The sequence below is a fragment of the Rhamphochromis sp. 'chilingali' genome (assembly GCF_963969265.1).
Source record: "Rhamphochromis sp. 'chilingali' genome assembly, chromosome: 17".
NCBI classification, from domain to species: domain Eukaryota; kingdom Metazoa; phylum Chordata; class Actinopteri; order Cichliformes; family Cichlidae; genus Rhamphochromis; species Rhamphochromis sp. 'chilingali'.
The window spans coordinates 7,326,519-7,398,607 of NC_137944.1; the positions used below are offsets into that span (position 1 = coordinate 7,326,519).

Below are 72,089 nucleotides of genomic sequence, written 5' to 3' on the forward strand. Positions count from 1 at the left end.
TACGGTTAAGCAATTGCTGCTGATTTGTGTCATTCACAACCTCTGTGCTGAAGATAGTTGTTTAACTACACTCTGAGTTTAATGCTGTTTTTTTGTGAATTCTTTTTTTTTTCTGCGTTATAGAATGATAGTTGTCATACATCTGTGTTGTGTTCTATTTTACTAGAAATATATTGTACTTACTCACAGTTAAGCATACTACAAGTAGCCCACACACATTTTCTGGTGCAGCTAGAGATACAGGACAGTGAAAATGTTGAGAGACTTTGCAGACACTCCAAAGAGGGCACAGCCTCACCTTTTGAATGAAGGGGCTACAGCTAGCGCCAGTACAGTGGACCAACAGTCATCAGTGAAGTCGAAGCTGGTCACCCAGTTCCCCAGCTTCACTGGCCAGCGGTTACAGTATCACACCCCAATCAGGGACCTCACCGACTCTGGGCTGGGCACACAACAGACCCCACCACCAACCATGCTTTCACCCCAGACTGATCTTGGCGTGGCTCCAGCTCATGCCCCACCACTGCCACCCTATGGAGGCCAAATGCAGGTGCCCTCACACCTATCTGAAATTTGCCCAAGGTCAGTGCCAACCAACCAGACAAGCCAGTCCAACCACAGCCCTCTAACTACAGCCCCTCCAGTGTTTCGGCCAGATGTACAGATAACTATGCCCCCTGCTTTTTCCCCTCAGGCCAGTGTCCATGGGCCCACTGCTACACCGGCACCCCATGTTGCCTCATATCCCAACTACCCAGCGGTGCACAGTACCCAGCATCCCACCCTGAACCAATCACTTAACACTCCTTACCCAACGATGACCGTTCCATTCAGCCCCCAAGCATACACCAGCCATCTGTATTCCACACCTGCCCCCCAAGCCGCCATGCCAAGCCCCCTAACAGTGCAGGGAGTGGGCATAATGAATAATCCCTCTGCAGCCGAGCAGACCCTTGAAAGTTCAAAGCATGGGCTGACGCCCCGTTTGCCCCACATGCCACTAGCTGCTGTCCACGACTCTCGAGCCCCCCTCCACTCATCTGCTATAAGCCCCAACACTGTCATGCCCCCTATCGTGAATATGACCCATGGAGGTTTTATAGCCCCACCCGGCACCCATGCCTCAATGCACGTACCAACCTCTGCTTTAGACCCCCAAGTTAGTGGACACCCTGGCATACCCCCCCAGCAGGTGCATACATCTTTAAGCGCTCCGGGCGGGGCTGCAGCCAACGCTAACCCCCCATTAGCTGCCTACGGTGGTTTTATACAGACTCATCAAGTGAAAAATGTCCAAGTCTTCACTGGCAGTGCTGACAGCAAGGTGCTTGTAGAGGACTGGATTCGTGACATGCAGTATCTTCTTGAGGCAATAGAGCTCCCCATTCACCTCCGCTTTTCCACGGTGGTGCGTCACCTAACTGGTGAAGCCCGAAAGCTGGTCCTGAATCTACCTCTCCATGACCAAACACCTGAAAGGGCATTCGAAGAACTGAGAGCAGAGTACGGCGACACACAGAGCTCCTCAGATCTACTAGCGGACTTCTATGAGCGTGTTCAGAGGTCTGGGGAGTCTGCCTGTTCATATGCTATAGCACTGGAGGCAACACTGCGAGCTGTGGAAGAAAACCAAAGAGGAGGCAAGCCTTTTCCTGACCGTGACAGTAAACTCACCCGGCAGTTCATACGGGGGATTAATGATGAGGATGTGTATGCGAGGATCTCGCCAATGAAGCCCCGGCTTTTGAGTTTCCGTGAGCTGCAGGCTGAGCTCCGAAATTTAGCAAAAGAAACAAAGAGATTCCAGCCTCAAAACAAATCAAAGAAAACTTATGCCCAGGTACAAGTGGCATCAGAGTGTAGTGTGAATGTGAAGGCAGAAAAGGCTAAACATTCTTCAGAGTGGTCAGAGCTAGCAGAGATGGTCAAGAAATTAGCATTGAGCCAGGAGGAGCAGATGGCCAAGTTGACCCACCTTGAATCGAGAATTTATGCTCCATCCTCTGCCACTCCACTGAGAGTCCGACCACCCCCTGGGGCTACAACCCCAATGTCAGTGGTCACATGCTACCGGTGTGGGAAGCAAGGACATATGGTCTCCGGGGCAACCATGGGCGAGCAGCAAGTCCCCACACTGCAGGTGAACAAAGGTGACGGAGGAGAGAACACTCCCCTAGTTGGTCCCAGGAATGAGGGGGAGGTGGAAGTCAACGGAATGAAGTGCAGGGCACTCATCGACTCTGGCTCCCAGATAACCAGTATTACGCATCAGTACTGGCGCAGCCACCCCACCCTCCATAAACAAAAACTGCAGCCTTCTAAGATACCCATAGAAGGTGCAGGGGGCCAGAGTGTCACCTACCATGGTGTGCTACGCATCAACCTAAAATTGTTGGGGAGAGAGTTTAAGGGTGTGCCTGCTTTTGTTGTCACTAACACAGAGTACCGCTCCTCTGTTCCTCTGCTTGTGGGAACTAATGTCCTCCGTGCCTCCAGAAGTCACCTCCAGGCAACCTACGGCCAGCAGTTCCTCCTCCAGGTCAAGGAGACTCATCCGGAGTGGCACGCCTCCCTGCTAGAGATTGAGAGCACTGATCAGTGTGATATGGATGACACAGTGGGCCCTGTTGTTTATACTGGTCGCAAGGTGCACATTCAAGCAGGGAAAGAGATGGATTTAATGTGCAAAATAAAAGCTGGACCACAAAGAAAGACTTATACAGCCCTAATTGAAGGCCACCCCTCCCTGCGGCTCAGCCAAGACATCCTGGTCGCCAGAGTTCTTGCTGATGTAAAGAAAGGATGTGCCCCGGTAAGAGTGATGAACCTCTCCCAGCATGCTATCACTATCAAGCCTCACACGCATCTGGCCAGGGCATCTCTGGTGGAAAGTATTGTGGACTTTTCAGACAGGGTGCGGGGCAGCCATCACATTAGCGGAGGCAGAGAAGCATGCCTGGGTATGGACCACGTTGTGGCAAGCCTGGAAGTGGATTTAAGTGGAGCAGATGTCGAAAACGAGCACCAGCGTTCCCTTCTTAAAGAGCTTGTGGAAAGGAACATGGGTGTGTTCTCACAGCACCCCCTGGATTATGGCCATACAAAGACTGTGCAACATGAAATCCCTCTGGTCGACTCTAAGCCATTTCGACTGCCTTACCGTAAGATCCCCCCATCACAGTGGCAGGATGTGAGAAGGTTGCTGACAGAAATGGAGGTAGCAGGAGTTATCAGGCCCAGCAAAAGTCCATATGCTTCACCAGTCGTGATCGTAACCAAGAAAGATGGATCACTAAGGCTGTGTATTGACTACAGGAAACTGAACTCCTGTAGCACGAGAGATGCTTTCCCTCTCCCCAGAATAGAGGAAGCCCTGGAGGCTCTAGGGCAGGCAAGATACTTCTCCACCCTTGACCTCACCTCTGGTTATTGGCAGGTGGAGGTGGCGGAGCATGACAAACACAAGACGGCATTCAGCACCCCTATGGGGCTGTTTGAAGCAAATCGTATGCCCTTTGGACTGCAGAATGCTCCCTCCACCTTTCAGAGACTCATGACCTGCTGCTTTGGCGACTTGAACTTCACCCACCTCCTAATCTATCTTGATGATCTCATCATATTCTCCAAAACCTTTGATGAGCATCTGGAAAGACTGCAGCTGGTGTTCGATCGGCTTCGGGAGCATGGCTTGAAGTTAAAGCCTTCTAAATGCCACCTAGTGAGAAAGGAGGTTCAGTATTTGGGTCACTTAGTGTCTGCTGAGGGGATCCGGACAGACCCAGAGAAGATCAGCAAGGTGAAAAACTGGGTGAGGCCCACAAATCGCAAAGAAGTGTTGCAATTCCTGGGATTCGCTGGATACTATAGGCGGTATGTAAGTGGGTACTCTACCCTAGCTGCTCCCCTGTACCGCCTAACTGCTGGTGACCCCAGAAAGAAAAGGAGAGGGGGAAAGAAAAGTCTGGCTACCGACCCACCCTTTTTGTGGACAGATGAATGCGAGAAGGCATTTAAGACCCTAAAAGAAAGGCTGACAAGCGCTCCAGTGCTGGGATATCCTGACTATAGCTTGCCCTTCGTTCTGCAGACGGACGCCTCAGGGGAGGGTCTGGGCGCCGTTCTAGCTCAGATCCAAGGTGGAGCTGAGAGGGTCATAGCCTTCGCCAGTAGAGGTTTGAGCCCAGCAGAGACAAGGTATCCTGCACACAAACTCGAGTTCCTTGCTCTTAAATGGGCGGTCACCGACAAATTCTACGACCACCTCTATGGGCGTAGATTCTCTGTCCAGACAGACAACAATCTTCTCAAGTATGTTATGTCATCAGCGAAGCTGGATGCCACAGGCCAGCGGTGGGTGTCTAGGCTGGCTGCTTTCGATTTCGATGTCCAGTATCGGAGGGGACAGAGCAACACAAACGCTGACGCCCTCTCTCGCATGTCTAACCAGGAGGTCATGCACATCCTACAGACATGCCCTCAGTGGGTGGGTGTCGACGAACAGGGGCATGGTGTGACACAGGCTACCCAGGATACTCAAAGCCTCACTGGCCATGGCACGCCTGCAGGGGAGGAACTGGAACTCGGGCCACCTACATCCACTGAGCCTTACAGGGATGTGGGGATGGAATCCCTGCCCACCATGACCAAACAGGAGCTCCGTGCAGGGCAGAAAAAAGACCTTGTTATTGGCCCCGTCTTGCACTATAAGAGTATGAACCAGAAGCCGAGCCGCAGCGAGCGAATGAGTGCTGAAGGGCACGTGCGCCTTCTCTTAAAGGAGTGGAGAAGGTTAGCGGTAAGGGATGGCATCCTGTACCGCTGCGTCCAAGACAGCCAAAGGGGAGTAGTTGAGCAATTGGTGCTACCAGAGGATTAGCGTATATCAGTGAAGACTGCTCTCCACGATGACTCAGGCCACCTTGGTTTTGAGAGGACATTGCACATGATAAGGGAGAGGTTTTATTGGCCACGGATGTTCCAGGAAATCAAGGCTTGGTGCGAACAATGTGAGAGGTGCTGCCTTAGGAAAACTCCAACCGCAGGGGTCAGGGCCCCCCTGGTCAGTATCCACAGCAGTGCCCCCTTGGAGCTAGTTTGTGTGGATTTTTTGACTCTTGAGAAATCAAAAGGTGGTATCGAAAATGTCCTCGTGGTCACTGACCATTTCTCACGCTATGCGCAAGCATACCCCACTAAAGACCAAAAAGCCAGCACAGTGGCTAGGGTGCTGTATAGAAACTTTTTCTGTCGGTTTGGCTTCCCAGCAAAACTGCATGCAGACCAAGGGCGCAATTTTGAAAGTGCTGTGGTGAAGGAGCTGTGTAAATGCACCGGCATCACTAAGACCCACACCACGCCCTATCACCCACAGGGCAACGGGACAACTGAACGGTTTAACCGCACCCTCATGAACATGCTGGGGATGCTAGAACCTCACCTGAAACCCCGGTGGCACGAATATGTGGATGCAATGACACACGCCTACAACTGCACCCGCCATGATTCGACAGGGTACACACCATACTACCTGATGTTTGGCAGGCATCCACGGCTCCCTGTCGACTTGGTCTTTGGGCTGTCAACCACTAATGGGTCGGGGGGATATAGCGATTATGTCCAGACCCTGCATGACTGCTTGTCACAGGCTTATGCACAGGCTAATCAGGCCTCTCGCCAGGCTAAGGGTCACCAGAAAAGATACTATGACCGACAAGCAAAGAGTCAAAGCTTCAGCCCGGGTGACAGAGTCCTGGTTAAAGTGTGTCATGTGGAGGGGCGAAGCAAACTAGGAGACAAGTGGGAGTCCCGTCCATACATTGTGGTGAAGAAACAGCCAGACATGCCGGTGTATGTGGTGCGATCGGAAAATGGTGATACAGAGAGAGTGGTCCACCGCAACCTACTCACGCAGTGTATGTTTCTTCCCGTGGAGCAGGTGGGAGAGGAGGCAAGAGAGGAAATGGAGCTTGACGTGGAGGAGGTTCATGGAGGAGGGATTGAGGACATAGAGGACAGTGGAGAGCAGGCTGGTGAAGTAATCAGACAGGATGAAGAGTCGGACATGATCGAGGACGGGGAGGCTGATAGCCTGGAAGGAGGTGTGGAGGGAGTTTCACCTGCGGAAAGGGACACAGGGACAGGACAAGAGAGTGAAGATTGGAGGGGGAATGAAACTGTCAGGGTCACCCACTCACCTCCCAGACCAAGTGAACCAAGGAGGAACTTGCCAAGGAGTCGGCATCCCCCTAAGAGACTGACTTATGGGTCGAGAGTTAACGAACCAGGGGAGGATCAGGAGAAGATAGAAAGGGGATGGAAGCTGTGGCAGAGGGCCAAAGCAAGAAGGGCTGCAGGAAACACATAGGATACACACATAGACATTTTCGCATTACACTGCACATCTTCCACCACCGTTATTCTTGTATACATAGTGAGACTGTTCTGTTTTATTTTGTTTTGTTTGATGACTGGGACGCCATCACTTAAAGGAGGGGCGGATGTAAGGTAGTGACTGGAATAAGTCACAAGGTGTCGCTGTTGAGCTGCATATATGGTGTAAAATTTAGCAATTTTGACCATTTGTCCTCTGCAGGACACTGTACTTCAGATTTCTTGTTCGCGCGGGCGCCATCTTGGTTCAGTGTTTGCTGTGATTCAAAAAGGGCCAGCAGCAGAGTTGGAGTGGTGTTTGCCCCTGCTTCCGAATAAACGGCACGGTCCGAGCCACAAATCGAGCGCCTGTGTCCGACTGGTCTCTCTGCGGTGCACCCCAATCCAACACAAACTAACACAACGCAGAGTCCGGGGTGTAGGGAGGCCCCTGCACTGGTTGGGTTACCTACACCATCCTCCATATTCTGGTATTCTAAATCGTACTTAGCAGAAACCAAAAGACTGCTTGGTCGAGTTAACCTCCTAAACTATCTACAACACATGGTGGAAACCTGACATTAAGGCTACGTTCACACTGCAGGCGAAAGCGCATCAAATCCGATTTTTTTGACCCTATGCGACCCATATCCGATCATGGTATGACAGTGTGAACGGCACAAATCCGATATTTTCAAATCCGATCTGGGTCACTTTCGTATGTGGTACTGAATCCGAAACATATCCGATGTTCCAGAAAGCGACTGCTGTGTGAATGGTCAAGTCGCATTAAATCCGTCTTTTACGTCACTGACACAAGACAGACACCAATTATCAGCGCCAGAGAAGCGCCTGATAAGACATCGCGAACGCTTCCTGGCCATCCGGTGAAACTGCTGGGAAGACAACGTTGGAGAAACGTTAACATTTGATTTGGACTGCATAATCTGCAGATTCTGACAGAAATGTGCAACTATCATTTGAAGCACCGCTCCTCTAAAACAGCAATAAGGATAATTATTAGGTTATTTACATTATTATGTAAATAACAAAATAACTTATAGCAAAAATTGGGAAACGTAATGTCCGAAGTCTTTATTAAGGGCCATCAGTCAAACAATATTGTTTGCTCTGGGTCTAAACAGAGCGCGTTGTGTGTGACATCTTCTTCGTTCACACTAGAGAGCGTTTGCTGTTGCATTTTATTTGTAGTGTGAACGAGCAGACAAAAAAATTGGATTTGATCAAAAAATCGGAATTGAGCATTAAGACCTGCAGTGTGAACGTAGCCTTTGACAGAGAAGACTAAAGGTGAGAGAAGTAATATTAATATTTTCTCTCAATACATGATGATTCCGTTTTTACAGAACGGTTGGCAACTCTAATAACTAATTGTGAATAAAATAAATCAGTAATATCATAGCACCCGTCTAGCAGTATAAAAAATCCGTCATGCTAGCTGGTACGCAGTACGAGTTATTTTAACTGGGAGGAAATAAAAATGTGAAAATAAACTACAACTAAACTTGGTTTATATCTGACCCACTCAGACCAACTTCTCACCTGCCCCTCGGACCGGCCGCGCCTCATGTCTCTCCTCCTCCTGCCTCCCTTATCCCTGATCCACTTGCTGGCCTCCACCCCTTGCTAATGTTACTGAAACTGTGGAAGCTCCGCCATAGAAAACAACTGAGTTCTCTTTACACATCTGCCAACATCTGGCCAATCTGGCCACCACCTGTCATTGTTTATACCGTTACAAAAAACAAAGCAAAACGAAACGAAAAATCCCCATCTGCCCACCAGGCAAATGCCCAGTATGCCCCGTGGCCAGTCCAGCTATGCTCACTACTGCTAGTACTGCTCACTACTGAATTATACTGCTAATTGGGAATAAAATTGATGAACGCCAGAAAATAATTTGGATCATGTCTTTATGAGATGTAATATCATCACCTGAGCTCTGTAAAGCTATTTAAATATTGCTAGATTATTCTCCTCCCTTAACAAACATGCTACTTCTATCTATACAGAAACTTGGTGGCTTACTGTATAAGTCACATTTATAAGGAAAAGATTCATAATCAGGGAAGATCATAATCGGGGTATGTCCACATTAATAAGTGACAGAGAGCGGAACTAACAGCCCTCCCGTTGTTCAATAAAAATGATTTAAATATAGCTCATCCGAGGGTTACTCACACTTTAACGATGGTATGGAAACCAAAGGATCCACAGAGAAAATGTGTTTTCTTAAATTGTGTAATCTGTAGTCTATGATGCAATAAATAAGCTTTGTCCCGGTGTGACTGATTTCGAAATGGGTTGTTTCCAAACGCGAACATGGGTACGTGAGGAACTCTGCGCAAACCACGCCTCTTTGTCAGAGATGACGGTATCACGTTCCCTGGTAGCAAACGAGTATGTCACGCTTGTTACCTGTGAGTGAAACGGTGAAAAAGCTCTCACCGATAGAGTCTACGCATCGTTTGTACGTGTATTATATGAAACTGAACCAGAAAGCAATTTCCTCGTAGATCGGGTAAGTCATTTATAAAAGTATCATATTTTACCAGATGATGCGGTAAAAACAGCTTAATCTTCGCTGATGTTATTTTCTTTATTATCTTATAAGTGAATAGAAATGAGACATGGCTAAGTGTCTTGTAATGTTGCTTTATATATGATGACTTTCTAAACTATAACTTGTTACACTTTGCTGATTATATCACCACACACTCTGTCTGCAGATTGTTAATGTTTCCCAGTCAAACATCTAGAATGATTTCAAAATCAAAGGTGCTGGTTTTCCTGCTGTTTTTCACTGGTATTGGTGTGTATGTCAAAACGGGCTACCAATTGACTCATTATGCTGTGGACCAAAAGCTGTGTGCTTGCATAAAATGTTTATCAGAGGATAAGCAGTTGCTTCTGGATCGATCGAATAGAAGTGTTCAACCATTTTTGACTGCAAACATAAACCTCTCACAGAATGAATTCAACTGGTGGAAGGTAAGTAGTCACCAGGAAAGGAGGACATTTTTACACATCCCCCTCAGCTCATTTGGTCTAACAACAAAGTTTATTTGAAATGTCTGACAGGATTTGCAGGCTGAAAGCCGTAGCTTCAGAGTTTATGAAACAACAGTGGCCAACTTGTTTCAGATCTTCCCACAGAATCCAGATGTTATACAACCCAAATATGACCACTGCAGGACTTGTGCTGTGGTGGGTAATTCTGGTAATTTAAGGAGATCGCATTATGGACCGCTGATAGATTTACATGAAGTTGTCATAAGGTACTTTCTAAGCTAAAGCAATTTTTCTTTACCATTAAATTCAAATTCAAATTTTATTTGTCACGTACACAGTACGATATGCAGTGAAATGCTTAGATATGCAGTGAAATGCAGTGAAATATCCCCTCCTACACAAAAGATCCAAACTGATGTGAAATATATCCCTTTGTGCTGTTTAGAATGAACACTGGTATTACCAGAGGCTTTGAAAAAGACGTTGGAAACAAGACAACTCATCGTGTCATGTATCCAGAGAGTGCTGTGGATTTGGATGACAACACCCATTTTGTATTGTTTCCCTTTAAGATACAGGACTTTGAGTGGCTCATTAATGCCTCTACAACAGGGTTTACTGGAAGGTGAGTTCTCTTTTTCAGGGCTACATGCACATGTATTTGACATTTATTTAACGAGACTCAGTGTCTCATTTACAAGAGACCTGTTTTAGACAACATAATTAAATGAAAATAATAAAATAGAAAAAATAAAATAGCAAAATCTGCCTCATTAAGATCAAGTTCCCAGTGATGAAAATCAGCACTGGGACGTCTTTTAAATCTACAAGCAAAATCAGTTAAGCGAGAGAGCTCAAAGTCTTTCTGTAATGTATTCCACTAAGACAGACCTCAAATGATGGCACCTTCTTAATAAGCTCACTACAAACTGATTATCCTGAAATCATACTATGACTACATTTTTATGCAACATGCAGACAGATGAAGTGTCCTCATAACAACTCATCTTACTGTAGTTCATTTAAGTATGCTTTTGTACTGTTCTTAGGATTGTGACTTAATATAAAGTAAAAATAAAAAAATTAAATAAAGACTCTTAATGCTTGTTGAAAAGTTATTTTATGTAAACCATTTTTAGGCAGTTGTGCAGCCACTAATTTGGGCACATGAAAATCATACAATCATTTTGTACTTTATTTTGTTTCAGATAAAATATTCTGATTTCATCTGAGCTTGCCCAGCTTTCTTCTTGGTCCCACCAATGCCACCCCATTAAAAGAAAAAATAACACTCTTAGGTTTAGATGTTACAGTCAGCATACACTACCTTCTTCTCTCCCAGCTGCTAAAATTACCGACACCTGCTACTAAGCAAAGTATCTCAAAAGATTTCCCCTAGATCGTCTTGCAGTACAGAATTTACATCAAATGCAAAAATAGAATGCCACTGCATGAATTCAACATGTATGCAGATTAAAAGGATTTGGCTGATGGATGTAGTGTGAGATGAAATAAGGTGAATTTCTGTATCAAACCATTACTCTGATCCTTCTCCATGTTCAAGACGGACCATGCCTTTTTTAGCTTTGTTTTTGTTAAACACCTACTTCATATTTTTCAATGTCATGCTGTTTCCAACAGGTCATATATGCCAGTGAAATCAAAGATCAAAACTAACAAGGATTTGGTGAGTAGCGTCAATGGCAAAGCTTCCTGGTGGCAATGGTAATATTTAAAAATAAAAGCTGTTTAAAGGCTCATTCTAATTTCTAACAGGTCATGGTGGTAAATCCAGCTTTTATGAAATATGTACATGAGGTTTGGCTTGGAAATAAGGGACGTTATCCATCCACTGGCTTTATGGCTTTGATTCTTGCACTTCACATTTGTGATGAGGTAAGTACAAAGTTTTCAGTTTCTGAAGTGCCAGACGTACAAAATAAAATATGATTTTTATTGTCATACAAGCTGGTCCATTTGAGTCTTTGCTAATTTATTCTTTTGTTCTTATATTGCTCTCCTAAATAGATGTGCATTTCAAAAGTTCAAAATGTCTTTGGTGAAGATCAGAGCAGGTTTACCCACCAGTACCACTTGATTAAAAAACTCTGGTTTAATCTGTGAATGGTTAAATTTCAGTTCACATGCCCTATGAAAGTGAAAGCTGTCGCAAGTATTTTTGATGTGTCCCCTTCTTAAATTGACTAGACTACAATCTAGAAGACATTCCTTCATGGAAAGCTTTTTAGCTAAACCTCTCAATAAGAGGTTTTGTCATTGTATACTCATGGTATAATCATGGTGTTTCCATTTAGTGCTCAGGTCGCTGTCCAACTGTTCATTTCATTTTTCAGCAGCCATTGTTTGGATTTTAGTTAAAAAAGGGACATTTTGTTCATGCATTTGTTTCCCATTCATTCATATGTTCATTTTTTGTCTTCCTAGGTTGATGTGTTTGGTTATGGCGCTGACAGTGATGGAAACTGGAGTCACTACTGGGAAATACTCACAAACAAAAGGTTAAGAACTGGAGTACATCCTGGAAATTATGAGTATAACATCATCCAGCAACTAGCTCAGCAACAAAAAATTAAGTTCTATGAAGGCCTAATGAAAAAAATGTGATTGAATGCCATACACTCAGTAAGAAAAGAACTGAAAGCCAAATGGATGTGTATCTTGTTTGCTTGAGAGTTATATGTGTTGTTGTAAAATGTAAGAGCTATATCTTAGAAGTGTGTTTTATTGCTGGTAAAGAGTAGCATCATAAGTAAATGATTATGATGGTAATGTTTAGTCTTCTCAATTGAATGGAATAGGCCATAGGAGAACATTGTATTTGGATAGCTTGAACCAGAACTAGTGATGGCCAAACAAAGCTTTCTGAAGCATTGAAGCTTGTGTTAAAAAACGGTTCATTAATCGATGCGTTTTAAGATAGTCCTGTCTGGTGACATCTGGTGGCCAAAAATATGAAGAACGTCTTGAATGTAGAAATTAAAGTGTACTGCTTCATTATTATGACTGCCCACTTTACAGAGTTGACTTCACAATTCTGTCTGATAATGGGCTACCCTTGTGTTGCTTTGAAAATGTATTTTTTGGCTGTTTTTTTTCTATTTGTTTAATAAATATATTTGATCAATAAACTTCTTTTTAGTTAAACATGTACCATGGTGTGGTTGCTCTTTGCTCGATGTTGGTAAATACAATAGATTAAAAAATACATGTAATATATATATATATTAGGGGTGCAACGATATTCGTATCGATATTGAACCGTTCGATACAGTGCTTTCGGTTCGGTACGCATATGTTTCGAACAATACAAAATTTGTAATTTATTTTATCAACTTTCCTTCTGACGATGCTGTCTGTGTTGAGCGCTCAGTGAATCTGTGTTCGACTACTCCGCCTAGGGTCGACAGTGCAGCCTAGGCGGAGTAGTCGAACGCAGATTCACTGAGCGCTCAACACAGATAGCATCGTCAGAAGGAAGAGCGCAGGGCAAGCTAGCGAGACAGAAGTTAAGCTCTCCTTACAACATGGACCTCCCCCACTCTCATTCAGATCTGGCGTTTGCAATTATTTTGGTTTTCATGTGAGGTATGACCCTGAAGGTAAGCGAGTCATGGACTAAAGTAAAACAGTATGTTGGATGTGCCATGCAATGCTCAATTACATGGGTGGGAACTAGTGTGTTAGCGCAGTTAGCTCGTTAACGTGTTGGCCGTCTAGCCCCATGCACGGGGCGATCGGCGGTAGCTCGTTAACGGAGATTTGCCGTGTTGTGGCGTTAAGGTCATTTCAACGAGATTAACCTGAAAGCACTAGTGGGAACACAACGAATATGACTGCACATTTACGCCGACATCATCCTAGTGCAAAGACAAGTGGAAGCAGACAAAAAAAAGCAAGCATGCTACTAACTTTAGCCGAGTCATTTAGACAGCTGTTTAATATGCTGCTGAGAATATAGCCCAGAAGAAGCGGATAGTATAGCTTTTATTTTGGAAAGAGACATTTCTCTGTAATAAACTCTCTTTTCCAAAGATGAGTGATTCCTCAATCAGATACAGGGCTCGCAATATCGCTAGCCCAACGTCCCGGGGCTAGCGATTTTTTCAGTCGGGGTACCAAATTCTATCTCTGCCCTGCCCGTCGGGCTATCGTAGGAAGGAAAAATATATGTCAATGCTTTTGCATTCTTTCGGAAATGTAGCTGGGTAATTATGTAATTGGCATCGGTGAGCCACTGTCAATATGTGACATATTGAAATCGCGTTTGAATTTGCGCTTGTTTTTTTGCTTTCACTTTGCAATCGCGCGAACTGTGTATAGAGAGCGACAGCACTGATCTGTGAGTGATGATAATTTGCGCACCAATTCCTCTGACATCGTCTTATTAATCGTTAGCTTACTATGCAAACATGACAAGTGAAATCTCCCGCAGCTTAAACATGTGAGAGGTTGATCGCGCAGAGAATCGCTGAGCTTATGTGAGTGCGTGTGTAAAAGCAGCAGGATTTATATTTGACTACGATGACCTGGATGACTGAGAACCTTCACAGACAGATATATATTTTAGTTCTGCTGAGCCAAATAAGACAGGTCAGGGTGAAGAAGTGACAGCCAAAGAAAAGCTTACCACAAAACGGAAAAGTTATGACAAATCAGACTATAAGGCAAAAAGAAAGTGCAGCTTTATGGTTTCATGGACAAAATAATTTCTGTGGCTGCAATATGACGAGCTAAATAACCAGGGCTGCACATAAGTGGTCCGCAGGTGCGCATTCGCTGTCAAAATAAAAAACACGCACAAGGTTAGGGTTAAATTTAAAAACTGTACTTTTGAGTTAAAATATATATTTATAATTTTAATAAATGACAAATTAAAAAGGCATGAACATTTTTTTGTATCGAAAAAATATCGAACCGTGACACCAAAGTATCGAACCGAACCGAACCGAACCGAACCGTGAATTTTGTGTATCGTTGCACCCCTAATATATATATATATATATATATATATATATATATACACATGTAATATATATATATATACACACATAGATATATATATATAGATATATATGAGATATACATGAGCGAGACAGGTAAATATGAAGGCATGCCGGCTCGGACGTCGCCCGGATCAACAAGGTCCGCGTCAGGTGTTGAGGAACCAGGGCACCCTGACGAAAAGTGGGCTACTGGAACAAGAAGGCATCGGTGGGCAAGAGACGAAAACAGGGCGTTGTTGGAATGCTACTACGCAAGTAACCCCGGCGGAAGCGGCTACATGAATAGGATGATGGACCTATGGATTCTTCGATACCCAACATCCACAATGACGGCGAAACAAGTAGTAGCTCAGTGTTCCAACATTCGAAAGAAGGGACTGCTCTCACAGCTAGAGATTGACGAGGTACAACACAAATGCTACGGCAAGGAGGAGTCAGGACGCCAGGTCAGGGGGGAGATATCATCACCCCCACCCGAGATTGGGTACATAGCCCCAAGTGCAATAGGAGAAGGATCGTTGAGTGCGAGAGGAACTGACCTGAAAAAGAGGATCATGGCCAAGCTTGAAACCTGGATCCCCCCTAGTCGGTTACCAAGATTAAGTGAAGTACCCTCAGAAGGTCTGCTAGATGATGTTAATGCAGCACTACGGACAATACCTACAACCACGATTACCGATACTAACAAGCTGATCTACAATACGGCAGCAGTGATCAGTGAGATGCTTGGCTACAAGTTGAACAGCCACAAGGGGCAGTACCCTCCATGGAGAAGGAGGCTAGAGGGCAAGATCAAAGTAGCATGGAGGGAGGTTAGCCAACTAACGGAGTTGCAGAAAGGTGCGACAAAGAAGGTGCAAAGAAGGAGGTACACCAGAGAGATAGAAGGCAGGAGAATAAACCAGCTGTTCTCCACAGAACCAGCAAAGGTGTACTCTCAGTGGCAAGGGAACAATAATAATAAGAGAACAGCACCACCCAGGCTGGAGACCGAGCAATACTGGAAGAGCATATGGGAGAAGGACACAACCCATAACGGCAATGCTCAGTGGCTAGTGGATCTGAGGGCAGACCACAGTGACCTCCCCGAACAGGGTCCAGTAACCATCACAGTGGCAGATATCCAAGAAAGGGTCTCCAGTATGAAGAGTTGGACAGCACCAGGGCCCGACATGGTTCACGCCTACTGGCTAAAGAAGCTGACTGCACTCCACGAGCGTCTGGCAGCACAAATGAACCAGCTGCTAGTTAACGAGAGACACCCGGAATGGCTAACCGAAGGTCGGACGGTCCTGATCCCCAAGGACCCCAAGAAGGGACCGGTCCCCTCCAACTACCGACCAATAACCTGCCTCAGTACTACATGGAAGCTCCTGTCAGGCATCATATCGGCTAAGATGAACAGGCACATGGGTCAATACATGAGTGGGACACAGAAAGGAATTGGCAAGAATACCAGAGGCGCAAAACACCAGCTACTGGTAGACAGAACAGTCAGCCGAGACTGCAAGACCAGACTGACCAACCTGTGCACTGCCTGGATTGATTACAAGAAGGCCTATGACTCAATGCCCCACAGCTGGATACTGGAATGCCTAGAATTGTACAAGATCAATGGGACCCTAAGAGCCTTCATCAGGAACTCAATGGGGATGTGGTGCACAACACTAGAGGCCAACTTCAAGCCCATAGCACAAGTCACCATCAAGTGCGGGATCTACCAAGGAGATGCCCTGTCCCCACTGCTGTTCTGCATAGGCCTGAACCCCCTCAGTGAGATCATTAACAAGACTGGCTATGGATACCGACGACGGAACGGAGTAGTTGTCAGCCACCTCCTGTACATGGATGACATCAAGCTGTATGCCAAGAGTGAACGAGACATCGATTCACTGATCCACACTACCAGGCTATACAGCAATGACATTGGAATGTCGTTCGGACTGGAGAAGTGTAGTCGGATGGTAACAAAGAGAGGGAAGGTAGTCAGAACTGAGGGGATTGAACTACCAGAAGGCAACATTGCAGACATAGAGGACAGTTACAAGTACCTGGGGATCCCGCAGGCGAATGGGAACCATGAAGAGGCCGCTAGAAAAGCTGCAACCACCAAGTACCTGCAGAGGGTCAGGCAAGTCCTGAGGAGTCAGCTGAATGGTAAGAACAAGATCCGGGCCATCAACACGTACGCCCTGCCCGTGATCAGGTACCCTGCTGGGGTAATAGGCTGGCCAAAGGAGGAGATAGAAGCCACTGACATAAAGACAAGAAAGCTCCTTACCATGCATGGAGGGTTTCACCCCAAGTCCAGCACCCTGAGGCTGTACGCTAAGCGGAAGGAAGGGGGCCGGGGACTGGTGAGTGTCAGCACCACAGTCCAGGATGAGACAACGAACATCCAAGAATACATTGGGAAGATGGCCCCAACTGACCGAGTGCTCAGTGAATACCTCAGGCAGCAGAAACCCAAGAAAGAGGAGGGAGACGAGGAACCATCATGGAAGGACAGGCCCCTGCACGGTATGTACCACCGGCAGATAGAGGGGGTGGCTGATATCCAGAAATCCTACCAGTGGCTGGACAAAGCTGGACACAAGTGTAACTTATAAATACATGTTCATACTTTTATTACACAATCAGAGAGAAAGAAACAGAGAGAGAGAGAGTGCAGGACAGACAGACAGGTGACAGTCTCAGGTGTAGACACTGCTACAAAACAGCACAAGAGAAGGAAGATTTAGTGTTTGTGTTATTACGAGTGCTAAACAAGAAGAGTTCCCAGATGGTACAGTGGACACATGTGTGACTCCTGTGATTAAAGCATCTTTCTTTCAGCTCATTCAAACACACGTTAAAGTCCGTTTGGCTCGACACCACCGAACAGAGGCAGCAATATAACATAGCTAACATTCAAATCAAATCAAATCACTTTTATTGTCACATCACATGTGCAGGTACATTGGTACAGCACATGTGAGTGAAATTCTTGTGTGCGAGCTTCACAAGCAACAGAGTTGTGCAAAATACAATAATGTAAACAAGCAAAATACAAGAATGGCTACATCTGAAACTAATAAATATATGTACAATATATAATAGTATATGCATTTCTGGATGTGTATACTAAATATTTTTCTACGTGTGTGTGTGTGTGTGTGTACACATATTTTACAAATTAAATAGAGTAAACAATAAATAAAATATATAAAATAAAATATACAGAGTGAGACATGTGCAAAACAGTGGCGTTACTGTACAGTATGGAGTGCATAATGTTAAAGTTCCAGTAGTGAAGCTGAGGTGTCTATGAAGTGTTCAGCAGTCAGATGGCCTGATGGAAAAAGCTGTCTCTCAGTCTGCTGGTACGGGACCGGATGTTGCAGAACCTCCTTCCTGATGGAAGTAGTCTGAACAGTTTATGGCTGGGGTGACTGGAGTCCTTGATGATCCTCCCCGCTTTCCTCAGGCACCGCTTCCTGTAGATGTCTTGGAGGGAGGGAAGCTCACCTCCAATTATCCGTTCAGAGCACCGCACTACTCGCTGGAGAGCTTTGCAGTTGTAGGCGGTGCTGTTGCCATACCAGGTGGTGATGCATCCAGTGAGGATGCTCTCAATGGCACAGTGATAGAAGGTCCTGAGGATGCGGGGGCTCATGCCGAATCTTTTCAGTCTCCTGAGAAAGAAGAGGCGCTGCTGCGCCTTCTTCACTGTTTTGTTTGTGTGTACTGACCACGTAAGATCCTCAGCCAGATGTACACCAAGGAACCGGAAGCTGCTCAGTCTCTCCACAGCAGCGCCGTTGATGGTGATGGGGGTGTGTACTTCTCTGCACCTCCGGAAGTCCACTATCAACTCCTTTGTCTTTGCGACGTTGAGGGTGAGATGGTTGTCTTGACACCAGTGGGTCAGGGCGCTGACCTCCTCCCTGTAAGCTGTCTCATCACTGTTGGTGATAAGACCCACCACTGTAGTGTCGTCCGCAAACTTCACAATGATGTTGGAGTTGTTAGTGGCCGTGCAGTCGTAGGTGTAGAGTGAGTACAGGAGAGGGCTCAGTACACACCCCTGTGGAGCACCAGTGTTCAGTGTGACGGGGGATGAGGTGATGCTGCCCAGTCTGACCACTTGGCGTCTGTCAGACAGGAAGCTAAGGATCCAGCTGCAGAGGGAGCTGCTCAGTCCTAGATCCTGCAGTTTCCTGTCCAGCTTCGAGGGAATGATGGTATTGAATGCTGAGCTGTAATCTACAAACAGCATTCTCACATACGTGTCTCTCTTCTCCAGGTGTGACAGGGCAGTATGTAGTGTCAGGGCTATGGCATCATCAGTGGACCTGTTGTGGCGGTATGCGAACTGTAGAGGGTCCAGTGAGTCGGGTAGTGCAGAGCAGATGAAGTCCCTGACCAGCTTCTCGAAGCATTTGCTTACGATGGGGGTCAGGGCTACAGGTCGCCAGTCGTTCAATGAGGAGATGGTGGAGGATTTGGGTACATGGACGATGGTGGCCATTTTGAAGCAGGCTGGGACTACAGACAGAGAGAGGGAAAGGTTGAAGATGTGCGTGAACACTCCTGCCAGCTGAGCCGCGCATGACTTGAGGACGCGGCCGGGAATCCCATCCGGACCAGTAGCTTTGCGTGCGTTCACCTTCCTGAAGCACCTCCGCACATCCTCCTCAGACACAGTGTGCGCACTGACGTCATCCGCGGTGCGCACACTGTCCGGTCTCATGGTGTTCGCTGTGTCGAATCTAGCATAGAATACGTTTAGATCCTCACACAGAGAGGCCGTGGTCTGCGGTGTGCTGGTTTTCCCTCTAAAGTCTGTGATCGTGTTTAGTCCCTGCCACATACTCCGAGAGTTGTCAAACTGTTGCTCCACCCTGTCCCTGTACTCACGTTTGGCTGCTTTGATCGTCTTCCGGAGTTGGTAATGTGCGTGTTTGTAGTCCGATGTGTTCGCGGAGGCAAAAGCGGTGCCGCGCGAACATCTCCGTTAATCCAGGGTTTTTGATTTGGGAAGGATTTAACTGTTCTGGATGGGACGACATCTTCCACGCATTTCCTGATAAATCCGCAGACTGAGTCTGTGTATTCATCAATGTCCCTAGCAGCCACGTGAAACATTTCCCAGTCTGCGTGATCAAAACAGTCCCGCAGCGCAGACTCCGATTGGTCCGTCCAACAGTGCACCGCCCTCCGGGTTGGAGCTTCCTGTTTCAGCTTCTGCCTGTAGGCGGTCAGGAGCAGGATGGAGCGGTGATCTGATTGGCCGAATGGGGCGCGGGGGAGGGCTTTGTACGCATCCCGGAAAGAGGTGTAGCAGTGGTCGAGTAGCCGATCTCCACGGGTGTTAAAATGGATGTGTTGGTGGAGTTTGGGTGAGACTTTCTTCAGGTTTCCCTTATTAAAGTGTCCGGCCGTGATAAACGCTGCCTCTGGGTGTGCGGTTTCCTCGCTGCTGATCGCGCTGTACAGTTCCCTGAGTGCTCGGTCAGTGTCGGCTTGTGGGGGAATGTAAACAGCCGTAATAATCACTGCTGTAAATTCCCTCGGTAGCCAGAATGGCCGGCACTTAATCATCAGGTACTCCAGGTCCGGTGAGCAGAAGGATTTGACCGGGTGCACGTTCGCATAATCACACCAGCTGTTGTTGATCATGAAACACACACCACCGCCTCTGCTTTTCCCAGTAAGATCCTGTGACCTGTCCGCGCGATGCACGGAGAACCCCGGTAGTTGTATTGCGGAGTCCGGTACCTTGTCCGATAGCCAGGTTTCTGTGAGGCAGATCACGCAGCAGTCCCGCATCTCTCGCTGGAATGAGATCCGTGCCCGAAGCTCGCACAGCTTGTTCTCCAGAGACTGCACATTAGCCAGTAATAAACTGGGTAACGGTGGTCTGTTAGTGCGCCGTCTCAGTCGAACCAGAACGCCAGATCTTCTCCCTCTGCGTCGGCGTTTGCGGCCTCCAGGGCCAGAGAACAAAGGCGTCTCAGGTGAGATGAATGGGGGGTCTGCAAACGGAGCGTCCGTGTTGCAAAACTTGAACTCCGGAAAGTTATAAGAAAGACCGTCTTTTATGTCCAGTAAGGTTTGTCGGTCGTACACAAGGAGACATGTGCTACTCGTGAAAAAATGAAGGAAAAGTAAAATTAAACACAGAAAAAAGCTGTTGCTTGGGGGAGCTCGCGACGAGGCTGCCATACTCGGCGCCATCTTGTTCAGTAACCGTGCAGTGGATCCTGCTTGTGCCGTGATATTCAGGACTGCAAACCGAGCAGCATTCACTGACTTTCAGCTTGTTGTGTTTGTGGATATATGACTGACTTTAATTATCCATAAAACCAATACATTCTCTGTAAGTTTAGGGCCAACTATATATATATTTTGAAGTAGAGGCTTTAAAAACCAAGTTAACGCTGAAAGTACAAACATCACTAATGTCACATAACTTTGCCGACATGCGGCCAACAGTAATGTTTTAATGTTCTTCATTATTAAACATTCGCACATAAATAAGTGACATCATATTCAGTACTTACTTTTGACAGTTCACTCTTCGGCCGCTCCCTTCTGCCGTATTTTGCAGCAAAATTATCCACACCCACCGCCGCGCTATGGATTGTGGGATATATGAGACCATGAAGCGTGCACCGGACCACGCTTGATATTTGGGGAAATCGACGGTGTATTTGGAGTATGCATTTGAAGTACACTTCGAATTGGGACAGCCGTCGTCGCGTGGCTATGACATAATCGCACTCAAAATGCGTACTTCAAGTGTGCAGTCTCTTAATTGGGACACAGCCTGTGACACCTGTGCTGTAATTGTGGTTAACTTCTGCCTTCTGTCTATCAGCATTGCACATGCACGAAGGACATCCTGTTTGTACAATAATCCAGTCTAGAAATAATAGATTCATTAACAGGTTTTTCTTTTTTTTTTTTCTTTTTTTTTTTTTGCCTGTCCCGTTTGGCTCTTTTGCCATCAGAATTGTTGTCTAAAGGCAAAGAAAGATGCCCAACGGATTTACTTTACCAAAATTGACCATCCCAGCCTTGCCGTAATGGTCCATTTGATTCACCTTTTATTGTTTATTTTATTTTCACTTACTGAATACGGGAAAGACTTGACTGGGGGAAAGAAGGGGAGAAAGAAAGAGGGAAAGAGAAACAGCTGAGAAGAGGGACGGGGGAGAAGGGCAAAAAACAAAAACCAACAGAATGAGCAGAGAAAAAAAAAGAAATAAAAAATGCATATATCAATCACCTGGATCACCTGCTGAGAAAGAAAAAAGAAAACAAGCAGAAGAGAACAAGAGTAATAGAATAAACAGCATCACAATGATATATGGGAATATGACAGTAAATACTAAATATTAAACATTATTGTGCAGCACATAAGATCAACAGAACACAGTGTGCTTTGAGGTAGGAGCCAAAAAGGGTGTAGTTTGTGGGTGTGATCACCCGTGTGTACACCTGTGAGCATGGACGCGCTTGTTTTTTTTTTAAAAAGGTTCCTTCATGTAATGATCTGCTAGAGGGTGTGGGGGGGCCACAGCCCCGTCCTCCAGGGCATGAAGCAGGTATGGAGGAGATCAAAACTCCAGACATCCAGAGGCCCCCAGAACACAAGAGACCAAGGAAGACCAACAGAGGGGCAGCTGCGCCACTGACCCAGAAAGAGCTGAGGAGAGTCCCAGATGAGGGCTCACTTAGCAGCCGCGGAGCAGAAGCCAAGGGGAGTTGCAGTGACGCGCCCGTGAGCTCCGCCGGCAGCCAGCCGTGCCTGAGTGACCGAGCCCCAGGCCGAGAGGCCGGGGGCACCCCACCTCCGAAGTGGCCCGAGCGAGCCCCAGGCTCCAGGCCCCGATAAGCGGCCGCCAAGGAGTGAGCCGGTGTGTACCTGGACGCCCATCCCCGGACACAAAGAACCACCAACGCACCGATGTCTGAGGGAGTCCGCCACTGGCAGGGGAAGTGGTGGTAGGGGGAGATAGGCCTCCAAACCTTGGAGGGCCTAAGATGTCCCCAGAGAGGTGGCACCTGACACCCAACCTGACATATAGACACAGAAATACAGGCACACACATATACAAACATCCATTCCCACCCTCATGCTCTCATATGCACTTACTCCACACTCAACCAACGTGGAGACAGACATAAAGAGACGCTGTACACACGATCACACTCCCCAAGCATACTCTACAAACCGGGTCTAGGTACCCTTGCCCCTGGAGGGGGGAACTGCACCCAGACCCTGGTGGTGTTACCCTTTTCCCTGCGGTGGGGGGAGGCAGACCGCCCCGACTCCGCAGCAGCAGGGAGGCCCCACACTCCAGACCGCAGTCGGACGGCCAACTCCTCCTCCTAGCCCCCCCGCTCCAGCAGGTCGCAGAGAACGGGGGTGAGAGAAGACTCCAAACCTCCCTCCACCCGCTCATTGTAGTGTTGATGCATGTGTGTTCTAAGGTGCATTTAAAACCCAGGAGGGCATGGAGCTACCTGCCAGAGAGCAGCAGGTAAGCGCATGGTCCCTCCTGCTAGCCCTCAATGTCTACGTGTATTTAACATTGAGAGGTGGGCAACGACGCCAGGGGTGGGGTGTACACCCTGATGGTACTTTGGATTCCGTGTATCGTGCCCACCCCCAAGATCCTATATGTATGTGTAATGAGAGTGTGAGTAATGTGAATGTCTAAGTTGTGGGATAAAATTGAGGCAGAGGCAGCCAGAAGGGGACAGGGGGGGGTAGCCTCCTCTGCACCCTGGTGACATACCCCTACTCCAAGGTCCTGCATGTGTGGGTGGTTGTGGTGGAGCGGGAAGAGGGAGGCAGCTGGAGATGGGGAGGGAAGGAAGGGAGGGGCAAGTGACCCCTCCCTGGGGCCAGCTCCCCCGCTGACCCCAGTAGGCACCCCCATACTCCGCGACCCGCCAGGGAAAGGGGGCCCAGGCCCATCCAGACCGGGGCCCAGCGCAGCAGCGCCGCCCGGGTCAGTCCACCCAACCCCACCACAGAGAAAACTGCACCCACCCCGTCATCCACTCATCTTCCAGACTACATGAGACAATAAACACCCAGGCTGAGATCTTCCTCCACCTCTCCTGTGTCTCCCCCTCCTGCAGAGAGAGCCCCTGAGGAGAGGAAAGCTCCTGCGAGATGTGACAATCTTCCCCACCAGTGGCTCGATGCACCGGCGGCACCCTGCTCCAGGGCTGGGCCCCCATGCACCCACCCGCCCACAACCCCGGCAACGCACCAACCAGGACCCAAGCCCCCAAGGCCCGGCCCGGGCCCCAGCCCAGAGACGGAGCGCCCCCAGAACCTCACGCCCATCCCGGACCCACCCAGGGGCAGCCAGGCTACCAGGTCAGTAACCCACGTCCGTCAGCACAGACCCTCCCCTAGCCCCGCTGCACGCAGCCGCGAGGAAACAGTCACCTGAGAGCCAACAGAGCCCCTAACCGGACATGACCGCTACCCCGGGTTGAGCCCCCCAAGGAAAGGAACCATTAACAGGTTTTTCAGACAGGATATTTTTAATACTTTTAATATTGATATTTTTCCATTTTAGAGATATTGTGCAAATGCAAGAAAGAATTCTCACTCCATGGACTTGTTGCCACTGATTTCAGTGTATGTCTTCTCTCTTCTCTGTTTCTTAGCGGGTTAAACATGAGCTAAAGGCGAGAGCCTAAAAACCGGCTCAGGGGAAAATTTACTAGGTTACACGTCACTTTGTATGAAATGAAAAAAATCACTAGAGGTTCACAACAATCTGTGAAACTACACTGTGAGATACTACCAGTAGTACTAACAAAAATGCTATGAACATTTCTATAAGTCACTTTGATACCAAGAGTACAAAGAATCACAAGAATACACTGGATTTTCTAAACAATGAGTGTTTGTTTCAACTGTTTGATCAAAGACTGCTGTCCTGAAAGAGCAGGCAGCCAAAATTAAAGTTTCCGTCTTTATAGGACACTTGCAAACACTGGACAGCTGCTTCATCCAGCCATGCTTCACAAAACCCAAGACATTTACATCTAGAACAAATAAGAAGAGTTAGGATTAAAATCAACTGACCAATTTACAACTTAAAACCACTCATAAATATTTTGTTTTACATCTGATTGCCTCAAGGCCTTATGACATCCTCCTTGAACATATAACAGTGATGATCACCTCTTTTATTGAATTTTATTGAAGACAAACAAGCTGATGAGTAAGATAACCAAAAAAATGTGAAACTCTGTTATAGAGTCTGACAGCTGCTGGTAAGAATGACCTGCGGTAGCGCTCCTTCCTACACTGTCGGTGTAAAAGTCTACTGCTGAACGAGCTGCTCAGTGCTCGTACAGTCTCATGCAGGAGGTGGGAGGTGTTGTCCATGATGGATGTTAGCTTAGACAACATCCTCTCCTCCCCAACCTGCTCGATGGACTTCAGCGGACAGTGCAGGACAGAGCTGGGTCTCTTGGTTAAGTGTCCCCCTGTCCCTCTCTGCTATTCATATGTATTATTGTAGGGTCTACCTTACAATATAAAGAACCTTGTGGCGACTGTTGTTGTAATTTGGCACTATATAAATAAAATTGAATTGAATTGCTATTCCACCACTCCAGCAGACCACAGCATAAAAGAGAGCAGATGCCACCACAGTGTCGTAAAACCTCCTTAGAAGAGTGTTGTTCATCGTAAAGGATTTCAGCCACCATAGCAGGTGGAGACGACTTAGACCCTTTTTGTAGAGTGCATTTGTGTTTGTGGACCAGTCCAATTTATTATTGAGGTGAACACCCAGGTAATTTTACTGCTCCACCGTTTCACTGTCCAAACCCTGGATGTTCACTGGTGTAATAGGGGGTGGCTTTTTGCTGAAGTCAATCACCAGCTCCTTCGTCTTGCTGGCATTAATGTGAAGATGGTTCTGTTCACACCAGCTGATGAAGTCACTGATAACCCCCCTGTATTCCAGTTCGTTTCCCTCCGACATCCGACCCACAATGGCGGTGTCGTCTGACAACTGTCCATGTCATAACGGAAGTCTGCCGTGTACAGGCTGAAGAGGAAAGGGGCGAGTACTGTTCCTTGTGGGGCCCCCGTGCTACAGACTACCACCTCAGACACACAGTCCCGCAGCCTCACATACTGGGATCTACTGGTAAGGTATTCAACAATCCACAAGGACAACTTATGGTCCACTCCCTGTAGCTTTTCCCTTAGCACTGAGGGCTGGATTGTGTTGATGGCACTGGAGAATTAAAAAACATGACTCTCACAGTGCACCTGGCACTCTCCAGATGAGAGAAGGCCTGATGCTGCATTTAGATGACAGTGTCATTCACCTCGATAGGTTTCTCCCGACTAGTGGGCGAAGGTGGTGAATTATGATCCTTTCCATGGTCTTCATCAGGTGTGAAGTCAGTACAACGGGTTTGAAGTGGTTCGGCTCCTTGGGGTATGTTGTCTTTGGGACTGGCACCATGCAAGAGGTCTTCCACAGAACGGGGACCCTCTCCAGACTGAGACTGAGGTTAAAGATGTATGTGATAACCTCACAGAGTTGATCTGCACAGTCCCTCAATAGTCTGGAGCTGATTCCATCCAGACACGTGGCCTTCCTGGTTTTCATCTTCCTTGGCTGACTCCGCACCTATAGTCAGCTGTGATGGAGAGGCTGCAGTGTAGGGTGTGGGTGGTTAGCTCCTGATGGGGGGAGGAGGCAGTAGAGTCGTTGAAGGAAAAAAGGGGGCAAGTGAGGTGCTGTCCACTACTCTGTGAAGTCACCAAATTAGTGTTGTAATGCTAATGACCTTGTTAAGAAAGGGGGATGAGTGGAAGACAGCACTTAACACGGGTCAAATTCCCTCTCCAAGTCCATAAAACACATGTAGACATGCATGTAAGTCACTTCTGATGAACAACAACTCAGTGTTTTGTGATGCTAGGGAGGCAATAAAACCAGTGTAAACCTGTTCAGATTGTGAGAGTGAATTATGAGTTAAAGAAAATAATCTTGTGGATAGAGGTGAAAAGGAAGAAATAAAAGTATCAAATTGGGTAATTTTAGGTCAAATGTGAGTCATTATGATGGGCGATATTTTTATATACGGAATGGCAACCAATATGTAATGAAATGAAGAAATGTATTGCTTGAAATGTATGTGCCTCACACTGTGGTTTAATCACTAAAATCTCTCTCCATGTTTTCCTTCTACATTTATTGATTCATTCAAATATACTTGATAAGAAAAAATGTGAAACCTTTATTAAAGAAATCTAGTATGAGAGAGAAAACTATATAGAAATGTGAGATGTGAATGAATAAATGAGAAAACTGAAACAACTGCCATCTGCTTTTAAAATAACCACATGCACAAAACAGTTCAAAAGTGAAGAAAAAATAAAACCAAGGTCATATTGTTGTCTTTGGATTATCTAAGGTAATCTGATCTAATTGTTCATAAGGAACGAGGTGGAACAACATATTATCTTACACATGTGCAAGCATACCTAGTCACACACCAACCGTTTTAAAAACTCTGTAAATAGCACCTGGGACATTTTCTATTGTGGTTACACTGTCTTGACAGGCATTTCAAAAGTTCAGTACACCAATTGTCAGCTCATATAGTAATAATAATAACAAATTAAATAGGAACAGGAGCTTTTTGTGAAATACCTGCTTGACTGCAGAGAGCAGAAAACATGATCACATGAACTCAATAAAAAAATGCAGTAACTGAGAGTTCAGTGAGGCAAGATCACTTGAAAGAACTGAACATGATTTAATGGCAGAGAAACTAATGTATTTGGTGACTACACTCCGATTACCCATAACAGCAGATGGAATCCCTGCAGTGACAGGTTTTAGGACAGGACCCCAAGGAGTCTAGATGCTGGAGCTTAAATGGAGCTCTGTGCAATTCAGGTGAGATGAAGACAGGGAGGAGATTGGTTGCACAAAGGGAAAATGATGGAAAGCACAGATTTCAAGCACACAGAGCGGAGGCTCAAAGAAGATGACTGGACTAAGGTAATGAGGATGATTAAAAAAAATAATGAAAAAAAAAACAAAATCAAACCTGAACTCCATTACTTAGCCCCAACCCAGTCATGACCCTTCAAAGGCAATTTGTGCCTCACTTCTTACAAGTTCAAAGGGGGTGAAACAAGTTCCCATGGGTGAGTGATCTTTGAGGTTTAAATCCCCATGAGCACATAAGAACATTCAAAGACTATTCTCACTTTTAGTGCCATAATGGATCTCAAGGAGATGAGAAGAGGCTTTTGAAGAAGTGTATGGTGAAAAACAAATATATCCTTTATCCTAAAACTCACTCATCCTTTATTCAGGAGAAACTAAGATGAAGCAGCATTAGCTTAATGAAAAGCACTCACTGAGGCACAGATACATAAACAGTCACCAGAGACAGTGAAAAGAATTCATTGGAAAAATATTTCACACCACAAAACAAGATATAATATACTTCACTAAGCTTTTTTTTAATCAACAGATAATCCAGTTTTCTCACTTAGACAGAACCATAAATGCTGTTCATCCGTCCATTCTCTTCTGTTGTAGCCTATCTCAGCTGTCACAGGTCAAAACACTCTGGGCAGGTCACCAGTCTGTCAAAGAGACTTGTGAAAGGCGCTATGCAAAGGTAAAACTGATATTATTTTTGAAATTACTACAAATATTGATTCATTATATTTGTATTGTTTTTAATTAAAGTGACATGATATCAAAAAACTGCACCTTAATAACATTTGATCTGAAAAACCTTAGCTATTGTCAAGAAACACAAGTCAGTTGATGACTTATTAGGAGGAAGTCATTAGTCGACTCAGAGGTAGTAGCAACACGTTACGGAACAACAAACACTCCAAACACACCCTTAGAGTCAAACAATGAAGACACACATCAAATGTAGATTTATGATAAAATGTGTCCTTCGACAAAACCTTCATAACTTTGTTATGAATAGAGGTGTTTTGTTAATGGAATGTAAAGAAAGTGGATATATAAAAAGGATGATCTCCATTTAGAAAACAAATATTTCCAAAACTGACTACTAGACTTGTAGTCAACACCCTCTCTGTTTTTCACATAATGATATTATCCTATATCCTCGTATGTGATTGGCCACAATGTGGAGAGATTGGAGCATAGCTGAGCCACTGTGTGAGAGCTGAGCAGCGAAAGGAAATTAAGTGAGGAGCCGGCTCTCGCTTAATGGGAGTCGACTCTTCTGATTCACTACAAAGCACTCTCTAAGCATGGCTCTTAGAACTGATGCTTTTGCGCATGACACATTATCGAACATTACGTTGTGTGTCATGGATACTGTTGACTCCAAATCTCCCGACCACTATCTCGATCTGAGACAGAAAGACCGAGACAGCAAGACCAAGACAAGACCGAGTGATCCGAGATCAAGACAAGACCAAAACCAAAGATCGGTCTCGAGACATCCAACTCTACTGACTACATGAACAACACTGTGGCGGAGGCGTGGCCCCGGGCGCAGCTGCAGGGGAGGAGTGCAGCAGAAGGCTCAACAGGGCGGCGCTGCGAGGCCGGTAAGAACAGCTGATGGTGTTTATGTACTGATGATGGTCTCCCTCCGCTGTGTTTATAGTGAGACGGGGAGGGGCGGCCAGAGGAGAGATCAGCTGGGCTCGTGAGCTGTCAGACTGTACGACTGAGTCAGCTGTCAAAACTCAACACTCAAAGCTTCAATAAATGTGGAAGTTGGCAGTACATACCTGTGTGTGCGTGTGTCTGTGCCTGGTGTATTCCACAAGTGGTGCCGAAACCCAGGAAAGTGCCGGTGGGGGAATGTCCGACCCACAGGCCGCGCCACCCGCCCAGCCTCTGCAATTCTTGGCGCAGATGCTGGCGGAGATGGCGACGATGAGCCGGGATCAGGCGGCCGACCAGCGTGCCCACCTGGCCGCGCTGCAGGAGCAGACGGACCGACAGACGCAAATTCTGGAACGGCTGGTCGGGGCCGCTGCCACGCCGAAGCCCTCGCCACTGTCGGTGGCGGTGCCCCGGATGGGGGACGGGGACGACCCACAAATTTTTTTGGAGACCTTCCGTGCCACGGCGGAGGCTTGCCAATGGCCGCGGGAGGAGTGGGCTCCGCGGCTGCTCCCCCTGCTGTCTGGGGAGGCACAAACAGCGGCCCTGAGTCTGCCTCCGGCGTCGAGGAGCAGCTTCCCGGACGTGAGCCGGGCGGTGGTGGACAGGCTGGGGCTCACCGCCGAAGACCATCGCCGGCGGTTCCGGGCCTGTCGGCTGGCTACAACGGACCGACCATTCGCCTGGGCCCGGCAGCTGCGCGACGCGGCGGTGCGCTGGCTGCAACCGGGGGCATCGGAGGGCGAGACGAAGCTGGTGGACAAGGTGGTGCTGGAGCAGTTCACGGAGGGGTTGCCAGCGGAGACGGCGAGATGGGTCCGGTGCCACCGGCCCGCAAGCTTGGAGGTAGCGGTGACGCTGGCGGAGGACCACCTTGCCGCTGGAGCAGGGGAACCCGGGGACGCCGGACGGAGGCCGAACAAACAGGCCCCAGTGCCGGCCCCGAGGCGCCGTGTGCCGGCACCAGGGCAGGCCGAGCGGCTGCCGGCGCTGAGCCCCACTAACCCTTTCGCGGCGTTGGTGCCGTCCAGGGGAGCCGAGCCAAGTGGAGCCGCCCCCGAGCCACGGAGAGCAGCACAGACGCCGGGGCCGGAGTGTTGGAAGTGCGGGCAGCCGGGGCACCTGAGGAGGGATTGTCCGCTTATGGAAGCGGGGCAGGTGTTCCGCGTTGCTGGCGCCCCAGCACCCTCCCCCGGTCCAGGAGGGACATACAGTATTCCGGTAAGGACTCGAGGGGGTATACGCCAGGCGTTGGTGGACACGGGCTGCACGCAGACCCTCGTACACCAAAGCTTGGTTCGCCCCGGGGCATTGCTGGAGGCAGAATGGGTGGAGGTGAGGTGTGTGCATGGTGACGTTCACAGGTATCCCATAGTGCCGCTGTTATTAAAGTATAAGGGCAAAATGCATAGAGTAACGGCGGCGGTTAGCCCGCGCCTGTCGCACCCCCTGATTCTGGGTACCAATTGGCCGGAGTTTCATCAGCTACTGGGGCAGTACGCGGGGGTGCGATCACGACCGGAAGCGGGGTGTAGCGTGTGCGCGGCATTCAGCGGTGACGCGGGGTCGTCCGACACCGACTCCGGGGGGGAGGAGCCGGCGGGTCCCTCACGGGACGTCCCGCCGGCCCCGGAAGTGTCCCCCATGGGTGATTTCCCACTGGAGCAGTCTCGTGACGGCACCCTACGCTCAGCCTTTGACCAAGTGATGGCTATTGATGGTCACGTGGTGCGCCCTGAGGCCGCGCAGACCTACCCGCGTTTCGTCTTATTAAACGACCGGTTATATCGAGTGAGTCGTGACACTCAGACCGAGGAAACACACACCCAGTTGTTGGTGCCGCAGGGCCGCCGGGAAACTCTTTTCCAGGCGGCCCACTATAACCCCATGGCAGGGCATATGGGCTACGAGAAAACTCTGGAGCGAATAACGGCCCGATTTTATTGGCCGGGCATCCGAGCGGATGTGCGCCGCTGGTGCGCGTCCTGCCCGGACTGCCAACTTGTTAACCAGCCGGCCATACCGAAGGCGCCGCTGCGCCCTCTCCCCCTCATTGAGGTCCCGTTTGAGCGCATCGGCATGGACCTCATCGGGCCGTTTCACCGGAGTGCACGCGGCTACCGCTTTGTGTTAGTCCTGGTGGATTACGCAACGCGGTACCCGGAAGCAGTTCCGCTGCGCACCATCTCTGCAAAGAGTGTGGCGCAGGCACTGTTTCAGGTCATCTCCCGAGTCGGAATCCCGAAAGAGATACTGACTGACCAGGGCACGTCGTTTATGTCTCGTACACTGCGGGAACTGTACGAATTACTGGGGATTAAATCTATTCGGACCAGCGTCTACCACCCTCAGACTGACGGGCTGGTGGAGCGGCTGAATAAGACTTTAAAGTCCATGATTCGGAAGTTCATTAACGAGGATGAACGCAATTGGGATCACTGGCTAGACCCTCTGTTATTCGCAGTGCGGGAGGTGCCCCAGGCCTCCACGGGATTTTCTCCCTTTGAACTGCTGTTCGGCAGGAGGCCACGTGGGGTGCTCGACCTGATTAAAGAAAACTGGGAGGACGGTCCGAGCCCCGCCAAAAATGAGATTCAGTACGTGTTGGACCTGAGAGCAAAACTCCACACTTTGGGGAGGTTGTCACGGGAGAATTTGCTCCAGGCTCAGCAGCGTCAGCAACGCCTGTATGACAGAGGGGCTAGGCTCAGGCAATTCTCACCGGGAGATAAAGTGCTTGTGTTACTCCCTACTTCCAGCTCGAAGTTGCTCGCCAAGTGGCAAGGACCCTTTGTGGTCACACGGCGAGTCGGGGACGTGGACTATGAGGTCGCTCGGTCGGACAGGGGAGGAGCCACGCAGATTTATCACCTCAATCTCCTCAAACTGTGGCGAGAGGTTGAAACCGCTTCTCTGGTGAGCTTGGTGAAGGAGAGAGATGAGTTGGGGCCTGAGGTGCCAAATTCTATCATTCCCGCCTCCCTCCCTTGTGATGACCATCTCACACAGGCCCAGAGAGCGGATGTTGTCGCGTTGCAACAGCGTTTTGCGGACGTGTTCTCCCCCCTGCCCGGCCGGACGTCCCTCATCGAGCACCATTTCGTGACGCAGCCTGGCGTGACGGTGCGTTCACGGCCCTACAGGCTCCCGGAGCACAAGCGAAAAATCGTGCAGAGGGAATTGGCGGAAATGCTGAGGATGGGAGTAATAGAAGAGTCGCACAGCGCCTGGTGTAGCCCCATCGTTCTGGTGGCGAAGAAGGATGGGTCTATACGGTTCTGTGTCGACTATCGCAGGGTGAACGAAGTGTCACGCTTTGATGCCTACCCCATGCCTCGGGTCGACGAGCTCCTGGACCGGTTAGGCACGGCCCGCTTTTTCACGACACTGGACTTAACCAAGGGCTATTGGCAGATTCCCTTGTCTGCCGAGGCCAGGGAGAAAACGGCCTTCTCCACTCCGTACGGTTTGTACCAGTTCGTGACACTTCCGTTCGGCCTGTTCGGGGCCCCGGCCACTTTCCAGCGTCTCATGGACCGGGTACTGCGTCCGCACGCAGCGTATGCTGCCGCCTACCTGGATGACGTGATCATCCACAGCGACACCTGGGCGGAGCATGTGCTGCGGGTGGCCGCGGTCCTGGAGTCCCTGAGGGGGGCGGGGCTCACGGCCAATCCGAAGAAGTGCGCGGTTGGACGGAGGGAGGTGCAGTATCTGGGGTACCACCTGGGGGGCGGGCAGGTGCGTCCACAGGTGGAGAAGACGGCGGCTATCGCATCCTGCCCGCGCCCCAGGACGAAAAAGGAGGTGAGACGGTTCTTGGGGTTGGCGGGTTACTATCGTCGCTTTGTGCCGGGGTTTGCGCAGCTAACCAGCCCCCTGACCGATCTCACTCGAAAGGGTGCCCCGGATCTGGTCCAGTGGACGGGGCCGTGCCAGGCGGCGTTTGTGCAGGTGAAAAAGGCTCTCTGTGGGGAGCCGCTGCTTCACACTCCTAACTTTTCCCTCCCTTTTGTTCTGCAGACTGACGCCTCGGACAGAGGGCTGGGAGCCGTTTTGTCCCAGCAGGTGAGGGGGGCTGACCGCCCTGTCCTATACATCAGCCGGAAGCTAGCGGAGCGCGAGCGCCGGTACAGCACCGTGGAGAAGGAGTGCCTGGCCATCCGGTGGGCGGTCGGCTCCCTGCGCTATTACCTCCTGGGACGCTCATTCACCCTCTGTTCGGACCACGCCCCGCTGCAGTGGCTCCACCGCATGAAGGATGCCAACGCCCGGATCACCCGGTGGTATCTGGCGTTGCAGCCCTTTAAGTTCAAGGTGATCCATAGGCCGGGGGCGCAGATGGCGGTGGCCGATTTCCTCTCTCGCTCGCGGGGGGGAGTTGGCTCGGCCGGACGGCTCCCCGGCCTCGAACGGGCGGTGGGGGTGTGTGGCGGAGGCGTGGCCCCGGGCGCAGCTGCAGGGGAGGAGTGCAGCAGAAGGCTCAACAGGGCGGCGCTGCGAGGCCGGTAAGAACAGCTGATGGTGTTTATGTACTGATGATGGTCTCCCTCCGCTGTGTTTATAGTGAGATGGGGAGGGGCGGCCAGAGGAGAGATCAGCTGGGCTCGTGAGCTGTCAGACTGTACGACTGAGTCAGCTGTCAAAACTCAACACTCAAAGCTTCAATAAATGTGGAAGTTGGCAGTACATACCTGTGTGTGCGTGTGTCTGTGCCTGGTGTATTCCACAAACACTTTACAGTGGTTGTATATAAAAATCATATCTGTACCCATTCATCTCTCCATCTGTTACAGGTTGTCATGTAGGGTGATGGAGTACCTGGAGGGACCTATGCAGGAGTACGGAGAACGGTTCCTGTGTGGGAACAGAACACACAAAACATAACATAAATTATTTACCTAACATTTATCTCCATTATGCAATTAACTTCCTAGGACCTGGTGTCCACATATGTGGACATCACATTTTGGGTTGTCTAGACCAAAATACAAAATTTTGCTCTACAAGGGCCTGATATTCATTTATGAGGACATTATACTATCAGTGTTCTATCAAAATTTAAAACGAATGTCCTTATATGTGGATTTCATTTTTCTCAGAAAAAAAAATCCGGTAAAAAAAATTAAATCTGGTAACTATTTGTTTTTACATTCATCAGGTCCCAATCAGCCTAAATAGTAAAGAGTTAAAAATGCATGCCATGAAAGAGTTCGGGTCTTAGGAGGTTAAGAGTCTTAGCAGGTTAAGTCAGTTGTTTTTATATATACCTTATGTTGGGGAACTGGGTGTTGGAGCTTAAACGGTTTAGGCCAACATTTTGCTGTGATCTTTATTTTGAGTTTGTAGTTATAATCTTGATTATTTTGCATTACAACATAAAACAATATGCTCCACAAATTTGTCCTGCCTTGTTAATCTATTGGCTTGTTGTAAAGTGTTGGTAGGTGTCGTAAAGGGGGTGTGTTAGGCATGAGGCACCATGAAAGGTTAAGTAAGTAAGCAGGACGTGGAGCAACAGTTTTCTGATCGTCGCCGTTTATTGTGGTTTCGTTGTAACATAAAAGGAATGTAAACAGAGCTCCCACCAGAGGCATTTGTTTTGTATTTTTCGGTTTGTATGGAGAATAAATGTTTTCCTTTTTTTACATTTGCCTCGTTTTTGCTACCGAAAGGCATACAAGCGATTCAAGAAGAGCACAAGTCAGAAACTTTACGTCCTGCAGAAGTGGCAAAGAAGGACCAAAGGTTGCCGCTACACTGGGTATATCATTAAAAAAGAAAACTGGGGCAGAAAAAAGACAATATACCTGTCAGGGACTGGGTCTGTGACCCAGCATTTAGAGTTTATTGTTATATTTTTGTGATTTCTTAGGTATATTGGTAGGTATTGGTAGGTAGGTATGTTAAGATCTTGCTGTGGCTGTTATTAGTTTGGATTTGAGTTTCCTTGTATTTTGTTATTCATTGTTTATGTTTAAGTCCATCTAGTCATAAGCTCCTGGGTTGCCTAGTTATAGTGTTACGGAGTATAGCATGGTGGGAAAGGACGGAGAGAACCCCCCCCCCCCCCCCCCCCTAAGTTTTGTTGGTTTTGTTTTTGAGTTTGTTTTGGATTAATTGCATGTTTTTGTGTTTATTTACGGTTGTTGCACCTGTGTGGGAGGGGAGATTTTACTCTAGCCCAGCTGCCAGTGAGGCGGAGTTGAATACAGGGAGCGGCTGATTGGAGTTCCTCTTTATAAAGGGGAGAGGAAGCAGGAAGTGTTGTTGTTGTTTTTAGTAGGACCTCGGTGAAGCAGGAGAGCCCCGGAGATCCAGGACAAAGTGTGCGCATTTTTAATAGAAAGGATTTTTTTTTAGCCTGGCCTGGTTTTTGCTTTTAACGAAACGGAGGACGTGGAAAGGAGGACGTATTCCTATGGAGCTGTGAGAGGACGTGCTGGAAAAGAGAGGACGTGCTGGAAAAAAAAGGGACGTGTTGGAAAAGAGGAAAACGAGCACTAGACTGGAGACCTCCTGCGCCCCGATAAGAAGAACTGGACCAGCTCGGGGAAGTTTAACTGCCGGGAGGTAATGTGGAGACCCAGCCTCGAACAAAGTTAAAGCCTGAAAAGGTGGGTGGCAAACCTGTTTTAGGGAGCTGCAGGATTGATACGGTTGGTTGCGTGTTCGTGCAGTGACCCTCTCTCCCCTGTTTGTAACTAGGCGAAGAACTCGGACCGCGGTGGTCTTTGGGCTTTGGATCCCTGGCCGGGGTTGTCTTCAGCCGGTAGTTTGCCTAGAGGAAGAACAAATAAATTTTGTGTAACCCATTGCAGTGTGTGCGTGGTGGTTTGTTGCTGGTCCCTACTAGAATTCCTATTCTTTTTGCACGGAGGCTCTCTTAACAGACCTCCCGTAACATTTGGCGTTTGTCGACAGGATTTGTGACCAGTATACAAACCTACCTGCCTTAGACTGATTAATATGGCGGATGAGTTATCTGAAACCAGGAATATGGCGTCACCATTTTTTATCGGTGGGTACCAAAATTTTGTGGGCTTAATACGAATTATGAAGATTGGGAGAGTCAAATTAGCGCAATGCTCCGTGCTCAAAAGTGGTCGATAGAACAGCAATGTGATTTTGTATTGAGTGCATTAGGAGGAGAATCACGACGTGAAATTCTTATTCTGGAACAAGCGGAGCGGGATACGCCAGATAAAATCTTTCTTCAGCTTAAAGAACTGTATGGGGACAAAACAGCCGTGGGTACCCTGCGTGCCATGTTTTATGAATGTAGACAAAGGACAGAAGAGCCTATTAGAAAGTTCACGTTACGCTTAAGGGAGTTGGGCCATCGCCTGCAGACAAAAGAGCCACAAGGGTTTCGGCGGGCTGACCTGCACCTGCGTGATCAGTTTGTCTTGGGTCTTAGGGAGGGTGAGATACAGCGTGATCTGCGGCGTTTATTAAGGCACGATCCTGACCTCTCATTTGAACAGGTGCGTAAAGAGGCTCTGCAATTGGAAGCGGATGCGCTGTATGGCGTACATGAGGACTCCGCTTGTGCTGTAGTAAGAGGGGATTTAAAGTGGCAGGATACTCTGAATTGGAGAGATAAGTTTAAAGTGGAGATCCTTGCAGAAATGAAGGAGCAAATTATGGATCTCAAAAATACTCTTCAGGAGGAGCTGAGGGAATTTGTCCGACCAGCACCAATGCCACGGACGTTTTCAGCTCCTAGAGGTGAGCGAGAAAGGTGGAACCTTAGTTCCCCTCAATATAGGGGAGGTGTTGAAGTGTCCGAGCCACCCCCGGTGACAAAGCAAACCCCACGGTTAGTGGAGCGACCACGGCACAAGTGGGATGAGCATGGGCAGCCTATTTGTAGTAGGTGTGGAGTTAGTGGACACATGGCAAGAGAGTGTCGGGGCACTTCATCTCAGATGGCTTTAAACGAGTAAATCCAGTCGCTATGGGCCAGGTGATTGGAAAGGATGATAGTGGTCCAACTCAGTTAAACCACCCTCAATTTTTAGGGGCATGCCGTCAAGTAGAAGTATTCATTGATGGTAAAGAAGTGACATTTTTGCTGGATACTGGGTCTAATGTAACATTAATGCCACAAGCCTGTTTTAGGAGATTGTTTGGTGAACAGGAGCCGGGGAAAGAGAGTGATCTTAATTGGCTAAAGCTGAAGGCCGCGAATGGATTGGCTATTCCTTACGTGGGCTATGTGTTAGCTGAAGTACAGGTGGGAGACATTACCCTGAAAGATATGGGAATTGTGATTTCAAAGGACGACCCCAATAATTCTAATGCATTACCTATATTAGGTATGAACATCATCGTTCCATGTTGGGATGTGTTTTTTTTGAAACCTCAGACGCAGACCCAGACCTGGCCTGTTGGCTCGACTGTAGACGCTCAACAAGCGTGGGCATCTGCTTTTCAGGACTGTCAAAGAATTCAGGCAGCTGTCCCCGTACCACAAGTAGGGACCCTGCGACCCGCTTACCGCCACCCGGTGAAGATCCCTGAGCACAGTGAGCAGGTGATTTGGGCTAGGGCCCCACAGACACTGAGGAAAGGACAATGTATCTTGGTGGAGCCATTGGAAGGGCCTAGTACAGTTGCCGTTGCTCGATCGCTAGGAACTGTCTATAGAGGCCGGGTCCCCATCAAAGTAAGGAATCTCAATCCTTTTCCTATTACGTTACGACGTTATGAGGCCCTGGCTACATTCTCCACGGAAAATGTCGACATTCAGGAACCTTTTGAAGTCACGTTTGAGCAAACCAGGCCAGGCATCGTTGAAGTGGGCGTATCCCAGGTGAGCTCGGAACCATCTGGTAAAGCTCCTCACATTGAAGTTATGACACAAGGGCGGTCGAATCTATCTATGGAGGAGCAGGAAAAGTTAAATGGTCTCTTGAGGAAGTGGGGCGATGTGTTTGCTGCCGACGAAGAGGATTATGGCCACACAGATGTAATTACGCACTCTATTCCGACAGGTATGGCACCTCCTATTAGAGAGCGGTATAGGCCAATCCCCCCTAAAATGTATCAGGAAGTGCGAGAATTGCTGAATAATATGATTCGATCAGGGGTGGTGCGAGAGAGTACAAGTCCCTGGGCAGCACCCATTGTCCTGGTAAGGAAAAAGAATGGGGAATTGAGATTTTGTGTGGATTACCGCAAGTTGAATGCAGTGACACATAAAGACGCCCATCCATTACCTAGAATTGAAGAGACCTTGACGATGCTGACTAAATCAAAATACTACTCCACCCTTGATCTAGCAAGTGGGTATTGGCAAGTGAAAGTTTCTGAAGCTGACAGGGAAAAAACTGCATTTTGTACTCCTTTTGGCTTGTATGAGTTTGAAAGAATGCCTTTTGGATTGTGTAATGCTCCAGCAACATTTCAAAGGTTGATGCAGAGTTGTTTGGGAAGTCAAATCACAGAGTCCGCTTTTGTCTATCTGGATGATGTGATAGTATATTCACCGGATTTTGACAGCCACCTAGAACATCTGCAGGCAGTGTTTGCAAGATTGAAGAGCTATGGGCTGAAGTTGCGACCTGATAAATGTGTTCTTTTCCAGCAACAGGTGAAGTTCCTGGGTCACCTGGTGAACAGTGAGGGTGTGGCTCCGGACCCTGATAAGATTGCCGCTGTACAGAAGTGGCCGGCCCCGCAGACTATTCATCAGGTGCGTTCCTTCTTGGGCTTTGCCGGTTATTATCGGCGGTTCATTGCAGGGTTTGCGGGTGTTGCTAGGCCTCTTAACTCGCTGCTAGTGGGAGTACCGAAGAATAAAAAACAGAATATCCCCATAAATTGGGATGAGGATTGTCAGCAGTCCTTTGATCTTCTGAAGCAGAAATTGCTCGAGGCTCCTATTTTAGCTTCTGCTGATTTCAGATTACCCTTCCGGCTTTATACGGATGCCAGTAAAGTGGGCCTTGGTGCAGTACTGTCTCAAGTACAAGATGGGAAGGAATGTGTGATAGCCTATGCTAGCAGAAGCTTAGCACCCGCCGAAAGGGATGATGCAAACTATAGCTCCTTTAAACTGGAGCTGCTCGCTTTGAAGTGGGCGGTGACTGAGAAATTTAAAGATTATCTATGGGGGTCTCTGTTCACAGTTTATACTGATAATAATCCATTGGTCCATTTATCGACTGCAAAAGTGGGCGCAGTGGAACAACGGTGGGTAGCCCAGCTCGCAAATTATCAATTTGATATTAAGTATCGGCCTGGCCAGGAAAATGTGAATGCTGATGTTCTGTCTAGAATGCCATTGCAGGTGCAACCCCAGGATTTGGTGCCTCCACAGAGGGTGGACGAAAAAGCATGGGTTCAGGCTGTGAACATCGATTGGGATCCAGGATGCTGGCAAGGCTTACAAGAGCAGGACCCCACGCTGCATAGAGTGAGATACTACATGGCCCGAGGAAAGATGCCATCTGGGGAGGAAAGACGCCAGGAGCCTACTGCAGTCTTAAACTACATGAAACAATGGTCACGGCTGGAGTTGTTGGAGGGTGTTCTGGTCCGCAGGGGGGTGGATTCCAACACCTGTGAGGCGTACTACCAAATCCTTGTTCCTTTGGAGGAACAGCAACCAACATGGAAGGCTTTCCATGAAAGGAATGGTCATTTGGGGGTGGCAAAGACACTTTCGATGCTGCGCCGTAGTTTTTATTGGCTTCAAATGGAGAAGAGAGTGCGGGACTGGACAACATCCTGTGAACGGTGTGTACGTCATAAAGGTCGTGGTGACGGTCAGGCCCCACTTAGTCCTGTTCTTACACACGCACCTCTCCAAACCGTGGCAGTTGATTTCCTGACATTAGGTAGACCGGCAGACTCATACCAGTACATTTTGGTCGCCACTGATTTGTTTACAAAGTATGCTTGGGCAATACCTACCAGGGACCAGACCGCTGCAACTACAGCGAAGATGTTGTTGAAACATATTATTCAGCCAAATGGATGCCCAGAACAACTGCACTCGGATCAAGGTGCTAATTTCGAGTCCGCCCTCATAAAGGAGCTCTGTCAGTATTATAATTGTCGGAAAAGTCGAACTACTGCCTATCATCCTCAGGGAAATGGGGCCTGTGAACGTTTCAATCAGACATTAATAAATATGCTGTCCACCCTAGAGGAAGAGAGGCGGACTCGGTGGGTACAATGTTTGCCCGAACTGCTCCAGGCTTATAATAACTCTGTCCATGCGTCTACAGGTTACACCCCCCATTACCTGATGTTTGGATGGAATGCTCGTCTGCCAGGCGAGCTGTTTATGGGGACGAAGAGACCCATGGAGTCAACCACGATGCAGGAGTGGGTGAGGAGACATCATGAGCGCTTGAGGCTGGCATACCAGATGGTGGAAAAGAGCAGCCAGAAGGCTGCAGGCCGGATGAAGGACAGGTATGATGTTGGGGCTAGGGCAGCACCATTGCTCCCGGGGGAAAGGGTTCTAGTCCATACGACAAGAAGGGACGGACAGGGTAAACTGGCAGCACACTGGGAGGAAGAGATCCAAATTGTAGTTGGCCAGCCAAACCCTATGAACCCAGTCTACAGAGTTCGGCCAGAAGGTAAAGATGGGCCTGTTAGAGTGGTCCATCGTAATTGCCTGCGCATATGTACTTTCTTGCCTTCCGTCAATGATAAAACAGGAGGTGGTGCCTTAGAACCAGGAACGGCAGCTGCGCATGATATAGCGACAGCCTCAGACCAGTGGTTACTTCTATGGAGTATGGCACAGCAGATGCCAGGGCCAGGTCACTATCCGTCCTCCAACAAGTCCGCCCCTGCAACTCAGGAGGGTTTAAGGAGATCTGCCCGTGAAAATCTCGGGAAGCCCCCACCTCGATATACTTAGTAGAGTGCCCGAGGACGGGCTAGGAAAAAGTTGGGGTGGGTGTTACGGAGTATAGCATGGTGGGAAAGGACGGAGAGAAACCCCCCCCCTAAGTTTTGTTGGTTTTGTTTTTGAGTTTGTTTTGGATTAATTGCATGTTTTTGTGTTTATTTACGGTTGTTGCACCTGTGTGGGAGGGGAGATTTTACTCTAGCCCAGCTGCCAGTGAGGCGGAGTTGAATACAGGGAGCGGCTGATTGGAGTTCCTCTTTATAAAGGGGAGAGGAAGCAGGAAGTGTTGTTGTTGTTTTTAGTAGGACCTCGGTGAAGCAGGAGAGCCCCGGAGATCCAGGACAAAGTGTGCGCATTTTTAATAGAAAGGATTTTTTTTTAGCCTGGCCTGGTTTTTGCTTTTAACGAAACGGAGGACGTGGAAAGGAGGACGTATTCCTATGGAGCTGTGAGAGGACGTGCTGGAAAAGAGAGGACGTGCTGGAAAAAAAAGGGACGTGTTGGAAAAGAGGAAAACGAGCACTAGACTGGAGACCTCCTGCGCCCCGATAAGAAGAACTGGACCAGCTCGGGGAAGTTTAACTGCCGGGAGGTAATGTGGAGACCCAGCCTCGAACAAAGTTAAAGCCTGAAAAGGTGGGTGGCAAACCTGTTTTAGGGAGCTGCAGGATTGATACGGTTGGTTGCGTGTTCGTGCAGTGACCCTCTCTCCCCTGTTTGTAACTAGGCGAAGAACTCGGACTGCGGTGGTCTTTGGGCTTTGGATCCCTGGCCGGGGTTGTCTTCAGCCGGTAGTTTGCCTAGAGGAAGAACAAATAAATTTTGTGTAACCCATTGCAGTGTGTGCGTGGTGGTTTGTTGCTGGTCCCTACTAGAATTCCTATTCTTTTTGCACGGAGGCTCTCTTAACAGACCTCCCGTAACAATAGTTCTTGTTTATTTAGATTCCTTTGTGTCATCACTCCCTGTGTTAAGTCTCCCTTGTTGGTTAGTGTGTCTAACCTGTCATGTTTCATGTCTGTGTGGTTTATGTTGTCAAGTTCGTTTCAAATCAAATCAAATCACTTTTATTGTCACATCACATGTGCAGGTACATTGGTACAGCACATGCGAGTGAAATTCTTGTGTGCGAGCTTCACAAGCAACAGAGTTGTGCAAAATACAATAACATAAACAGGCAAAATATACGAATGGCTAAATCTGAAACTAATAAATATATGTACAATATAGAATAGTATATGCAAAAAAAAAAAAAAAATTTCTGGATGTGTATACTAAATGTTTTTCTACGTGTGTGTGTGTATACACATATTTTACAAATTAAATAGAGTCAACAATAAATAAAATATATAAAAATATACAGAGTTGAGACATGTGCAAAACAATGGCATTACTGTACAGTATGGAGTGCATAATGTTAAAGTTCCAGTAGTGAAGCTGAGGTGTCTATGACGTGTTCAGCAGTCTGATGGCCTGATGGAAGAAGCTGTCTCTCAGTCTGCTGGTTCGGGACCGGATGCTGCAGAACCTCCTTCCTGATGGAAGTAGTCTGAACAGTTTATGGCTGGGGTGACTGGAGTCCTTGATGATCCTCCCCGCTTTCCTCAGGCAGCGCTTCCTGTAGATGTCTTGGAGGGAGGGAAGCTCACCTCCAATTATCCGTTCAGAGCACCGCATTACTCGCTGGAGAGCTTTGCGGTTGTAGGCGGTGCTGTTGCCATACCAGGTGGTGATGCATCCAGTGAGGATGCTCTCAATGGCACAGTGATAGAAGGTCCTGAGGATGCGGGGGTTCATGCCGAATCTTTTCAGTCTCCTGAGAAAGAAGAGGCGCTGTTGCGCCTTCTTCACTGTTTTGTTTGTGTGTACTGACCACGTCAGATCCTCAGCCAGATGTACACCAAGGAACCGGAAGCTGCTCAGTCTCTCCACAGCAGCGCCGTTGATGGTGATGGGGGTGTGTACTTCTCTGCACCTCCGGAAGTCCACTATCAACTCCTTTGTCTTTGTGACGTTGAGGGTGAGATGGTTGTCTTAACACCAGTGGGTCAGGGCGCTGACCTCCTCCCTGTAAGCCGTCTCATCACCGTTGGTGATAAGACCAACTACTGTAGTGTCGTCCGCAAACTTCACAATGATGTTGGAGTTGTTAGTGGCTGTGCAGTCGTAGGTGTAGAGTGAGTACAGGAGAGGGCTCAGTACACACCCCTGTGGAGCACCAGTGTTCAGTGTGATGGGGGATGAGGTGATGCTGCCCAGTCTGACCACTTGGCGTCTGTCAGACAGGAAGCTATCTGTGTCCCCTCATCTTTCCTGTTTATTTTGAAAGTCTTGTTTCCATGTTCTGTGTACTTAGCTTACACTTTCCTTGTTGTGTCATTATGATCTATTGTGTCAGCTCTTTCCTCATGTGTTTCCACTTCAGCTGATCACCCCGTGTGTGTATTTAGTCTGTGTGTTTCCATTCAGTCATTGTCAGGTCGTCTGTTGTACTCCCCCCTAGTCATGTCAGTTTCTAGTGTATTTAGGGCATGTTCATGTTTCAAGTCTTGGTTTTTCCTCACAGTTTCTATCATGCCCCTGCTCACTACCATTTTAAGGTCAGGTATCATAGTTGCCATAGTCTAGTCTCGCCCAATTTAGGTTTAGTTTTAGTTCTCGCCACTGTTGATTTTACCTTATTGTATGTTCATGTTTTTCATCAGCCACAATAAACGGCTCACTTTTAGTTTACCACAGTTTTGTCTTCCTCCATGTCCTGCTTTTACATCTACTTCATCACCGGTGTACCCTGTAGTGACAAAATCCTTGCTTCATAGATTGCCTGTATTCAGTTTTGGGGAGTAACGGAATACATGTACTGACGTTACGTATTTAAAATACAAAATATGAGTAACTGTATTCCGTTACAGTTACCATTTAAAAAGGTAGTATTCAGAATACAGTTACTTTGTTGAGATAAATGGATTACACGGCGGTACTTTCCTGTTTCATTTTGTCGCGGGTCAGGACTGTTTGGGTTTTGTTTGACAGCTACGTTCTGTTGTTCCAGGCGGCAGCGTTATGGTTGCCATGGTTACAGGGCGATGCTCTCTCTCTCTCTGTGACTGTGTGTTTCCTGGGTGAGAGAGCGCCTTTTTGTTGTTGTTGTTGTTGTTGTTGTGCTAAGCTAACAGGCAGAATTCTACAAGCATAGCTGTAAAGAATGTAGCATCATGGGCAGTGTAGTCCGTGCTGCAGGGAGAATGGACTGCCATACACGTTATGTGTCTGTGAGCGCGAGGACGGAGAGAAAGGGGAGTGGAAAGGTACGAGTTGTCATCGAGCAAAAACGGGAGCTGGAAGCATGTAAATATAATAATAACCACTTCAGCCAAGAAGAGTGCCTGACGAGCCCAGTTGTAAGTAAGCTATTAAGACTCGACTGTACACCGTGTTCGTGTTTTCCTCCGAAAACAATAAGTTCCGTTGGAGCAGCCTTTCGACGCCTCTCTCTGTCTCTCGCAAGAAAAGTTGACCCACACAACAAAGTAAAGCTATTTTTCGGCTACGAGCCGACAGGGACCCCGCCGTATTAGTCAGAGGTCCCTTTATTACAGTTCGGAGTCGCGGACCTTCAGTAATAGTAATAAATCACACAGCAATAGTACATTCACGTTGTTGTAAAAAGCATGATAATATATTAAGTAATCCAAAGTATTCAGAATACGTTACTGTCATTGAGTAACGTAACGGAATACGTTACAGAATACATTTTGGGGCATGTAATCTGTATTCTGTAATGGAATACATTTTAAAAGTAACCTTCCCAACACTGCCTGTATTACATAGATGTAATTAAATGACAGGTAGGTAAGGAGAGAGGAGTAAGGTAAGTGTCTTCCTTTGTTAAAACACAGTGATGTGCATAAAGTGTTGCAAAGCAACAAGTATATTTACAGGATCTGTTGTGCATCACAATACTGTAATATAACCAGATCATCCACTTCTGTCACTTACGACAAGTTTTGTCTATGTCCTTCATCATATAGTGCGGAAAAACGCACACACATGTATTCAACTCCTGTTGAATACATCACCTTGGTCCACAGCCAGACCTCTGTGGCACATAGTTTCAGGTATTAAAGTGCTAGAATTTCAATGAACATAGACCACAATTCCAAGATGGCGGCGCGTGAACAACGCGAGGCTCAGTGTCTCTCCAGAATCTGCTATTTAGCGGTTTTTTATCTACTTTTAACCGGATTATTCGTCCAGAATTGCTGTGCGTTCCTGACCTACAGCAGACAAGAGCTTCTGGACATCTGGACTCATAACTCTAACAGTTTTATCGCCGATCTCCGACTCATCCCAGAGATCTCCAGAACACCGGAGGCTGCCCACTCTACCCGGCCGGGCGGAAGTGCACGCAGACGGCGCCGAGATCGTAAACAAAGGCGAGGTAGGCGCGGAGGGCTACGGGCTAAGCTAAAGCTAACACCACACCGGCTGCCTTTACCCAGTATTTTCCTCGCCAATGTCCGTTCTCTGGCAAACAAAATGGATGAGATACGGCTCTCCATCACTAACAACAGACGGATTATGGACTCAAATGTCATGTTTTTCACCGAAACATGGTTGAACAACAGCTGCCCGGACAATGCTATCGAGTTAGCAGGACGCCACACACACCGAGCCGACAGGCTAGCAGATGACTCCGGCAAGACCAGAGGTGGAGGTTTGTGCATTTATATTAACAATGCTTGGTGCATGAACTCCACTACTACTGAGAGTCACTGCTCACCTAATGCGGAGTTTTTAATGGTCAAATGCAGACCTTATTATCTCCCCAGAGAACTCACTTCGATCATACTCACTGCCGTGTATATACCCCCCGACGCTAATGCTAGGTTGGCCATGAAAGAACTTTCTGCAGCCATTAACAAACACCAGAATAAACACCCCGAGGCTGCTTTTATTGTTGCTGGCGACTTCAACCACACCAACTTAAAGACAGTCCTTCCCAGATTCCACCAACATGTCTCCTGCCACACCAGAGGAGACAAGACTTTAGACCATGTGTATTCCAACCTGGCTGGAGCCTACAAAGCCACACCCCTCCCCCACATTGGACAATCGGACCATTTCTCCCTGTTCCTTACACCTAGGTATTCACCACTCATCCAACGTGTGAAACCTGCTGTGAGGACAATTAAAGTGTGGCCAGAGGGGACAGAGGCAGTGCTCCAGGACAGATTTAAAAACACAGACTGGAATATGTTCACCCACACAGACCTGGACCAGTACGCCTCATCTGTACTGGATTACATCTCCGAAACCACAGACAGTGTCACCACCCAGAAACGGATCACCATGTACCCCAACCAGAAGCCTTGGATGAACCGGGATGTTCGTCTCCTCCTGAAGGCCCGCAACACCGCCTTTAGGTCAGGAGATGCACACGCCTACAGTACAGCCAGGGCTAATCTAAAGAAGGGCATCAAAAAAGCCAAACACCATTACAAAAAGAAGGTAGAAGAACACTTCTCCAACTCCAACCCCCGACGCATGTGGCAAGGACTCCAGACCATTACAGACTACAGGACCACCAAACCCTCCCCCGCATCCTCTGATGTCTCCTTCCTCAACGAGCTCAACAACTTTTATGCTCGTTTTGAGCGAGGGAACCCCACAACCACAACCAAAGCAGACGTGACGCCAGACCACCAACCTCTGACTCTCTCCCCCACCGATGTAGGAGCGGTGCTGAGCAGGATCAATGTCCACAAGGCTGCAGGTCCCGATGGCATCCCCGGGCGTGTTCTCAGAGCGTGTTCTGAGGAGCTTGCAGGAGTGCTGACAGACATATTCAACCTGTCCTTGGCCCACGCTGTGGTACCGGCCTGCTTCAAATCCACCTCCATCGTCCCGATACCCAAAAACTCCAACCCATCTTGCCTCAATGACTACCGCCCAGTAGCACTCACCCCCATCATCACTAAGTGCTTAGAGCAGCTGGTCCTAGCACACTTCAAATCCTGTCTCCCCCCCACCCTGGACCCCCACCAATTCGCATACCGCCAGAACAGGAGCACAGAGGATGCAGTCTCCATCGCACTGCACTCTGTCCTCTCACACCTGGACAACAACAACACCTACGCCAGAATGCTGTTTATAGACTTCAGTTCAGCATTCAATACAATCCACCCCTCACAACTCATCAGGAAACTGACAGACCTGGGCATCAGTTCCCTCATCTGCAAATGGTTACTGGACTTCCTGACCAACCGCCCCCAACACGTCCGGCTGGATAACCACTGCTCATCTACAATCACGATGAACACCGGTGTACCACAAGGCTGTGTGATGAGCCCTTTCCTCTACTCCCTCTTCACCCACGACTGCAGACCTGCTGATGGTTCCAACACCATCATTAAGTTTGCAGATGACACCACGGTGATTGGCCTCATCAGTGACAACGATGAGGCCGCCTACAGGGAGGAGGTGGATCGTCTGGCTGAGTGGTGCGACACAAACAACCTGCTGCTTAACACCGAGAAGACCAAGGAGCTCATCGTGGACTACAGGAGGAATGCTGACCCACATCCACCCATCCACATTAAGGGGACGGCTGTGGAGCGTGTGAGCAGCTTCAAGTTCCTGGGAGTCCACATCTCCGAGGATCTCACCTGGACGACCAACTGCTCCAAGCTGGTCAAGAAGGCTCACCAGCGCCTCTTCTTCTTGAGGACTCTGAGGAAGAACCACCTGTCCTCAGACATCCTGGTGAACTTCTATCGCTGCACCATCGAGAGCATCCTGACCAACTGTATAACAGTCTGGTACAGGAACTGCTCTGCCTCGGACCAGAAGGCGTTGCAGAGGGTCGTGAAAACTGCCCAGCGCATCGCCGGAGCACCACTTCCTGCCATAAAAGACATCTACAGGAAGCGGTGTCTGAAAAGGGCTGGGAAAATCATCAGAGACCCCAGTCACCCATCACATGGACTCTTCACCCTCCTGCCCTCTGGGAGGCGCTACAGGAGCCTCCGGACTAAGACCACCAGGTACCGGAACAGCTTCTTCCCCACAGCTGTCAGACTCCTGAACTCTGCCTCCTGACATCTGACCCACGTTAACTCATGGACTGAACATACACACACACACACACAATGGACAACTGTACCCTCAAACACACAATAATAACATGGAGTGAACCACCACTCACAACCACTAGCACTTTATATAGCCTCTGTAGAAATTATCCACACCCTCACTTACCTTAACTGCACTACTGTATAGCTCTGTAATAATCATTCTGTACATACGATAATTTTTAACCCTACAACTGTTTACAACTTGCATAGTTCCCATTTCTGTATAGCTGTATATCTCAGATTCCTGTAAAGTTATTTATTTCATATTCTGTATAGTTTTTCATATTTATATCCTGTCCATATCCTGTACATAGCTTGTACTCACTACAGCCTGTACATACTTATAGTTATAGAATATTCACAACATACTTCATACCGTGTACATTATAACATACCATAATAGACCCATTTCTGTAATATACTTACATATCTATATTATTGCTAATATATATTGTAATATATCTATATCACTAAGCACTTCTGGATGGATGCAAACTGCATTTCGTTGCCCTGTACCTGTGCATGTGCAATGACAATAAAGTTGAATTCTAATTCTATTCTAATTCTTTTGTGTCATTGTTTTGAATTTCATCACATTGGACAAAGACAGGAATACTTGCACAGCCTGTTAGGCTTCTTTCCTTTTTTGCATAAAGCAATTATTTACATTTATCTCTACTGTTGCTCTTTTGCTGACCTCAACATTCATTTGCTTATTCTCAAAATATTTTGAGTTAGGACCAAAGGCTTTGGTCTGCTTAAATTTTACCTGTTTAGAAAACAGCTATAGAAAAAAACAACCACTGTACTCTTAAAATGTCAAAGTCATTGTCAATGTCAACTTTATTTATATGGCACTTTACAGCCAACAAGATGCACCAAAGTGCTGCACAGCACAAACACCAAAGCAATTGATAGGAGTACCTGAAAAGAACGAAGGGGGGGGGGGGAGGCAGAGATTATTTGTTTTAAACGCGACACTAGTTTCATGTAGATGAAATCAAAACCAACTCTAGATAGGACATAGGTGAACTGGTGAACATGTATGCTACCATGAAAGTAAACAGTTTATTTTTGAGCCATCATCTGGTGTTCTCATTCTGTGGAGATTTTCACATTAGTCAGATATGAAAATAATAAAACACAGCTACAAGTTAGGGGCTCCTTGAAGCCAGTCTCAGATATAGAGATACCGTAAAAGTCAATTTATTTCTCTGCATGTAGGGAGGATTTTTTTCAGAGAACTGGTTCTCAGTAGTTCAGTTCTTTGGATTGTGCTTATCGGTTACTATCGCACTTGTACAATTAACAGATTTCAGTTGTGTGCCAGAGGAGGAAAACAGTGGTGCATTCTACAGCAGGGATACGGACAATGTTTTGTTTTTTCACCTTTTAACAAAGGGGGGAAATCCCTCCAACATGTACAAACATTTGAACACACAGCATGCAATTAATTTGCATGTTAGTAATGTCTTTGGGTGGAGCCAATGAAAACCCAATAAGAATCGATAAGAGAATCAATAAGGAATTAAATTGCTAAGTGATACTGATATGGGAAAACAGCCCTTACTTGTCGAAGCATGGACTCCGCTAGACCCCTGAAAGAGTGCTGTAGTACCTGACAAAAAGATGTTAGTAATATGATTTTTTTGATTTGATTTTGATTTTATTGATTAGCATTCAAATATCTCAGTGAATACAGAACAAAGATCTACCACAAAGCAAGAAAGCACGAGACAAGGCTAATCAAAAGGTATTGGCTGAAGCATTTGCTTATTACGCCAACCCTTTTAACAAAAGATCTTTTTGCATGCAGCTCCTGTACACAGGGCTCGAAGCAAATAATAAAACAAAGCAAAAACAAAACAAACAAACAAACAAACAAACAAACAAACAAACAAGAAAAAAAAACTTTCCGCCTTAGATAAGTAACTACATCAAAGCAAAAGAATCAAGAGTTTTTTTGGGGTTTTTTTTTTTTTTTTTGCTCTTTTCATTCTTGATATATATTTTTTTCTAATACTCTATTTTTAAACATATTTTTAAACAAGGAAAATGAACTACACCTTTTAAAATCACTGTCATAACTATTCCACAGGTTAACTCCTCCAACAGAAACACATCTCTGCTTTATATTTGTCCTCATCTTGTTTTTTTTAAAGAAATCTGTTCCCCTTAAGTCATATTGACTCTCTCTGACTTTAAACAGCTTCTGAGTACTGCGGCAAAGCAAGTTATTTTGTGCTTTATACATTATCTGTGCCATTTTATGTTCATCTAAATCATAAAATTTCAGGGTATTCAGATTAATAAACAAAATGTTAGTTGGTTCTATATAGTTTGATTGGTTTATAATTCTTATAGCTCTTTTTTGTAACTTTTTTTTATTTTTATTTTTTTTATTTTTTTTTTAGTCACTTCCACGTTGGCTTCACTGTCCACTGTTAAAAGGAGCTACTAGAAGATGTTTTCACCAGAGCATGGTTCATAATCAGCTGTTTGCATAAGCAACCTTAGTACAGGAGCACAGTGTGACTCTGCTGCCCCGCTGACATTTTGTCTAGACCAGGGGTGGGCTCCTCAACATGTCCTGAAGTTCTCCAGAGGCCTGGTAACGAACGACTCATTTGATTCAGGTGTGTTGACCCAAGGTGAGATTTAAAACCTGCAGGACACCAGCCCCCGAAGCCTGGAGTTGCCCACTCCGGGTCTAGACCCACGGAGAGCTGAGGTTTTGGCTTTTACTTTAATACACCGGTCTTTTTTGTAACTTGAAAATAGGAAGAGTGTTCGTTTTATATGCATTACCCCATATCTCCAGACAGTAAGTCATATATGGAAGCAACAGAGTACAATAAAGTGTGTATAACGATTTTTTATTCAGGACATGCTTTGTTTTATAGAGAATAGCAATGGTTTTTGACATTTTTGTTTTCACATGGTTTATATGAGACTTCCAACTCAGCTTATCATCAATTATCACTCCAAGAAATTTATTTTCGTACACTCTTTCAATTTCAATTCCATTAATCCTGATTTTAGATACATTTTTCATTTGTCTAGTGCCAAAAATAATCTATTTTGTTTTCTTTATATTTAACGATAACTTATTTACATCAAACCAGTTTTTTTCCGCTGTAGTCAGAAGCTGTTCTGGGTTTTTACCTGAGCAATACAGAGTGGTGTCATCAGCAAACAATACACATTTTAACAGTTTGGAAACACTACATATGTCATTTATATATAATATGAATAATTTAGGGCCCAGCACAGAGCCCTGAGGAACACCACAAGTTACCTTCAGCTGATTAAATTTTACATTATTGATTTCAACATATTGATATCTGTCATCCAGGTAACTTTTCATCCACTTGTATGCTAACCCTCTTATGCCATATCTCTCTAGTTTATTCATTAATATAGAATGATCAATTGTATCAAACGCCTTTTTTAAGTCTATAAAAACACCAACTGTCATGACCCTGTGCCTTCTCGGCTGACTCTGTATGGCTACAAGTGTTTTTGTTGTGCTGCATCTCTCTCTCTCCCCTCCCGCGCACTGCGCTCTACCGGGGCGGAGTCGTGACGGCTCCAGCCCCTGGCTCGGACACCTGCAAGCAATCATCTCACCCACTTAAGGCGGCTGCTGAGAGTGCTTCCTCGCTGGATTATTGTGTAACACTCGTCAGTGTCATCACCTATCTGAGCCGTTTTACGAGTTTCTGTCGTGCCACTACTTACCTGCCTTTCCTCTCTGTGCCAGAATTCTCGCCAGCCTGAGGACCGCCGTTGGTGAGCTAAAGCCGGAGTCCGAGCTACCTGAGCTTCAGTGGATTTTGTACCTAGCCCTCTTCTTCCCGTGCCTGTGTTCCCCGGAGACCCTCTTCCTGTGCCCCCCTCACCCGTATATATTCGCACCTGGTGTCTGTGTGTGTAAATAAATCACGAACTTAAGTGACGGTCTGCCTCCGAGTCCCTCCTGAGCCTGACAGAATAATCCAGCCACCGCTATGGACTCAGCAGGCCCAGCCTCGGCAGCGACAGCCCCCATGTCTCTGGAGGAGCTTCTGCACCGACACGAACAAATGCTGGTGAAGCTCAGCGGAGACGTGGCGTCTCTAACGCAGGCCTTCGCCCAACGGATTCCGCTGGCCGAGGACCAGCCTCCCGCGGCCCCTCCCCAGGTAACGCACGCTCCTGCCGTCACTACAACAGCCACAGCTACCCAGGCTGCTAGCGCGGTAGCTTCAGTAGCCTCCGCGGTTTCGCTGGATAAGCTTTTGCCTTCACCTGAGGCTTTTTCTGGGGAGATGGGAAAGTGTGCGGGATTTTTGTTGCAGTGTTCTATGCACTTTCAATTACTGCCCCATGTGTTTGTTTCTGACGGGGTTAAGATCGCTTACGTCACCCAGCTACTACGTGATCGAGCCCTGGCCTGGGCCCAGGCCCAGCTGCAGGCTTGCCCCGGAATGTCTTATGACGACTTCCTGTCGCGCTTCAAGTCGGTGTTTGATAAAGGCTCTAGTACGGAGGCAGCTGGCTATCGTTTGATTAATCTGAAGCAAGGTAGGCGAAGCATGGCTGACTTTTCTGTTGATTTCTGGACCCTAGCTGCACAGACCAAATGGGGACCTGAGGCTCTGAAGACCACTCTGTTAAATAATATCTGCGAAGAGCTCAAGGATGAGATAATGATGCGGGAGCTTCCTGCCTCTCTGAATGCATTAATGTCCCTGTGTATTCAGGTGGATGATCGCCTGCGGGCGCGCCAGAGCTCACGAAGGCGGCAGTTTCGCGAGCCTCTGGCTTCTCGGGAGCCCCAACCCGACGCACGGGAGGCTGGAGTGTTTGGAACAGAGGAGGAGGTACCCATGCAGCTGGGATGTTCTCGACTCACTCCTGCGGAGCGACAACGCCGGTTTTCCGCGGGTGAGTGTTTGTATTGCGGTCGCAAGGGGCATTACATCTCTGCCTGCTCGGCGCTGGCAAAAGGGGGCACCCACCAGTAATTGAGAGGGTACTGGTGGGCGACCTGTCCAGCAACAAGCCTCTTCCCCATCTCTTGCTGCCTGCAAAACTCACCCTCCGGTCGTTGTCCCATTCCCTCTCTGTGTTAATTGACTCTGGTGCAGAACAGAATTTCATTGATGCGTCGCTAGTCTCCAAGCTCAACATTGGCACACAGCCACTGCCTCATCCTCTCCGCGTGTCTGCCCTGTCCGGTCACCGGTTGCCTGACATAACACACGTCACCCTACCCGTCACACTCACTCTCTCCGGTAACCACGTTGAGAACGTTTGTTTCTGTGTGTTTAAGGCTCCAGTAACCCCGCTTGTACTAGGTTATCCATGGCTTTGTTGAAATCTCCCAATTCTTTGAATCTTTGGGCTGAAGGAAGGACAATACTCGGTGTATTTATGCTCAATCAACAATCATTTATTTCCATACAATTCAACACTTAAGAGCATAAGGACCATCATGATGGGGAGAGCTGCCTGAAGAGGGTCACAGCAAGTCTCAAAATGGTGACGGGTTGCTCAGCTTTTTATAGTCTCTAGTGGCCCCCATCTAGTCGTAAAAGCCAAAACATCACATTCTTTCTCTGTTACAGCGCCTAAGTTATGACCTCGACAGTTGTTTCTCTGCTTTCTGTAAGGTGGGGGTGTGGAATGTGGTCTGTCTATCTCCCCTGTCTTAGACACAGAGTCTCCTGCTTACAAGCTTCTCTTCATGATTCAACAATTAAGCATGTAACACATTCACAGCAGATCAAGGATACAGAGTGATGCACACTTATCTAATAAACTAATAAGTGAATATGTTCTGTTAACTCAAAAGTATAATAAGAACTAAACTACATACAGCTCACACACTCTATATTAAAGGGTATAATATGATCTACAGCAGTATCATACTTCAACTACTTTGATTACATATATAAGGTAACATATAATAACAGAATAATCTAATTCCCCCTTTTGATCTCTTAAAAGAGATCACTTATAACATGCACTCCAGGGTCGCAAGGTCCAGTTCTTCTTGGTCCTGAGGCCCTCTGTCCCCCTTTAACGGGTGGACCATATGTGGGTTGACCTCTGTGTTCACGCAGTTCAGATGCAAGCAAAGTTAGATTTACAACCATAACAGCAGTTACAGATGACACTCCCATCACTCCCCCATTCTCCCACAGCTTTATTTTGGTGGTCCAGTTTTCCACCCCCTTTTTAATGCCCCCTTATACCTTTCAAACGTACTTAGACTAGAACCTCTGTCTAAGGAGCTTTTAACCTTTATTTTTATTGCTGCAGCTACCAGTGTCTTCCAGTTGGGTGATTCTCAGCTTCTTTCTTTGACCTCCGGGGTTCGACCACCCTTTAGTCATTGCACAGTTCTGGGGATTATTCTGCCCCGATTTCAAACAAGGATCTGTGTGTTTTGGGATCACCGCCGTGTCCCCCTTTTTGCCAAGAGCCTCTCGAACCTCGTTGGTCTGGTGTTCCTGGTTTTCGCCAACCCTTTCATGGTTATTGCTGTGTTTGTGGGATCCATGTTCTCCAGGAGCCCAAACGCCATGACACTTGACCCCAGTTGCTGTCTCGGCAGTCCCTACATCTGTCTCTGCTGTGAAGGGTCCTCACATCTCCGTGTCCCCGTCTGGTGTCTGTTCCTTTCTCTGCAAGAGACAGAAAACCAAAACACCTCTCTCCCTAGCCTTGATAATCTAATATTGTTATCCATTGTTGTTCTAATGATTCAAATTTGGTTTAAAATATTATGTTCAGGACCTATTCTAATCATAATCTATGTGTGTGTAAAAGAAATCAAAAATTAGTGAACCCTTTCTAAGTCTAACACATTATAAGCTTAAGTTTTACCATAGCTAAATTATTAAACACAGAAATAACGTCATAAGATGTTCATAAAACCATTGTTTGATGTTCGGACTCAACTCCCCCTTTTTGACACACTCCCATGTGTCAATTCATTGGAGCTAGACAATTAAAAGAGAAGGTTAGTGACATCATATCTCAGAAAGTATCAGAAATTCTTCTCTCGAGTACCGTTGCTCCAGCCTTGTCATCCCAGAGGATCCTCAATCCCGGAAATTTCCCTTCTCCTCCTGTAATAAAGTCTGTCATCCTTCCATGCCCTGGTAACTGGTCCATCCAGAGCTGTAACATTTTGAAATGTACATACAACAAGCCAAACCACACCTTGGTCACACCAACCCTTTTCTGCCCTGAAGATGTCCAACGCCATCTTAGTCTGGACCAGGGTTGTAATAGTTTTGCAATTTTCATTAGTTTTTATTTTTATTTAGCTTCGACTTCAGATTTTCAATTTTATATCAGTTGTAATCAGTTTTTACCAATTGTTTGCTAGTTTAGTTTTGATTAGTTTCAGTTATAGTTTTAGTTGTGTCTGCAATAATTAAGTGTAGCAAAATCCCAGTCCCATCATATCAGTCATGCTCTTGTGCTTATCCTTGGGTATTGTGACTATTAACTCTTGCAGCACTGGGTGCTCCTAATATTGGTTCAAGTGAATTTATAAACTTTGTGAAGGGAATTGACTCCTCTGCACACTGGAATAAACATAATCAACATGATCCACATTTTACTGCGTGTTCTTTCACCATCTTATTGATTCAAATGCTCCATCCTTATGTGGTTTGCGACATTATGTTTATCCACTTTGTCTCTAAATGTTTGAAGAATTTTCAAGTTTGGGGTCAAATTTTAAGAATTTGACCATAAGTGAAAGTTATGGTGTCATCACCCCCTTCGGGGCTTACCTTTCCCAGTTTTGATGACATTCCTCCCTATTCTTTGCAAATACCCCCTGTTGGTGGCGAGAAACTGTTGGTGTGGTGTTACAGGAAAAATGATTCTGTTTCTTTACCTTCTTTTAAATGTACAAAGATGCCTTTTGTCTGCCCTCTGCCTATGGTTAGATTAGTTTAGAATTATCTTTTTAGACTTTCCCAGCAAACACATCTTGTTTCTGGGACATATTGTTTTATCTTCCCTAGCTCTCTGCTGACGAGACTAGCACCATATATGGAGTTGTTTTATTTTATCTGTTTATTATTTGTTATCCTGTTCTCACTGTCTCTGTGCTCTGTGCCTATAAAAATTACCAAGCCACTGTGCATGGTGTGAGTTGTTCTTAGCAGCTCACCCGTGTACACGTTTGATAAAGAAAGTAACTTTGTCTCATTGTCTTTATTTCTCCTGGGTTTTTTACAGAGTTTTCCCTCAACATTTCTTGGTCCTTCGAGCCGGATCGCCTCCATCGTGTCCCATCTCCGTGACCAGTCCACGTTGTTCGTCTGTCGACAGCCCACACACTAGGTGTGTGGTCAAAGACCAAGGGCGTTAAATTCGAGTCTTGGCCAACGTTCTAGAAAGCGACCCACGGTGGTGGGGCCCGATCGAGGTGGACCAGACCCGGCGACACTGACCAGGTAGATACAGACACACTGACACAATCTTGCGTAAAAGCGTATTTTAAATTCAGGGAATTTAAAATAGCGAAAGTAGCTCGTCGCGACTGGAAGCTCCCCACCTCTGTGGGTTTAAAGTAGCTCGTCGGCTGGTAGCTTGGAGCTCGTCGACTGGAAGCTCCCCACTTCTGTGGGTTAGGTTTGGAGCTCTGGGTAGCTCCCCCAGCTGGGTCTAGGGAATAAGTAGCTCGTCTACAGAAAGACTGGCAGCTCCCCTTATGATAAGGGTTCCGATCGCGCGAATAAGTGTGAATGTGAATGTATGTGTGTGTATTGTTTTAATTAACGGAGCAAGCTGAATTTTCACGGTCCAATAAGAGACTGAGCTGCTCCTCCTGTGTTTTTTCTTTTACTGCTGTTCACTGACGTGCTGGTGAGTTGAGAGAACGGTCGAGTTCCGTCTCGTAAAGTTCACACCGCTTTTGGAAATAGTCCGAAAGTAGAAGGGCGTGTGAGCAACCACTCTCGTCTCTAATACCAGCGAAGGTGATAGCAGCTGTATTGTGTATATATTACTTAAACAAAAATAAGTAAATACATAAATAAGATGGGTAATCAAGCAAGTGAAATTAAAACTCACTCCTGACGAGCAGTGGTGAGAAAAGAAAAGTCCAGACGCCGGACAAAAACAGTGTCTGTAAACTGAGAGATTTAAGAAAACAAAATATAAACAGTCAGAAGAATAGAACTCAACTGCCAGTTTAGTAAAACCAGAAGACGAGACACTGTGCAGTGCCCACAACCCTTTTAGAAAGCCATCACTCATTCCTGCAGCCGCATCTGCAGCACCACCCATATCAGGAAGAACTTAATAATCCCTTATTAAGTGAAAACTAGAGATCAAAGTAGTTTGAAGTAGTTTAAAAGGGTTGAAAACAGACCCCACTGAGTAGATATAAATATAAAAAGTACGAAATAAAGATGAAGGGAAAATTACAGTAATTATCTTTAGAGTATTTGAAATTAATAATAGCAAGGATAACAACCTGTAAAGTGATATTAACAATGAAACACAGTTGGCATGATGACCATGCCCAGCATGTATAAAATGAATATAAAGCAAATAATTCACACGAAAATATTTTAATAACATAAATAAGGTATATTAAGGCTGTGTCACTGTTCAGCCAAGGACAGTGTGTGAAAAGGTAACTGTCTCCACCTTGGGAAAAGGATGATTCTGCAGGTCATCTGAAGCCCTTGATGGATACAAAATAAAATATAAATAATATATTATAATAGAACTGCCTGGTCCGCCATGCAACAGAGAGAACAAATGTGACCGCAGATTGGATGAATTCTAAATTATCTGTTTGCTGAATAAGATGATCCTAACTAACAAATTGGCTCAGGAGTAGTATAGTGGTACACACTGATAAAATATTATAATATGCTATTGCTGTTATATAAGACAAAGAGGATAATATTAACAATGACATAATATTAATATGAAGAGGCACCTTAATCGGTTATGATGTGAGGTGGATAATTGTTAAGCAGTAGTCTACATCAAGCTTAAGGTTTGCTGAAACTCAGTGTAATGACATGTGAGATGAAGACAATACAGAGAATAACTAAACTAATGAAGTGCATAGAGGCACTTGACCAGCTTGAAACTTATCATTCTAGAATGACACATTGCTGAGATATAGAGCACACCTATAATAACAACCAATAAGCAAAACCCTGTAGACAACAGCTAAAACTACAGGATTGAGAAGCTGAATTAAATATGTAGACACTGCTAAGCTGATGAGCATGTTCCACATTTTCTTTTCTTTTTATTTATTTGTTTCTTTTAGAGCAGAAGCTGCTATTCTGCCCAAAGAAAGACTCTAGGTCTGACCAACCGTTTCAGTCATGGGCAAAAAGATGTCAGTCAATAAAATTCTAAAAGATAATTTATTGACGAAAAATATATCAAGAGATAAAAGATAAAACAGTCCAGTGTCCCACTTATGAATTGTATAAAAACACACAGTCCCAAGGCCAGAGCCAGCTATGCCACACGGCCAAGTTGCACCCCACATGTTGCCTTTAACAGGGTTAGAAGTTGTCCTTGGAGACCCACCACCCTGCAAGCATATAGTCAGTGGTCACTCAAGCCTCTGGAACTCTGCTGCCTTTAGGCTGTGGCATATAATAGGCCCTGGACTGCACAGAGAGACAAAACAACACAGCAGTGTTTGTAGTGTGGGCTAGATGTAGACCAGTGTATCAGTGCAATCAAGTACACCTGCCTCTAATTAGTCCAACCCCATTCCAGCCATTGGCTCACCAAAAATGTGACAACCACAAAACCACTCCCAACCCAGTGCAACTTCACACAATAATATGGAGCTGAATTAACACAGGCACATTAGTCTACCATGTTACAAGCTGCATGCTATTACAAGCCAACATATGCAGACTTCTGCCTTGTATGGGTGGCAGCATTTTTCTTTTTCTTTTGTGTCCTGACACGTTTATGTTTTTTTTTTTGTTTGATTATTTTGTTGGTTTTGGAAACGAATTTAAACGAACTTGTGACCATACTTGAGAATCACAGTGACACATAGTGATTAGGCATATGATTGAAAAATGCCTAGGTTTAGAGCTGTGAGCTATGAGCTGTGAGCAATGCAAAGTTAAATATATATATTTGTATAAATGGGAAACAACCCTAACTTGAAAGTTTGAAATGTGTGAGATCCATGACTTGTTTGAAGAACTAGAAATTATCTAAAAATGCCTTAAGTGAAAATGTAGAGTTGCATCTATTCTCCCAAACCAAAAAAAAAAAAAAAAAGGAGAAGAAGCATTCTGTAACTTAGAAATAAGGCTGACGTGTTGACAACAGACTAAAACACTAATTCGCAGGTGGCTATCAGGAACAGAGAGGCGAGCAAAGTCACAAACACCAAGGCTGCAGACAGCCACGCAGCAACAGCAGATAACATAGAGACAACGCCTGCTAGAACCGTTTTGAAACCTCAGCAAAACAATTTGTCAGAACGTGCATGACGTGTCAAAAATATAATGCTCAGGGAAACCTGAGACCACACAATCCATATGGACTTTATTGAGCTAAATGAATGCCAAGGGTAAAAATACACCCTAGTGGTTATAGATGTATTCTCAAAGTGGCCAGAAATCTACCCAGTGAAAAAGGCAGATACAATTTCAGTAGCAAAATGTATGTCTAAGTTGTAGGAAAATAAAGAGATGATTGTAAATGACGAAGAATGTAATGATGTCTATCAAGTGTCTTGCAGATCACAGCCTGGTGACTGGGTTCTGATCAAAGTGCTCCAAAGGAAAAACTGGAGCTTGCAAAATTGCGGAACGACCATCCTGGATCCATCAGAGTCACTGCAGGCGAGTCAGTGAAGCCATCTAAACACAGCTGACGGCAGGCTTGCCCACTTGTTGTGATCTCGCCCGGTGGAGGGGTCAGCTTTCCTGGCCGGGGGGTCCTACTCGCGACAGGAGGGTGTGTCCCGTCGTCATGAGGTGGTGGCTCTTAATAACTGCAGTGGCCCTGACCATGGCCGGGCTCCTCATCTTTGCTTCCGTGAGGGACAATAAGTCACGCTACATGGAGAAAAGGCAGACACTGTATGACAAAGGAAAGTACACCAAGTTTCCCCATGGCTATGCCACTAATTTCTGGTGGCAGTTTATGAACACTACAGCTTACTTGAATAATAAAACTGACTGCTATGCAAATACATATACACTTTCTGCCCACCAAGGAACGAGAGGAAGTGTATGGACTGTTCACTCAACGAAACCTGTGCCAGTAACGCGACACTGAGCCTCAACTGTCGCTCCAACTACAGCTACCGAATGATACTACAAACAAAGACTCATTACCAGACAGGATGTGCACGGACGGCACCAAGCAGTAAAGGAACCAGAGTTTCGCATCTGAGGAGGAGTGAAATTCTTACAGAGCTTGATCCCCGGCATTGGAGTTGCCGAGGTGCGGGATCACGTGGAAATCAACCGATATGCTCTGCTACGACACATCAACTTGACTAAGACCCTGGGAACCGCCTTAGCAGGAGAACAGCAGGCCATCAGAACGATGGTGCTGCAGAACAGACTGACTCTAGACCTGCTAACAGCATCACAAGGAGGAGTTTGTAAGCGGAGACATTTATGAAGCTTTGCAGAATTTGACCATTCTGCAGAAATATGTCACTGACCACACATCTGGAGCAGCTACACCGCCATGTCTAAGAGTAATGATTTCAAAGATGATAACAACTACAATGACTGCTTATGTTGCCATGCCTCAAGAAGAACAGCATCCCGTTGCAATTCTGTTAGAGGAGAACTTGTAATAACTGCTAATGAATGACGTGGTGATTAAAAATGACTTGTCAAGTGATCACGCACTGATTAAAACATTAGTAGGTTATGCAGGTTTTCATCCTTTTATTTTTTGAAGTTTTCATCCTTGTATTTTTTGAAGTTTTCATTTTACATATTAGGTTTTCATCATTTTTAAATACAAAGTTTTCATTTTAGTTTTCATCCTTTTATTTTTTGTAGTTTTCGTTTTAAAATATAAGGTTTTTATCCTTTATTTTTTGTAGTTTTAGTTTTATTATTTTTTCTTGTTTATTCCACTTGTTATTTCATTTACTATGATTTTCATTTACTATGTTTTTCTTTTTATTATTTTCTTTTGTTTTATTCTTTAGACCAAATGACTTCCATTTCTGCTATGCTGACATTTTGAAAATTAAAAAATTGCTTAAGATACTTAATAAATAACCTTCACAGACAATTGTTGTATACATTTAAAATAAGTTAAAACAGGAGGGAATGTTACAGGAAAAATGATTCTGTTTCTTTACCTTCTTTTAAATGTACAAAGATGCCTTTTGTCTGCCCTCTGCCTATGGTTAGATTAGTTTAGAATTATCTTTTTAGACTTTCCCAGCAAACACATCTTGTTTCTGGGACATTGTTTTAGATTGTTTTATCTTCCCTAGCTCTCTGCTGACGAGACTAGCACCATATATGGAGTTGTTTTATTTTATCTGTTTATTATTTGTTATCCTGTTCTCACTGTCTCTGTGCTCTGTGCCTATAAAAATTACCAAGCCACTGTGCATGGTGTGAGTTGTTCTTAGCAGCTCACCCGTGTACACGTTTGATAAAGAAAGTAACTTTGTCTCATTGTGTCTTTATTTCTCCTGGGTTTTTTACAGAGTTTTCCCCCAACATGTGGTCAAGTGGGTGCTATAGAAACAAAAGCTCAGGACAGAATAGTTATCAGTCATGTACTTCCTACAAATTTTACATATATTGAATTTCATATTGATCCTCTGAGTGTAATGGTACATTTTAATTTGAATTTATCAAAACTAAACACAATAGGTTTTCTTTCTTTACTTTGCTCTTGTTCTTTTTCAGTACCACATCCTATCAAATGTCCCTGTCGGTTATATTCTACTTTTAATAACTTACTATTTCAAGCGAGAACCTAAATCACGTGGCCCAATGTTTGTTATTACATATCTCTATTCTGAATGTGGCAAGTCATTCATAGGTATTGTTAAAGTTTTGGCGATTTTCCTCTATAAAATTTAATTAACTTTTTACAGTGGCCTGCTATGGTTAATAATAACATATTCCAGTCATGAGTGATATCAAACGTTTTTCTCCACTGTAGCATTTGGCATTCCCAATAATATACCATGATACCTTAATCAAAACACAGCTAATATAGCACAGTTTTCTTAATGCAAACAACAGTAACTCAGCATTACCAACCCAAGAGTTAAGTCTGCAGTTCCACACTCTCATGTGAAGCCACAGTCTCCTCCTCCAGTCTCTCTTATCCTCCTGCTCCTGAAAAAACAAAACAAAGCGAAGCATCCACCCTTCTCTTGCCGGCTGGGTGAATTGTTTATTGGCATTTACTAGTCCTAAAGTGGGTGCAGTCATTGTCTCAGTATCAAGTCAGTCAAAACTTTTAGTCGTCAGTCCATCACAGTCCATTCACATGCATACCTCCACACACATTCATACCAGATGTTGCTGATAATGGAGTCTCACGCGCAACCTATTCGAGCATCCATCACCAGCAAGATGACGTCATCATTTTAAAAGGAAAACAATTCTTTGTTCTTTTATTCTGGATTGACCCGCTGCAATCCTTTTTAGACTAAGGACTTCTCATGTGATCAGTGTCCCATATAAGTGAATTTCTCCCAAGCCAATTACAATCATGGAGAAGCACACTTTGCAACTGTTTTTGTAAGAATATTTCATAGCGCTTTAAATTTCAATCTTTCAGGCCTGGTTTAAAGAGCTGATTGTTAAATCATGAACTCACAAAATATCAACATATCACCACCGGTGGATCACACCTCTCAGATTTTCTCATCTCAGTGCACTGTAACAAAAACGAAAACAGACATAACCAACAAAATACTACTAAAATAACACAAACTAGGGCCCGTTGCAGACATGTCCAAGCATAAAACTATCCCTCTCTCGCTTACGAGAAAGAACACAAGCCAAAGCTCACTGATAAAATCAAGCTAGCGCTAAGCAAAACCAAACAATCAACCAGAAATTCACAGGAACGTTTTGCTTCCTGCCGGGACAATATTGTGTGGGAATGAGAAGCTCAGGTGCCGTAACACCTTTTGTTCTTCCTTGAATTAAATCTCAATCACAGAAAATGCCGTACTCCAACCTAACCTTACACTATTAATTCATCAATTTTCACTCTGTGCCACTGTTCCTCATCAGGGCTGTGTGAAGCACAGCAAAGAATTCAGTCAAGGCCTTGAGCCATAAACAGACATCACGCACAGACATTGTTTTCATAACCAAACCTGTTTTAGACCTTATTCCTAAAATCTACATAAATGCCCTCTGAGTGACATATAACACATTCTAAGTAATCAATGGCTCCTCATAAAAATTATGCATTGGGATGTTTGTGAGCAGCATTTTGCATATCAGCATAAGCAAAGCATTCTTCATTGCATCAGCGTGTGTGTGTGTGTGTGTGTGTTTCTCTTCATTCTGAGTCAGTGCATGTAGATGTGTGTGTTTGTGTGGGTGTTTGTGTTCATCACTTTCCTGTTCTGGTGTTCTGGGTAAACCACGGCCTGAAGCGTGCCCTGGGGTCCTGCCCTCCTCCTTTTCAGTTTGTTTGCGACCATTGCTGCTGCTGCTCGAAGTTCTGTCCATCCTGGTTCTGACCCCAATTGGGGCAGTCCTTTCTCCAGTGTCCATGCTCACCGCAGGTGAAACCTGCATCTTCTCCTGTATTTTTGTCCATTCTGAGGTGCCTTCTGTCCTCAGTTACTCCTCCTGTCCCGGTCACGCCCTTTTTGCTGCCCGATCCTCCGTGTTGGTCCATCACTGTCCTGCACAGTGTAAAAGCTCCTGGAGCTGACAACGGGGCCAGGCCCTGTGTCAGCCTTCTCTCCCCCTTTTTTTGTTTTTTTTCTCACCATATAATCAACTCATGACCCACCAAGCTGACAGGACAACACAGGATCATGTTTAAAAGCCCAAAAATGGAATTTTCTTTCATTCAGTAATCACTTTTATTAATCAATCAACAGAAAACATGTCACAATTTGACTCTTTTAACCACTAAATTTGTTGTGTCTTGCCTGGTTGGTTAGACCAGTGCTTCTATTTTTTTGTTAAATTGTTGTCCTGCAACCCAGAGGGTTTCTTTGTCAGTAATGTATAGACTTCATCATTTAAGTATGTTAAATTTTTCTTCAACTTTGCTGGAAAATCTTCACATGTTCATGAGTGTAAGCTGTTTCTTCATTGCGTGTGTGTGCATTTGTAGGCAGGCAGGTTAATTTTATCTTTTCTCAAACTAGGCGTTACCTTAAAAGGAGCCTTTCTCTCAGATTTCTCTGCTTGCGTGTGTTTTTGTTTCACCTTTTGTTGTGATGCTCCGGACGCCTTCCCAACCTCCACAAGTCCGTTGGCCCCAATTTTATGTGTTAAAACTTCTCTTAATTTCTCCTCTAATCCTCTCCTCGCTGCTGTCTGTTTCACAGCTGCTGATTCTTACTGAGTGTGGCTCCCATTACTTATAATTTTGCTTCGGCCGCTGTGCTTGTGGGGGCAGTTGGTCCAGGTCCGCAGCTTCCTGTATTAACACACTAAGAGATTTATTTAATTTCATTTTCATCACTGTTAAACAGATAAGCAGGCCACACGCCTACCTTGACAGCGTAAACTGTACGCCAGTCTCCCAACAAATTCCTCTCTGTACTCCTCCATAATTCTCCACTACACACCTCTTACTATCTCTCTTTTTTATTTTTATTTTTTATTACACCACAGAGTAATACACCCAATTATGCCCGTCTATCTCTATGTGGCTCCAAATTCCCTCTTTATTTAATTTCACACTCGTCAGGGGACAGGCACACAACAATTTCAACCACTGAAACGAGGAATTCAACCTTTTTTATTTCTTTACTAATCTAGACTCAACCTTTGTTCGCAAAATGTGTCTTGTTCTAGTCCGGAATAAATGTGAACCCGCGATTACGCTGCGGTCCCAGTGTTATTCCGTAGCTATGCGGGGGCCCTCACCTCCCCAAGTCACCACCTCGGTATCCGGACGCCGCCGGTCCTGGCCGCGCGTCCACGAACAGGAGGGTCGCCACTCCTAGGGCAAAATGTTCCACAGGTACACTAGACATCAACCTTTGATCCTAAAATGTGTCTTTGCTCTAGTGTCCTCCTAATCAAACACATCAACCGTCACTGTCACTGTGTTCACGCTTCACACTCACAAAAAACACACTCAGAGCGCGCCTCACTCACACTCAAAACAACACCTAGAGCGCGCTTTACACAAGTCAGCACCCAGAGCGCGCTTCGCAGCTTCGCACACACACTCACTCAGAGCGCGCCTTCACGCACACACACAACACTTTTCCTCAGCGGGAATTTTACACAGAAACCTCTGAGCTCAACTGTTAGATCTTCTTAAAGCACACTGCACCATAGATCAAAATACCCCTTTCTCTGCGCTTATGACCGCCACAACGGGGCAAAGTCGCATCATAAAAGTGATGCTTGCATCCCCGAAGTTATACCTGACATCATAAACCAGGTTTTGCTCTATGTACTTCTTGGCAAGTAAAATTTTACTTTGTTTTATGACCGCGGCCCTTAAAACTCGACTGACGCCACAAACCACCGTCAACCCTCTATCCAATGTGCTAAAACTAACACCAACCACTACTGCACTTCACGGCCGCACCACCGGAACACGGCCGTATCATAAACCAAACCTACGGACGTGTTTCGCTCTCGCGTTGCCAGCGTTCAACTGCACCGTGAGCCAGCATCTGCTTTTCCTTAAATCAACTTCTATTTCATAGCCGGCAAGAGCCAGGACTTGACTGACACCATAAACAAACTCCAAACCTCGACTTCAATGTACTGAACTAATGGCCGCGTCTTCAGAAGAAATTCTAACGTATTATTGCTACAGAAGCCAGTATTAGACAAAATTAAATGTGGAAGGTAAAGTGGCTGCAACTAGTCCAACGTAGTATGTTATTAGTATCTCGGTAGAAGCAGTTTACTGCAACTAGTCCAACGTAGTATGTTATTAGTATCTCGGTAGAAGCAGTTTATTTAACACACTGGAATTCAGCCTCAACTTATGTTGTTAGTATCTTGCGCCAAAAACCAGACACCGACAAATTTACTGTGAAAATACGTGCAACTCAGTGAACAGATTAATTTGGAAAGCCCAATATGCACATTTGGTATTTATAATACAACAGGCTGTGCTTACCTTTTTATATTTGGACCGGTCCTCTGTTCACCTCGCCTCACGATCTCACCAAAGGCCAAATCTACACCTCCTCAGCACACCAAAGATCCGGGTCACACGGCACCAAGTTGTTGAAATCTCCCAATTCTTTGAATCTTTGGGCTGAAGGAAGGACAATACTCGGTGTATTTATACTCAATCAACAATCATTTATTTCCATACAATTCAACACTTAAGAGCATAAGGACCATCATGATGGGGAGAGCTGCCTGAAGAGGGTCACAGCAAGTCTCAAAATGGTGACGGGTTGCTCAGCTTTTTATAGTCTCTAGTGGCCCCCATCTAGTCGTAAAAGCCAAAACATCACATTCTTTCTCTGTTACAGCGCCTAAGTTATGACCTCGACAGTTGTTTCTCTGCTTTCTGGAAGGTGGGGGTGTGGAATGTGGTCTGTCTATCTCCCCTGTCTTAGACACAGAGTCTCCTGCTTACAAGCTTCTCTTCATGATTCAACAATTAAGCATGTAACACATTCACAGCAGATCAAGGATACAGAGTGATGCACACTTATCTAATAAACTAATAAGTGAATATGTTCTGTTAACTCAAAAGTATAATAAGAACTAAACTACATACAGCTCACACACTCTATATTAAAGGGTATAATATGATCTACAGCAGTATCATACTTCAACTACTTTGATTACATATATAAGGTAACATATAATAACAGAATAATCTAATAGCTTTCACAACACAACCCACACATCGACTGGAGGAAAGAGCAAGTTATGGGGTGGGGTGTGGGCTGCCACATGACCTGCCTTCGGGCCGCCACGCCATCTGCTCCCTCTTCCCCCCCCCCGGGAAGCCTTCAAAGTCACCGGAGCTGTCTTTGGTTCCCTCCGTCTATCATGACCTCGCAGCAGTTTTTAGTAAGGATGAGGCGGGCTCGCTTCCACCACACCGGCCCTATGACTGTGCCATTGATCTTCTCCCTGGGGCGCCTCTCCCCTCTGGCCGCCTCTACAGCCTCACACAGCCCGAAAGGGAAACCATGGAGAGATACGTCAACGACTCTCTGGCTGCTGGGTTAATTCGCCCGTCATCCTCCCCCGTGGGGGCAGGATTCTTCTTTGTTGCAAAAAAAGACAAGACGCTCCGGCCATGTATTGATTACCGCGGCCTCAACAAGATCACTGTAAAGAACAAGTACCCTCTTCCCCTCCTTAATTCTGCTTTCGAACTACTCCAGGGGGCCACGGTGTTCAGCAAACTAGACCTACGAAACGCTTACCACCTGGTGAGAATCCGGGAAGGAGATGAGTGGAAGACCGCTTTCAACACGCATATTGGACACTATGAGTATCTCGTCATGCCCTTTGGCTTAACCAATGCGCCCGCGGTCTTCCAGGCCCTTGTTAACGATGTTCTGAGGGATTTTATTAATCTATGTGCTTTTGTGTACCTTGATGATATTCTCATTTTCTCTAAGTCCCAGGCGGAGCACGAGAGTCACGTGAGGCAGGTCCTGCAGCGCCTCCTGGAGAACCGGTTGTTCGTGAAAGCGGAGAAATGTGAATTTCACGTTGACACGGTGGCCTTCCTTGGCTATATCATCTCTCGGGGGGATCTCAAACCTGACCCCGAGAAGGTCCGGGCCGTGGTGGACTGGCCTCAACCGCCGAACCGCCAGCAACTCCGACGGTTCCTAGGATTCGCCAACTTCCACCGACGCTTCATAAAGGACTACAGTAAGATTGCCTCACCTCTCACTGTACTTACCTCTCCCAAAGTTCCTTTTCAGTGGGACCTCTCTGCTCAGGAGGCCTTTTCCCTACTGAAGGAGAAGTTCACTACCGCCCCCATCCTCCGTCAGCCCAACCTCAGGCAACCGTTCGTGGTGGAGGTGGATGCTTCGGACTCTGGAGTGGGAGCAGTTCTGTCGCAACGATTTGAAGGTACGCTCCATCCCTGTGCATTCTTTTCTCGTCGTCTCTCACCCGCAGAACAGAACTATGGCATCGGTGATCGGGAGCTGCTAGCGGTCAAACTGGCCCTGGAGGAGTGGAGGCACTGGCTTGAGGGCGCGGAACACCCGTTCATCATGTGGACCGACCATAAGAACCTTGAGTACATCCGGTCCGCCAAACGCCTAAATTCACGACAAGCCAGGTGGGCCCTCTTCTTCACAAGATTCAATTTCTCCATCACTTACAGACCAGGGTCGCGCAACGTGAAGCCCGATGCACTCTCCCGTCAGTTTTCCAGTACGGAGGGAGACTCCGATCCAGAACCGATTCTTCCAGCTACCTGTGTTATTGGAGCTGTCACATGAGAGATCGAAGCTCTCGTGCGCGAGGCCCAGGATATTGACCCCGACCCGGGGACGGGCCCCCCTGGTCGGTTGTTTGTCCCTGCTGCTGTCCGACCTCAGGTACTACACTGGGGCCACACTGCCCGGTTCACCTGTCATCCCGGAGCCCGCCGCACCATCACCTTCCTCCAGCGGTTTTTCTGGTGGCCCTCCTTGGACAAGGACGCCAGGGAGTACGTCATGGCGTGCACCACGTGTGCCCGGAACAAACGTCCCAACCGACCACCCGCCGGGCTTCTTCAACCGCTCCCCACGCCAGGACGGCCCTGGTCTCACATAGCGCTGGACTTCGTTACGGGGCTCCCACCGTCATCCGGTAACACCACCATCCTCACTATTGTTGACCGTTTTTCTAAGTCGGCTCATTTCATCGCCCTCCCGAAGCTCCCTACAGCCCTGGAGACCGCCCAGCTGCTCACCACCCACGTCTTCCGGCTTCATGGCATTCCGATGGACATCGTTTCCGACCGGGGACCCCAATTTACCTCTCGGGTTTGGAAGGAGTTCTGCATGCTGCTCGGTGCCGCGGTCAGCCTCTCTTCGGGCTTCCACCCTCAGAGCAATGGACAGGCCGAGCGTACCAACCAAGAGCTCGAAGCGGCACTCCGCTGTGTCGTCTCTCTCAACCAGACCACTTGGAGCGAGCAGCTCCCCTGGATTGAGTACGCCCACAACTGCCTGACCTCTTCAGCCACTGGACTGTCGCCGTTCGAAGCCTCATTAGGCTACCAACCACCCCTGTTCCTGGCCGTGGAAGGTGAGCATACCGTTCCATCAGTGCAACATCATTTCCGCAGGTGCCGCCGGGCCTGGCGGTCCACCCGAGCCGCTCTGCTGCGGACGGCGGAGCGCAATAAGGAGATCGCCGACCGCCACCGGATCCCTGCGCCTGCCTATACAGTTGGGCAACAGGTATGGCTCTCCTCACGCTTTGTTCCCCTTCGTGCCGAGTCGAAGAAGCTTTCCCCGGCTTTCATCGGTCCGTTCGAGATTGAGGCCCTGGTCAATCCGGTATCCGTCCGTCTGAAGCTGCCTCGCAATATGCGTATCCATAATGTTTTCCATGTCTCCCAGGTCAAGCCCGTGCTCTCCAGCCCGTTGTGCCCTCCTTCCGGGCCCCCTCCGCCCGCCCGGCTCGTGGATGGGCAGGAAGTGTTTGGCATCACCCGCATTATGGACTCTCGGCGGCGGGGGAGGGGCGTTCAGTACCTGGTGGACTGGGAGGGCTACGGGCCAGAGGAACGTTCCTGGGTGCCCCGGTGGGCGGTTCTGGCTCCTGGTCTGCTCCGCGAGTTTCACCGGCGGCATCCGGGTAAGCCGGGTGGGTCGCCGAGGGGCTCCCGTTGAGGGGGGGGTACTGTCATGACCCTGTGCCTTCTCGGCTGACTCTGTATGGCTACAAGTGTTTTTGTTGTGCTGCATCTCTCTCTCTCCCCTCCCGCGCACTGCGCTCTACCGGGGCGGAGTCGTGACGGCTCCAGCCCCTGGCTCGGACACCTGCAAGCAATCATCTCACCCACTTAAGGCGGCTGCTGAGAGTGCTTCCTCGCTGGATTATTGTGTAACACTCGTCAGTGTCATCCCCTATCTGAGCCGTTTTACGAGTTTCTGTCGTGCCACTACTTACCTGCCTTTCCTCTCTGTGCCAGAATTCTCGCCAGCCTGAGGACCGCCGTTGGTGAGCTAAAGCCGGAGTCCGAGCTACCTGCGCTTCAGTGGATTTTGTACCTAGCCCTCTTCTTCCCGTGCCTGTGTTCCCCGGAGACCCTCTTCCTGTGCCCCCCCTCACCCGTATATATTCGCACCTGGTGTCTGTGTGTGTAAATAAATCACGAACTTAAGTGACGGTCTGCCTCCGAGTCCCTCCTGAGCCTGACACCAACAGTATATTCCTTATTATCTATAGCATTAGATATCCCTTCAACAAGTTCCATCACTGCCATCGAAGTGGACCTTTTCGCTCTAAAACCATATTGGTTATCACTTAGGAGATTATGCATCTCAATATATTTATCAAGTCTATTAACAAATAACTTTTCTAACATTTTTGAGAATTGTGGAAGTAGTGATATTGGCCTGTAATTGGTAAACTGACATCTCTCTCCGTTTTATGGATTGGAATAACTTTTGCTATTTTCATTTGTGACGGAAATACATCAGTTTGAAAGGACAGATTACAAATGTATGCGAAAGGTTGCACCATATATTCTATAATACTTTTAACTAATATCATGTCAATACCAAAACAGTCAGTGGACTTTTTATTTTTAAATGTCTTCACAATGTTAATTATTTCTCTATGAGTTACAGCATCAATAAACATGGAGGACACAATCTGAGTAATACGTTTATTTAGGTCGTTATTATTTCTTGACTCTGGAATTTCTTTTGCTAAATTAAAGCCAACATTTACAAAGAAATCATTAAATTCATTTGCAATGTCTTTAGTTTTATCAAGCACAATATCTTTATCTTTTTTAAAATAATCTGGATAATTCTTATTTTTTGAGCCCTTCTTGATTATACTATTTAATATCCTCCATGTTTCTTGTGTGTTACTTCTACTTTGCTCCAATAATTTGTGGTAATATTCTTTCTTACTTGTTCTTATAATATTCACTAATCTATTTTTATATAACTTGTACGTTATTTCAGCATCTTTTGTCCTCTGTTTTATGAATCTCTTATATAGATTATTTTTCTTTTTACATGCATCTTCTATCCCCTTTGTGATCCATGGCTTATTTGATCTGTGATGCTTTCTAGTGATTTTCATTAAAGGACAATGTTTTTCATACAGTGAAATTACAGTTGATAGGAATGCATCATATGCACTATTTGAATCTTCATTTGCAAAAACCTCATTCCAATTGTGTTCCTTTAAGTCCACCTGGAGGGCAGCAATGGCTCTTGTTGTTCTATGTCGTATCATATCAAATGTTTGATTCTTTTGTTTAGTTTTAATCCCAAAATAATTTTGAAAAATTGCAAAAACAGGACGATGATCGCTTATATCAGTTATAAGAAGTCCACCTACTATTTCATGGTCAATTTTATTTGTGAATATATTATCTATTAATGTAGCTGTATCAGTTGTTATTATCAGTTGTTATTCTACTTGGTTTTATAATTACAGGGAAAAGGGAGTTACTATACATTGTATTTATGAAATCTGTTGTTTTCTGATGTCCATTTGGGTTTAGCAAATCTATATTAAAATCACCACAAATTATTTGCACTTTTTTATTTAGGTTGCTAAACATAGCAGCAAGTTTTTCATTGAATGTCTCAAGGCATGAACCTGGTGTCCTATAG

The 72,089-nt window shown here is 46.4% G+C and overlaps 1 protein-coding gene across 1 annotated transcript; it reads left to right on the forward strand.

Moving 5' to 3' along the window:
* Positions 1-8,712: 8,712 nt before the first annotated feature.
* On the forward strand, positions 8,713-12,057 carry LOC308383940 (CMP-N-acetylneuraminate-beta-galactosamide-alpha-2,3-sialyltransferase 1-like; the record flags this gene model as incomplete). The annotated part of the gene is made up of 7 exons (XM_080862198.1): positions 8,713-8,716; positions 9,083-9,381; positions 9,472-9,668; positions 9,848-10,027; positions 11,044-11,089; positions 11,179-11,298; positions 11,848-12,057. 7 exons carry the CDS (start codon positions 8,713-8,715, stop codon positions 12,025-12,027), a joined length of 1,026 nt encoding a protein of 341 aa, XP_080718324.1. The 3' UTR covers positions 12,028-12,057.
* Between the last annotated feature and the right edge of the window lie 60,032 nt (positions 12,058-72,089).